The sequence below is a fragment of the Leucopleurus acutus genome, assembly GCF_964270905.1.
Source record: "Leucopleurus acutus genome assembly, chromosome: X".
Lineage (NCBI taxonomy): Eukaryota > Metazoa > Chordata > Mammalia > Artiodactyla > Delphinidae > Leucopleurus > Leucopleurus acutus.
Window position 1 is genome coordinate 63034911 of NC_139148.1, and position 72089 is coordinate 63106999.

At 36.3% G+C, this 72089-nt stretch overlaps 1 protein-coding gene across 2 annotated transcripts; it reads left to right on the forward strand.

Moving 5' to 3' along the window:
* Nucleotides 1-2959: 2959 nt before the first annotated feature.
* Nucleotides 2960-38319, forward strand: CHIC1 (cysteine rich hydrophobic domain 1; the record flags this gene model as incomplete). 2 transcript variants are annotated; one of them, XM_082864032.1, is made up of 6 exons in its annotated part: nt 2960-3246; nt 13999-14053; nt 19818-19973; nt 36539-36595; nt 36850-36909; nt 38235-38319. In XM_082864032.1, 6 exons carry the CDS (start codon nt 2960-2962, stop codon nt 38283-38285), a joined length of 666 nt encoding a protein of 221 aa, XP_082720158.1. The 2 variants fall into 2 exon arrangements, with proteins under 2 accessions (XP_082720158.1, XP_082720159.1); XM_082864033.1 differs by lacking the exon at nt 36850-36909 and having other exon boundaries at nt 38235-38285.
* Nucleotides 38320-72089: the final 33770 nt, after the last annotated feature.

Genomic DNA, 72089 nt, shown 5'->3' on the forward strand with positions numbered 1-72089 from the left:
AAATACCATATGCTAACACATGTATATGGAATCTAAGAAAAAAATGTCATGAAGAACCTAGGGGTAAGACGGGAATAAAGACGCAGACCTACTAGAGAATGGACTTGAGGATATGGGGAGGGGGAAGGGTAAGCTGTGACAAAGTGAGAGAGTGGCATGGACATATATACACTACCAAACGTAAAATAGATAGCTAGTGGGAAGCAGCCGCATAGCACAGGGAGATCAGCTCGGTGCTTTGTGACCACCTAGAGGGGTGGCATAGGGAGGGTGGGAGGGAGGGAGACGCAAGAAGGAAGAGATTTGGGAACATATGTATATGTATAACTGATTCACTTTGTTATGAAGCAGAAACTAACACACCATTGTAAAGCTATTATACTCCAATAAAAAAGTTGCAATTCTTTTCGGCTGTTTTATGTTGAAATTTCCCGCCTCAAATGGTTAAACCTGTGACCTTTTGCCTCATATGGGAGAATTACCTCCATTCCCTGCTTAGCACATCAGACGGAAAGTTACATGGTGTGCTTTCTGTTTCATTCACTCCTAGCTTTACTATCCTTGATGGTTGCTAAAGTATCATTTAAAAATCATGTTGTCTCTTGCGTTGCTGACAAATTATGTTTTTCTCAGCTTTTCCAATTCCAAATTCTCCTATAGTTTAGCAAAACAAATTACCTTTGGAATCATATATACCTTTTTAGTCCACTGTATATGCAGGAGAACAGATAAGCAGATTTGACTATACTCGTGAGTTTCTCCAAGCATAGCACTTCTCTTAACTCTTTCATCCTTTTGATATCTAAGTGTCAGGGGTCTCTTTCCATTTTGATTATGGAATTTCACCCTCCCTCTCCTTCCCTCCCATCTCCTACAACCATCATTTCTTCACTTTTACCATAGTTCCAATATCTCATTTACACTTAACACAAGTCCACTCCTTATACTCTCCCTTCAAATATCCCTACCTAGGCTAATCCTGAGTAGTGAACTACCACTTAAGCAGTAATAGCACAATACTTCCCTCTAGAGATTGACTTAGTGGAACTTTACAGATAATATAAGATATTTGAAACATTTTTAGTATTGCCTATGGCTTTTTTGCTTTTTGAAAGAGAAGAACTGATGCAGAATATTGATTTGATCTTAAGTCTAAGGTATTTTGCTCTGATAAATGACATGACATTATTTATTAATGCCCAAGAAAAGACATACCAGAAGGCTATTATAAAATACTTTAAGGTTCTATCTTTAATTATAATTTCTGGCTAGTAGATAAAGTTCTCTCTGCTATAAAATACTAGATTTTGTTGCTCACTGATAGTGCTGCAACTTACTTTTAAAGTTCCTAAATAATCAAGCTTTTGAGTACAACAAATTTTTTTCCATTTTAATAATGCAACCTCCTTGATAATGATGATGGTTTGATCAGTGCCTTTCACAGATCTAATTTCTTCCTCCCTCATACATCCTAAATGCTTTGTTTTTACTGCTATACTGTTAATAAAATGCTCACCCTAAATTCAAGTGTGGCTATATCTGTTTCCTGTCTCATCAACTAACTGTGATGCAGCTAGTGTAGCAGAAAGAGCAGTGAAGCTAACATTAGAATACCTGGATTACAGTATTTGTTTTATTACTTAGCAGCTGTGTGAATTTATTGTCTTAATGATCCCTGAATTATGGCATGGATTTTTGTGCCGCTGCCAAGTATGAAATAGTTTGAGACATGGATTGGAAACTCAAAATATGTGATCTCTGTAACATTTTAGTGGGTGTGGGGAAGATAGAATATTTGAAATGGAAAATCTTGGACAAAAGGTCACCAGAGACCTTAATAAATTACTTAAACTTCCCGAGACTGCTTTGCTATCTATAAAATAGATAATGATGATGCTTACCTCACAGGATTGTTTAAGGGTTAACTGAGATATTGTATGTGAAAGAGTCTAGCCCAGTGTCTGGAAAATGGATGATGTTAATTAATGTTTCCTAGGGTTGGAGTCCTCCCTCCACTTCCCTCCTCCCCCGCCCCCGAAAACTCCAAAATTCAAACATCTTTCAAGATGCCCAAAAGGCACCACTCTACGAAGCCCTTCCAAACAACTTCAGGCAGTATAGCCCTTTGGTTAAGAGTGCTGGGCTTCTGGAATTAGAAAAGACCACCCAAGTTTAAAACCAGGTCTGCCATTTAGTAACTTCATGACCTTGGGCAAGTTATTTACCCTTTCTGCATCTAGGTTTCCCACCGGTAAAATGAGATCATCATGGTACATATCTCATAGGGTTGTGAAGTATTAAATGAGACATGCACATAGAGCACTTAGCACAGTCCCTGACACTTAGTAAGTCCTCCATAAGTATTGCATAGTAGAAGTAGTAGAAAGTTTCCTCTTCAGTAAAATGTTAATAAAAATGCCTCCCAGGGTGTGGCAAAGTTCTGCTGTAAAAGTCTTTTAAACTGTAATGCTGAACAAACGTAAGGGATTGGTGTATACCTTAAGATATATGGGGCAAAGTTCTAACCTCACTTTTATAGAATATCCCTTCCCTGCACTGGAGGGAAGGGGGTAATAATACCCATTATTAATTAATAGGAAATAAAACCAGAAGATACGTCCGCGGGAAACAAGCAGCAGAAGCCCAAACAGCAGTATTAAGAGCAGCACCCGCATACCGTACCTCGACAATTCCCAGTAGTTCACCTCTAACGCCCCCCTTCCCTTGGAGCCGCGCAAGCGTACACTGATTTTGCTCCTCTCTCCCTCATGCCCCCGCCTCCAACACCCTCCGCCCCCCCACCCCACCCCCCGGTCTACCCCACCACGCAGGCGCATCTCCTTAAATCCTGTCCCTACCCCCCTCATCTTTCTCTGCATTTCGTTCCCCCTCCTCTTCCAGCACCTCAGCAGGTTCAAACTCTTCTGCGTGAGGGTGGCGGTGATCGAAAGGTCACGTGATGAGCATCCTGCTGCCCAACATGGCGGAGTTCGACACGATCTCGGAACTGGAGGAGGAGGAAGAAGAAGCGGCAACGTCGTCGTCGTCGCCGTCGTCGTCGTCGTCGGTATCGGGGCCCGACGATGACGAGGAAGATGAGGAGGAGGAGGAAGAAGAGGAGGAGGAGGAAGAAGAAGAGGAGCAGGTGGAGGATACGCCGCCCCCGCCTCGGGTAGTGAGCGAAGAGCATCTGCGGAGATATGCCCCCGACCCTGTATTGGTGCGGGGCGCCGGCCACATCACTGTGTAAGCGAGAGGGAGCCATGGGGTTTGAAAAGGCTGAGATTTGGCGACAGAGGAATAAGGCAATCGAGGGGCCTGTGGAGTGGGGGAGGGCTGACTGAGGCATATAGTTAGGAAAGGACACCTGGTCTAAATGGGGAAACTGAGGGAGACAAGTGTAAAGGAAGTGAGGAGAAAGCAAATGTGATGCACCAACACCGGGTAAAAAGTGAGTATAGGACAAGGAAGTTAGGGGGTTGGGAGCCAGAGGGATTGGAGTAGGGGTGAGTCTCCTTGCTTCTGTGTATGCTGGCGATGAACAGTCTTTAAACTGCAGGATGTACCAGCGGACTCTTTGCCGCCAAGATTGATGTCTGGTGGAACACGGTGACAGCTGTAACAAGTGACGAGACCTAGGCTTGGACTCTTCAAAACAGAAACATAATATATTTTGTGAATAACATTATAGAATATCCACCCATCCATGTATTCATCCATCCTTTCTTCCTATCTAATCCCTTTGTAAATGAATTCAATAATCCTTTCCGTGTCTTGATCACTCCTCATTCTGACGTTTCTTAAATATCACACAATTAGAGGTTCAGGTTGAGAAGTAGCTATGAAACGTAGAAAGAGCAATGGATTGAGAGTGAGGGCTCTTGTATGTTAGTCCCAGCCCTGCTTCTTACTGGCCCTGTGACCTTGGTCAGGTTACTTCCCATTTCTGGGCCTTGATTTCTCCATTGGTAAAATGAGGGGTTTGGAGTAGATGGTTTTTAAAGCCTTTCAGCTCTGAAATAATTTAACATACCTGCAGGAGATTTTGTATTCCCAAGTATTAAATATGCAAACATTAAATATATATGGAAATTAGTCCCCTAGGAGCTGAGAATGATTTTTTGAAAACTCATACGGAGTTTTTTTTTAAATTGACATCTTGGATCATATGTGAGAAAATAAAAAGGGGGAGGGACCTCATAGAGTAGTAGTTGTCAAAGCACAAGAAAAATTTAATGGTTCTCTGGTCTTTGAAGAGTGCTTTCTCGTTTTTATGTGCTTGGACAGTAAATACTTGGAAGTTTGAATATTGTGTCATGTTCATCCTCTTAATTATGCTATCATTTACTGAGTTTTCAAAATAGGACTATTTTTTCCTATCAAGTCATGCTGCCTGTAATTTTGATAATGGCTCACCTACCCCTCTTTCAGTTGAGTTCATATTATCTGAAATCATATATTATGCACCACCTCCCCCCGTCATGTTAGCTTTTAATTTTAACATGCTGAGTATTTTAATTGTAATATACTTTTGTGATCTTTGCATGAAAAGTATTAAGGAAGATTTCAAAATTGTGGAAGAGTGTGGGGAGATTTTTAGACCTGCCTTTTGGTTAGGCAATTTTAACACAATTTTTCTTGGTCCAAGAATTTTGCAGATAGCCTACAATGTTCAGATGCCAGCTTACTGCGCTGTTTTATTTCCATTCCTTTCATCACTAGGGAAACAATTTATTACTCAAATTAATTATGATTCTGGTACCAAAGGTTACTTTCATGCAGATTATTTCATATGATCAAACAGAAAAAGGCTTTTTATTCCAGTCTATAATTTTATATTCCAGCATTCCTCCCCTTCATTTTTTTCCTAAAATTCAGAAAACAAGGAACAGGGAAGAAAACAGAGTTTAGGTTCCCTGAAACTTATTTGTGGTTCCATTCTACTCCTCACACAACCATGGTGAAGTACTTAACAACCTATTTTCAATTAAAAGCAAAGCACTGACACTTGCCATGCCCAGGCCCTTATGATAGGTGTAATGACCTTCTCAGCTTAAAAATTCTGGAATAAGGAGTATGAAATAATGGTGCTCATAGTAACTGCTGGTATTAATTGAAGCCAAAACCTGAAAAGCAGCAAACCAGTACTTGAATTGCTAACCAGCGTACATAGTTTGGAAAATTACTTAGTTGTATTGTACACATTCTCTGACCTAGAAAGCGTGGTTTGATGTTAAATGAGAAACTGGTCTTTTCTATGATAGGAAAACCTTCCTTACAACAGGTAAAGTAAGATCCTTAGGAAATAGTTAATCTAATTCTGAGACGTCTAAAATATCAGCCTCTTTAATTTTTTTCTGGCATGGGAGTGTTAGTTGCCCTATCTGAATGAAATATTTCTTATTCTCTCCCATTCTTATTTTTTTCATTCTTCGTGCAGTCATCTGTTCTTTAGAGGATGTTGTTTCTTTTCAAAGTTTAAAATTTGAGAACCATCACCTCAAATTCAGTATATCTTAAACCCAATTTATTTTCCCTCCCCAGATTGTCTGTGCATTCCAGTTTCCCCATTTCTGACCCTGATACTGCCATTCCAATCTTCCAGGGTAATATTTCAAGTCCTTGAGTCATTTTTAACTCTTCCTTCTCCTTGAATTGCCCTTTGCCAGTCTGTCCCAGAATTATGTCATCATGCCTTTTAAAAGGTCTATTAGATCATTCATTTTCTCCATTTCTACTGGCACCTCTCTAGTTTGGGTTGCCATCATCTCCTGCTTGAATTGCGGCCACAGTCTGCCACCTCTCCCCACCCCAATCCATCTGCATGCTTGTGCCAAACTAATTTTCGTAAAACACGGTTTAATCATGTCACTTTCCTGCTGAAACACCTGCACTGTATCTTAATTAGGTTTGAATTCCTGTGCTCTCTTCCTCCACCCTCAGAGATCATGAGTCCCTCTGCTTGTTCAAAACTCACCCCTCCATTTATGCTTTCCATATCCTTCTCTTCCAGCCTCCTCCCAGGCAGCACCTCTCTATATATTACCTCACTCAGCCTCTCTGTTGGCTCAGCCTGTAAACATATTCAGTCTCTCTAATTCTTTAAAAATAAAAACCTTCCTAGACCTACATTCCCCGTTAGCTATTGTCTAATCTCTCTTCCTTCTTTCTCCAAATTTCTTAAGAGTAGCTACATTCACCATATCTATTTCCTCTTCACCCTTCTGTAATCTGGATTCTGCCACCATGACCACAGACAAACTGGTATCATTAAGATCACCATGACCCTCCTGTTGCTAAATTAGTGGGCATCTTCAATTTCCTATCTTTCTGGTCCTCTCTGCTGCATATAATGACTCCCTCTTTCTCAGAGGCTTTTACTCCAGGGGTCATAAACACACTGGCCTTCAGAGGCGAGATAGGTTACAGAAAATAGTGCAGCATGAGTAATGATGGGGCCTTAGTTGAACTGGAAGGTATATGTTTTGCCTAAAGGTATTCAAATTCTGATTTAAAAAAAAACATTTTGCCAGCCAAACAAATCTAGGAATTCCTTGGCCATTTCACTCTTCCTGGTTCTCCTTATATTTTTCTGGTTATTCCTTAACTGCCTCATTCATGGGTTTCTTTTCCTTTCTTGCTCCTTAAATACTAGTGATCTCCAGGGTTTTGTTCTCAGCCCACTATTCTTATTCCCTGCTCTATCTAGATGGTCTCATCTTGACTCTCATGGTTTCAATTATCTGATGTCTCCCAAATATGTATCAGTATCTCTATACCAGACTCTGTTCTGACTCTTATCTGGACTTCCTCACCTAATGGCTCACTGACATCTTAAATTCAACGTACTCAAAACAAAACTCATCCTCCCCCTCTCGCATCCCCTCACACCCCCATCCCAACCCCTCAAAAAATTCCTCCTATTTCTGAGTTCTCCAACTCAGTTAAATGGACCTCCTCCTATCCCATTATTCATCAGTGGTTCCTCTTTCCCACTCAGTTTTCTCACAGCTAAACAATCAGTGGGTATTAGTAATGTATGACCTAAAAATTTCTTCTTTTCCTCCCTACCACCACTTCCCTGATTCAAGCCCCTTTCACCACCCTACTAGTTATCTTGCCTTCATCCTTGTCACCTCCAAATCTGTTCCTCAGCCTGCTGCTCAATGGAGACACCACTTTCCTGTTTAAGACTTCTGTGGTTTCCCCTTCATCCATAGGATCGAGTCTAAGCTCTATAACATGGAATATAGAACTGGACCCTGCCTATCTATCAGCCTAATCTTTTGACATTTCCCTTTACTGCTTGTATTTTCTTATTCACAGCATGCTGTTTATCTCTTTGCCTCTGCTCAAGCTGGGGCCTTCATCTAGAATCCCAGTACCTACCACCCTTACCTCATAAGTCACCACCTCCTGCAAGTCTTCTCTGCCCTGAATAAATTGGAAGCAGAAATGGCAGGACAATCACTGGTTCCCTCTGAATTCTCAGTGCTTAACACAGTGCCTGCCCTGAAGTAGACACTCAGTAAAAGTGAGTTGAATAAATACTCGTTCACTTTAGTAAAAATATGCCCACCATAGTGTGTGCTGTATTATAGGCCCTCAACAAATGCTAGTTAGTTGAATCATCCTCTGGAGAGTATTTGTGTTTCTGAGCATAGATACAATACTACCAGATTTGGGGTGGGGGTTATGGCATGTCCTTACCTCTGAAAGGTTTGTTGAGCAAGACTTTATGTGTCAGAATACCCCTGTGTACTTATATCATCTTTACACATTGGTTTTCTCGTTACTTATCAAGATATCATTTAATGTCTTATCAATCAATTATAATTTTTTGAGAAGTCGAATGACCTAACCAGAATAATTGTAATTCCAAATCTGAGATGATGATGATCATAAATGGATATTTGGGTATCTTTTTTCAAATTAAAAATTTTTTAAAGTGTCATTAAGGCAGATATATTTGATGTGTTACTCATTGCTGTATATATACCCAGCACAAAGAACAGTAACTGCCATCTTCTGTGTGTCAGTATGCCAGTATGATGGGCACTACCATTTAAATATTGTATAACACACCTAAAATATTTTATTAAAAGATACAAGAATGCCTTTAATATATATATAAATGGCTAAATTAACTCCCACAGATTTGAGGTTTTAGAAACAGAAATAATGAAATGTCTCTTGTAAGTATTGTTTCAGAAATACTATACATTTGAGTGATGTAGCTTAGTGTCTATCATTTTTCATCTTGATATTTTTAGGATGAATATTTGGATCTTACATCTCATGAGATTTTTTTTCTTATTTATAGGTATTACCACACTCTTTATATTACTTAAAATATATAGATATTTACCCTTGATAATACAGCTGTATAGAAGTTAGTAGAGATAAGAGGTTACCAATTCTCAGAAATATATAAAATTCTCATTAAAATTAATCTAAAAGAGCTGAAGTGATTATATACAGAATTGAAAAAAGATGCCCAAATTTGCCAAACAGTGCATTTCTGCAGAAAGTTAGAGAGCACTACAAATATTGATACTTCTCTAATCAGTGAATGGAATGCCTTTTCTGTAAACAGCTGTCTTTGAGGAATTACAGTGAAGCATTGTTAATTTGTGTTTGTATAAGGTAAGTATTTTATAAGATTTTAGGCTTTGAGAATACTGAAGCTATGGTAACTTGTCATTTTACAGGGCAGCAAGACATGATTATTTCCATATGGAAGATAAAAGAAATTTAATTTTTTAAAATCTCTTTTAATTGAAGGGCATAGACTTTCCTTTTTCTTGTTATAGTAAATAGAGATCAGTGCAGGTTCTTCAGAATCAGTGTTACTATAAGTGCATAGTTTTCTAGTGAAATGGTTTTTGTTGGCAGAATTTTACTACACTTTGATGTGTTTTCTTAAATAACCTGAACACATAAACTTAAATTTGAGCAAGGTTTTCAAAGGCTGATGTATAGTCATTTTCAAAAGAATTAAAAACAGTAAGGGGTATAGGGAGGGAGAAAAGAGGGAAGAGCAACTAGAGGACCCATCCTTCTTTACCTCAGTTTCCTTTACTCCAAAGAATTGTCCAAGAAATTAAAATTTGGGGCATTGGAGACACTTAACAAATAAAATACAATCATTAAGAACCACCAGCTGTGTCAGCTTCAAACACATAATAGGCTCTATATTTAATGAAGCCGATAAAATGACAGTGTGAGCAGTTCCCAAGTGCCTTTGTCTAATGCTGAAGAACCCCCACATCTTGACTCATGTCTGTCACTGATCAGTAATGGGTAGATGAGCTTGTCTAACCTCTGTGGACTCACAGTTCTTAACTTAATGGTTTACTTATGAAACAAAGCTGAGGTGTTCATTTAGCAGGAGCCATTTCAACATTTTCCTAGTAGCTACTAAGTAAAATGTTGTGCCTAAGATTATTTAAGTACTCATTTTAGGTGCTGAATATCTAATGGAGAAGTTAAAGAAAGAAATCCCTGGTAGGCAAGAACAGAATTGCTACTACCTTTTAGCCCAAATTATGAGAATATATTGGGCCTAGTTTGCCTATCTTTATACCTTTTGAAGTAGATAAATGTAGGCCATAATGGAGTGTTTTAAGAAGTAAAATGACACTTTCCTTAGCATTTCTTTTTTTTTTTTAATTTTTGTCCACACTGCATAGCTTGTGGGATCTTCATTCCCCGACCAGGGATTGAACTTGGGCCCTTGGCAGTGAGAGCAGAGAGTGCTAACCACTAGACTGCCAGGGTATTCCCTCCTTACCATTTCTAATATACTTTTTATATTTTAGAAAATACAATCCATTTTTATATTAGAGAAGAAAATTTGTAATGTGAATTTAGCAAGCAGTTTTTGAGAACCTGAGCACTGGGCTAAGCACTATGAAGAATACAGAAAAAAGAAAGTACAGGTCTTGGTTTACAAAGCTAACAGGAAAATCTCCTTTAAGGAATTGGTGTGGATCAGCGAAGAATAAAAGAAAATATTTTATTAAATTTTGAATTGTGTAGTACAGATTAAAGTTGGCTATGAGTGTTCAGAGAAAGGGAAATCCATGAAGGCTTGCAGCAGGGGTTGACTTGAGTTTTGAGGACTGCATTGGATTGAAACTAGGGAGAGGAAGCAAGAGAAACCACATGAACAAAGACGAGCCAACACAGCAGTGGCAATGGAAAGGAAGGAAATGATATGAGAATGATTTCAAAGGAACAAATAACAGGACTTGGGACCACCTGGATATAAGCAAGGTGCAAAAAATAGGAGAGGGAAGGTCCAAAAAATACCAGGGTCTAGGTTAAAGAGAGTCAATGTGCCATTGATAGAGATGAGGAATTTGGAAGGGGGGAGCCAGTTTCCAATAAAAGGTAACTTTTAATTTTAGACGTGTTCACTTGAGGTGTATTATTTTGTAGCATGATATCCAAATGGAAATAGTTATTTTTGTTGTTTTTTTTAATTTATTTTATTGAAGTATAGTTATTTACAATGTTGTGTTAATTTCTGCTGTACAGCAAAGTGATTCATTTATATATATGTATATATTCTTTTCCATATTCTTTTCCATTATGGTTTATCACAGGATATTGAATATAATTCCCTGTGCTATACAGTAAGACCTTGTTGTTAATCCATTCTATATATGCTAGTTTACATCTGCTAACCCCAAACTCCCACTCCATCCCTCCCTCACCCACCCTCCCCCTTGGCAGCCACAAGTCTGTTCTCTATGTCTGTGAGTCTGTTTCTGTTTCATAGATAAATTCATTTGTGTCATATTTTAGATTCCACATATAAGTGATATCATATGGCATTTCTCTTTCTCTTTCTGACTTACTTCACTTTGTATAATAATCTCTAGGGCCATCCATGTTGCTACAAATGGCATTATTTCCAAATGGAAATTTTTAGTATGCAATTAGAGATGAGGGACTAGAGCATGTTGGGAAATATAGAACTAGAGATATAGATTTGGCATAGAAGTGATTGTCAAGGCTATTAAAAATAGATGAACTGTTGTAATTCCTTTAGAAAGAGGAGCAGATGACTAACAGCTAAACTTTGGGAAAAGACAAGAGTGTTAGGAGAGAGTGAATGAATCGGAGAACGTTAGGAAGGAGTGGTGAACAGCATCATAGGCTGCAAAGTCGGGGGGAAAGTTCTGAGAAGAGGACATTGAATTTGGCACTAAATAAGATGAACTTGTCTTTCTAAATAAATTTACCAAATAAGGGATTATTTTCAGTATAGTAACAGCATCAAAAGAGAAATTTCAGAAGGTTAGGAACTTCCCTGGTGGTCCAGTGGTTAAGACTCCACGCTCCCAACACAGGGGCACGGGTTCCATCCCTGGTGGGGGAACTAAGATCCCACATACCACACGGCACAGCCAAAAAAAAAAAAAAGCCAGCATGTTCATTCAAAAGGTTAAGAAAGGAAGGGGTAATATTAAGGAAATGGAAACAGTGGCAACGAAAGTTCATTTGTCTGGTGATAAATGCAAAGAGAATAGCAAAGCTAAAAATTTTTTAAATAATAGAAATATTCCATGCATTTTGAGGAATACATCTGTCTATATTCTCTATGTATTTGATATGTAGTAAAAGAATGGCAACTGGGAAAAGCTATAATGGCAGCAGTCTCTAATGGAGGTAGGAACATATTATTAACGTTGTATCTAAAAGGCAAAAGGGGAATTCCTTGGTGGTCCAGTGGTTAGGACTCAGTGCTTCCACTGAAGGGGACACAGGTTTGATCCCTGGTCAGGGAACTAAAACCCCACATGCTGCACTGCACGGCCAAAAATAAATAAATAAATAAATTGGATTTTTTTTTTTTTTTTTTTTTTTTGCGGTACGCGAGCTTCTCACTGTTGTGGCCTCTCCCGTTGCGGAGCACAGGCTCTGGACGCACAGGCTCAGCGGCCATGGCTCACGGGCCCAGCCGCTCTGCGGCATGTGGGATCTTCCCGGACCGGGGCACGAACCCGTGTCTCCTGCATCGGCAGGCGGACTCCCAACCACTGTGCCACCAGGGAAGCCCTAATTTTAAAAAATAGAAGACAAGCTGTACGAACGGAAATAGAGCTCTGCTTTCAAATGTATCATGTCTACTTTCTATAAATGAAACCTGTATATATTTCTTTGTTACACAATAAGAATTAACTGTGGAATAATGAATTCAATTACATCTTCTTGACTAGTGATAAGGTCACTATTTACCTAAATATGATTTGAATGAAATATGTTTCTTGCTCTATTAAATATTTGTCATGTTACTGATTGCTTAGTTAGTACATAATTACAAATATATATTTAATACTAGAGTATCAGTTTCTCAAACAGCACATGAAAGTTGCCATAAAAATTCATGTACAAGAGTACCATTTTATTTTTAAGTTTGGTTATACTCCTCTATGTATAGATTTAAGGGGAATGTTATGAGAATGTTATTATAAAAATGTTATGCTCTCGTTGTGTGTTGTACTGACACCTAGAGAAGTAATGAAGTTTTTTAATGAAGTGAAGTTCTTTTTATAATTGCTAATTAATTTTCTCAACTCTTTTAAAGTATAGAATTTGTTGTTTTAAAATACATTTTAAACATGCAAGGTAAAATATATTTATGTACAGATATGTACCTTGCTGCTAGCTGCTAAATATAGTCTTTTGCACAAAAAGCACAAGGATTGGCTTGTGTCCTTGAAGAGGAGCTGTTAACATAAATGATACAAGGAGACTGTGATTCTCACAGAGAGTTTTAATAGGACGTTGGATTCTTAAGATGTCTTTAAAGTGACCCTAAGACCAAAGTGCAATAAATCAGTAGAATCAAACAGGACATACAGTAGCTTATTATTCAACAAACTTTTATTAAGCACCTACTAGATTCCATTGTGCTAGTGGAAGCATAGTGGAAGATAGCAAAGTAAATAAGCCATAGTTTCTGTTCTCAAGGAGCTTAATATAGGACAGAAAGAATTTAGGGATTAGCATTTGAATTTTGGTTGCCTCCTCTTACTATGTGACTTTGGGCAAGTCATTTGATTACTTTTTGAAAAAATTTTTTCTGAGTGTCAGCTTCCTTCTCTGTAAAACAGAGATAACAATACCCCTCTTGAAGGGTTGTGAATTTTAGAGGTAATGTATTTACCTAACACAGTGTCTAACCCATGGTAAGTAGATAGTTACTGGTAACTGTTACTATTATTGTCTACCTCAAAAGGAGTTCTTATTAAATGTTAGTGTTTTTTGCTTACACTAACATAAAATTGTAGTCACTCTGATATATCATCTAACATGCAGGAAGTGACCTTTGTTATTCCTACCAAAATCAATCACCAAGTAGGTGAAGGAAGGCTTATAAAAAATCATTTTGACTTAGTACAGATTTCAGTGAGTGTACTTGAAAAAAGTCAGAGCTTTTGAGGCTGGGATCTGTTTTCTCAAAATTGGTTGAACATATACATAAAAGCCATTCATAAGGATCAACCTTTGAGTATCTGAATAGTAACTGATCATAAGTTGTCAAGCTCTATAGTTCCAAAGGTTACATTAGTTTTTATTAGGAATTTTCATATATCCACAGAAGTAGAAAGAATAGTATAATCCACTCCCATATATAACCCATCAGCCAGTTCCAACAGTTATCAATTAAAATGGGTTTTAACAGAGATGTTTCAATCAAAAGTTGTGATATTTCCAGCTGTATGTCAGTGTTTCTCTATTATTTTTTAATCTCATATCATGGTTCTAGTTAGAATCCTACTTTAACATTGGCTCCTTAAGTTTCTTTTACTGTTAATTTGGATTAATAGTCAAAGGTGTATTTTCTATAAATATCAAATTATTTTTAGGACGTGCTTTTAGGTCACAACATCAAAAGAAAAATGCATGGCTTTGTAACTTTTTTTAAGGGCAAGAGTTAAATATGCTGGTTAGAATATATTTTGTTCTGTCTTTGTTTTTAAGGTTTGGCTTGAGCAACAAGTTTGATACTGAATTTCCCTCAGTTCTAACAGGGAAGGTAAGTGAGAGTTTGCATTGAACTTTTCAATTCTAAAAGCATTGTTTTATGACTTATTTAGTGTTATGACAAGTGCTTTGACTCACTGTAATGAAGTCTGATAATAAGAGGTCAGGGTAATTGGAGGCTATGTCGTTAGTGACTGAAAGCTGTCTCCATGACTACTAGCATATGACCAGTTATTTTGTTCATGTCCATTAATGCCAGCCATTACTTACTTATCTGTTCAGTTTTTCCAGTTTTGCCTTTTTTCTCAGCACTGGTAGCTGTAATTGTTTTCATTTAGGTCAGTAATTTCCAATGATTTTAGAGTTAACGAAGTTATCAGTGTTCAAATTTGTATCACTCTATGAATTTTAGTGTCCTGTGATGTGATTTGTTATACATCAAAAAATCAAATTTTTGGTTGGACATTTTTCTGTCATTTAGATAGCTTGAGCTTCTACAATTGGATTCACTGCAATAAATTGTTATTACCTTTTTGTTTCCTGGTTCCTCTACACCCAGTAGTATCTTCTAGCATCGAGGCTCAATATTCAAAGACTTCCTAGGATTCAAAACTGTTTGGAAAATCCTCTTACAACAGTAATGTTAACTTCTAAACCCAAAGGAAAAAGCTCTGACTAAGGCAAAAAGAATATATAAAACTCCTAGCGTATTGTCAGGTACTTATTAGCTTCACAATGTAAGTTTGTGGTTGTTATTGATAATTCTTCATCAGTATATCCCAGTTTCACCCTGATTGTTTTTCCACTTTTCTCTACTCACCAGCTTTCAATTTTAATTGCTTTTGCTACTTTAACCTTCTTCCTCTGAGTAATTGTTTGTTCTTGGTCCCATCGATAATTTGTTCTCTTTGATTGTTGACCTTTTCTGTCTCTCCTGATATATAATGTCAAATCATTCCATATAGTACTAAACAAGTGGTGATAGTCCCTAGGTAAGTGAACATTAGAAAATATGTGGCCATTTATCTTTTTAGGATACAAAGAGCCCTTTGGTTTGAGATTTTGGCCTCACTCCCTAGTATGTTCTACCTTCCTATCCTGATCATTTAGAATTATTCACCAATTTAAGCAGCAGTTCAGATTTAGATTTGTGTATATGAATTAATCATAAATGTTTTTTCCAAGGGAAAAAATAGCTATGGGAAAAAATCTCTTGAATAGTAATTTGTCTGTGGAAAGATGGCAAATTCAATATTAAAGAGAATGTGAATTAAAGCATCTCCAGTGGAAAACTTGTTCTTTATGTTTCCCTTGATGCTGCTGCATGTGTTGTCTGGGCAGTTACATCCAGCTTTATTATTGGTTTAGTTAAAAAAAGTTTGAATTATAAATACAAGTAACTCTAGAAAATGAATAATCAAAAAATATGTCAGAGAATAGAGTTCCCAGGTGTAAGAATTATCCATCTTTGAAATTGGCCACTTTTATGTGCTCGAGGAATCTTCAGAATATTTCTTCACACCTCTTCATTTCTTTCCAAGCCTTCTAAAACTAGAAATTCCACCAGCATAAAAGATAGTCATTTTTTAAACTAGGGAAATACGAATATTAAGCTGCCTTTGGTATGCATTCACACAACCTAAATGATCTGGATATGAACTGTTCTTAAAGATATCCATTCTTTTCAGGTGACCGTTTTCGTAACACATAATGATTTGGATATTTATTCTAGTGTGCATTATTTAAATGCACAAAATTTCTCATAAATTGAATGAGGCATAAATGATACAGTGATGTTTTTCCTAGTTTAGTGTTTGGTGATGAAAAAAACTAAAAGGAATTCTGAAAGTCTGATTTTTTTTCAAAGTCACATGATAACTTTATTTTCTCTTTATTTATTTTCTCTTTAATGAGATTATTTTTCTCCGGTAGGCACTATTTCATTTGTATAGGTTATTTTGGATTATCAAAATGCATCTCTGATAACTGTGGGGTCTTGAGAGGCAAAAAAGAATTTGCATGTTTCAGAAAAAATCTGAAAGAAAAAAAAGGTTTGAATTCCAGACTTAGCAGCAGTGTAAGTATATTTCAAAATGAATAAATGCAGTAGGTAAAATAGAAAAATAAATCTGCATTTTACAAAACCAGTATTCCAGCATGAGTGGAATTCTATATAGCATTTATGCCTAAACTAAGCAAAATTGTGGAGTGAATTCTGAAAACCTCAAAAGCCATTTTGTTAAGCTCTGTGACTCAGTATTAATTTTGTGCTTCTTATGTATTAATGCTTTTAATATAAATAAAAAGATAATCTTTTATATTAAGTTAAGGAAAGATTGTTTCCTCCTTTCACTGAAGATAAGTCCTCCTGTCGTGATAGGACATATCAAACAGGTGTATACATACAGATTCTGGTGACCAGAAAATGAAAGAACCACAAAACTTCAGAAAAGAAATAAAAGCTTCCGGCCCTCAGCTTGAAACAATTAAATGGTGTTACAGGGAGATTAGTGTGCAGTGTTGGGAACCATAAACCATAAAATCCACCTTTACTATTGCGATCCAGTATGACAAGTGATTGATTGGGTTGTGTTCCCCATGATTGAAGGAGGCAAATCAGTCCTGCTGGGTTTTGCTTAGATTTTCTTCTGTTTGCAAAGTCTCTTGCATCCTGTTATAAAATATTATGACCCTTTCCCCCACCTTTATGATGTGGCTTTCTTTTTTCTTTCTAAGAAAGTCAAAAGGAATTAAATGTTTCTTTACAACCTGCCATTCAGCTACAAAGTAAAGGGCTTCCATCTAACCTTCATTACTAGAAATACTCAATTATATGGAAGTAAATGAGTAAAATGTTATTAACTCTGATTCCACACAGTTAACTAAACATTTCTTTCACATTGTTTAAAATCGGGAGTTAACCAATTCTCATTTCCTATGCCTTTATCTCTGTTTTATGACTTTTACTGTTATTCAAATACAGATTTTTTTTTCAAAGACAATTCTGGCTTCCTTTTAAAGTCAAAATGAAGATTTCAGTTTATTCTTTGAAATTCTAGTAAAAGTTTTCTTTTCAATATGTTTCTGTTATTACTTCAAAAAATTTGAATTCTCACTTTTAGTAACTTGAATGTTTTAGTTTTTAATTTGTCCATAGTAAGAGAGTACAAACTGTGAATATTATATGTTAAAAGTGGAAAGTATTGGTGGAGAAGAAGGAAAATTGCCACATTTTAGAAATGCTTTTGTTAATTCATTTCCAGAAGCATGTAATGAAAGATAAATCTTATAACAAATTTTATATACCTTGGCATATAATTTACTTCATTCACAGTGTTTTAAACAAAAATCAAATTTTACATTTTGGATTGATTCATTTCTGACTTTAGCCTCATTCTTTACTTTTTCTCGTCTGTGCTTACACGCTTTTAAATAAAAGTTTTAAATAAAAATTTTACTTTTTAAACATAAATTTAAATTCTACTTACAAGCACTTAAATTTGTAAATGGACAGATTTAATAATTTTATGAGTTTATATCAAAATTTGCCATATTTAAAAAATGTATTAGTGTTTCTGGATACACAGTTTAAAGAAAATTGATAATAATGTTATATTACAGATTACAGCTAAATATATAAATATATTTTCCTTATTTTAACTTCCATTTGCTTGCTCAGTGGCTCACTAGGAAAAAAGAAGTTGAATATCACTCTTTGAGAGGTAAATTTTAAGATAGCAACTTAGTACCTTGATTTTACAAAGAACATCTTTTCTCTTAAGAATTGAAAAGCATTAAATTTGCATTCAAAATGTAGCAGTTTATCCTTTTGTTTATAATAGACTGTGTAGCAAAGCTGTGGAGTATTAAGTTACCTGATACAAACCTTCAGGTGATACTCGATGCAAAAAAGAGCTTTGCTTTTCTTTCTCCAAATCTAGTCAAATACAATCCGCTGACTTCCTTTCTCAAAGCATTCTAGTTAGGAGGTCCTTTCTAAGGTATAATTTCCATTCCCTGTGAGGTATGTAATAGAAAAATTATTTATTTCATTTTATAGATGGGAGACTAAAACTCACAAAAATTAAATGAACTTACCTAGGATTTTTTATAACTAATAAGAGACTAGAATCTAGATCTTGACTTGTTGTCTTAATGTGCTTAGCCTGTTGGTGTTTTCTATTTTCAATTATAAGCCATGGTTCTCTGAATTTACTTTCATATTTACTCCAGATATTTAGTCATTTATTTGGAATTCTTTTCACTCAGTGATTGTCTTTAGGTCATATTGGAGAATGAAATCAGTTTAATTTCCTCCTGTAAATACAGTTTTGAGCCTTACAATTTCACAACTTGTTAACATATTAGGAAGAAAATCTAATTTATAGGTTAAGCGATTAACATTATTGGGTGGCATGAACAATTCTAATAAAGCTAGTATAATTATTTAATGTTTAAATCATGATGGTACTGAATTCTGTGGTCATGTATCTTTCTAACGTCTGCTAATAGGTATGTATTGTAGTATTGATTCTAAGACATGTTTATTAAAAGACAAAAATGTAATAAATTGATTCCTGTAATACAGTTTTTACTTGGAAGAGTTATAAAGCTCTGTATTTTTGATACCAAACATGCTAGTGGGGTTTTTATTTTACAGCAGCTTATTTTTCCTAGTAATTTCATAATTTTTGCTTGCACAACCAGATGGCAGAATTTTTTTCCCATAGATTTTACAGTGTGACAGCTTTCTAAATGAAAGGGAATCATTTTTGTGATCCAGAAATGTGATTTCACTGAAAGCAAACTATTTTTAGTATACCTTTGAATTGTATAACCTTCAAGCAGAGTTTTTTGTATAAATCTAATTATGCCTGTCATGCTCTTGCCTTTGAACTGACTTTGTCATTGTTTACAGAGAGGCACAAGCAGCCACTTCCAGGAATGGAGGTAGTAATTAAAAATATTAAATTTGTATATTTAAGGATCTCTGAACTTCTAAAATTTATAGCAGCTATGAGTCCATTTTATACTAATATTAAGACTGTGTTTTGAATGTGATCACTCCTCACTGTCTTTTGTTAGTGTAGCTTTTCCCTACAAACAATGGCAAGTGTTAAAATTGTTATCTTGCAAATTTGCCAGGGAGAAAAGGTTTGAGAGTTGCCTTTTTAAAGATAATCCAGAAATATTGCTGAGGTCTAAATTTAATTCTATTTACTCTGGTAGTATTTAGGTTTTATTGTATTATGCTTCTAGTCTTACTCAACCTTTAGTCTGAGTGACTGGAGACTATAAATAATATTGCTTTAATAATGAGAATATTTGTAAGAAAACTGCTTAACAGGTATCCTTTACCACCAATGTTACTGTTGTCATTTTATTGTTGATAATTTCAAAAGACTGTTTTCGAACATGAGAATAAGTTCTGTAAACATGAAATTATATTGTTTTGCTTTCTAATGTCATCCAGGAGTATGTAATACATATTTTTTTGGTATTTTATTTTTTTAACATCTTTATTGGAGTATAATTGCTTTACAGTGGTTTGTTAGTTTCTGCTTTATAACAAAGTGAATCAGTTATACATATACATATGTTCCCATATCTCTTCCCTCTTGCGTCTCCCTCCCTCCCACCCTCCCTATCCCACCCCTCCAGGCGGTCACAAAGCACCGAGGGAAAGATAGGGAGGAAATATATTTAGACGTGTAATTCCTTAAAGTACTTGTAATAAGACAAACATTTTCTTTAGATTTAGAGACAAATAGTAGAAAGCTGCCCACAGATTGTTAAAGATTGCACCCTTGTTGTAGGTGGCCCCAGAAGAATTTAAGACCAGCATTGGCCGTGTGAATGCATGTTTGAAAAAGGCTCTCCCAGTCAATGTGAAATGGCTGCTGTGTGGTTGTCTCTGCTGCTGTTGCACACTGGGTTGCAGCCTGTGGCCCGTTATTTGTCTCAACAAAAGAGTGAGTAACCATTTTATTGTGTAATAATAATGAGCTAACGTTTATTGAACACTTGCTGTGTGCCAAGTACTTTACAGAATTTATTAAATTCTCATAACAATGCTGTCCTCATTCTAGATATAAAGAAACTCGGGGTCAGAGAGATTAAGTCATTTGTCCAACCTTTATCAACGCTTTATCACTTAATATGGGTTCAATCATTATTTTAAATAAGTGCAAAGTAAGTGGAGTACTTAAGTAAATATAAATGTGACTGGGCTACTTATTCTTTTTACAAAACCTGAAGCTATGATTTAAAGTATTTCCAAGCCACAGGTATATGGGAGAGTTTCTTCTGATCTGAAGAAAGGCAGAAGTGAGAGTAATCTACAAAGTTGGTAGGGGAAATCCTTGTTAATTTTGAACATGTCAAAATAACATTCTGACATGACATTACCAGTTATGTCATGGATTTAAGACTACTACATTTATCTCGTCTTCTTTAAAATTTTATTTTGATCTTTAGAATGATTTTCCCCCAGTGGGAAGATATTTTTAAACTTTTTAATTGAAGCCAATGAGGAAAATTAATTCATTTTACCTACAGTTATTTTCCCTGTACCACATTGATGATTTCATTTAAACTTCTAAATAATAATTAGCCTACTGAACCATATTCAACATCACAACACCTTGTGGGGGTATAATTAGTGATGCAGTTGTTTCATAAACCAAAAAGATTCCCAACAAGTACTCATTACATTTTCCCCTCCATCTTTCTCTTGCCCTCCTTAATGTCTACTTCAAAAAAACAAATAATAAAATACTGTCACCCCTATAACTTTTTGAATGGAAAATTAGACATTTTATTAATTCTCTTGGTCACTACCAGTAGATCAGTGCTTTATTTTAAATAGAGCTTAGTTTATTGTTTGTCAAAGCTTGAACAATGTTCTCAAATGGCTTTCTGTAAGTTAAAAAAATGACAGCATAAATTTCTTTCTTTAATTGTCATATCTTTTAAAAGTTACAAATCAATAACTCCTACCCATCCTCATTATTTTTAAAGCCTCAATGTGAATTAATTATTGGATTTTTTCATCACACAAATATAGCCAATTTCAATTACTTAAGAAGAGTTTTTGGTTTTAATATTATCCAGGATCTTTTTTTCTGATGACCTGTTTACGTATTTGCCTCTTTATTAATACCTCCGCCACAAGGCCTGAAATAGAAACAATTTATTCAGTCATGTATTTTACTATGATCACTACTGATATGAAATTAATACTGATGCTGTGATTTCTTCCCATCTCCCACTACTTTGGTTAGGAATTCATATTGAAATTGAGGCATCAGTGTATTCTTAGATCACTAATCTGTCAGTTTTAAAAAGTTTATTTAGTACAGATATGCAAACAGTTGTCCTGTGGGCTAAATCCAGCCCACTCTGTTTTTTAAACATTTAAATCAGTTGCCAGCATTTAAAAATTAGAATATTTAAAGTAAAATTTGAAACAGCCAGCGTCTCTTGTAAAATCTAAAGCTCTGACAGTATTGGACCCACATGCCTATCTTTCAGCAATTAGCCCTTGCTGAGTGGTGGCTCCTTCCTTTAAATAGGACACGTGGTCTCTGGTTCACCATAGAACTACGCAGCATTTACATTATCTGCCTTGCTCTGTACACTTTATAGTTATGGCCGTTGATTTTGTACATACTATGTTAACACACTAGACAATGAAGCACCAAGCACATGCTGGTAACCTTGTACAAGCACTGTCCTTTCTGGAGCCTCAATTTCCTCACCTATAAAATCCAGATAATATTAGTTACTTTTATGGTGGTTGTGATGATGAAGAGATTTAAGGCCCATCACTGCTTTTTTTTGTCCACATGGAGAAATAAAAAATAAAATACAACAATTTAAAAATGGCTCTAGCCATTTCTAACCGGGTATCTAGCTTCATAGAAGTCACATCTGTGTTTATCCACAAAATAAAATGGAAATAATATGATTAATCTGCCCTGTGTCACAAGGTTGCTGTATAAATGAATGATTGTAAAATGTTTCCAAGAAAAGAACTTCTTTGTAAACAGTCTGCCTTGTGAACTTTTTTTTTTTTTTTTTTTTGGCCAGTATACGTCATAGACATTTTTTTCCAGCAAATTAGTTGAAAGAAAAGAAATACAGACCAGAATGCCCTGAGCTGCTCTTAGTCTCTCTTGGCTCTGGTAGGATTCTAAGCTTACATGACATATGAAATGAAGGTCTTTGTTTACCCATTCTTACATTTACCACTGTGTTATTATAGTCAATTTTCAGGCCTAATCCTGCCACCATCCTTAAATTTGATATTACTTTTAACATTTACCTTTTTTGCTATAATATTTGCTAAACTGAGAGGGATGTTCAGAGGGAAGGGACTGTTATCTCAGTCTTACAACATGAACATAATGTTGTTTTCCTTATGATTTCTAATTTCATTCCATTGTTATTGGAGAAGATACTTTGTATGGTTTTAATCTTTTTTTATTTATTGAGGCTTGTTTAGTGGCATAACATATGGCCTATCCTGGAGAATACTCCATGTATACTTAAGAATAAATTTGTATTATATTGTTGTGGGGTGGAGGGTTCTGTATATGTCTGTTAGATCTAGTTGGTTGACAGTGTTGTTCAAGTCCTGCCTTTCTTTACTGCTCTGCAAAGTTGTTCTATCCATTATTGAAAGTGGAGTATTGAAGTCCTATTATTGTAGAAATATCTATTTCTCCCTTCAGATTTGTCAGTTTCTGCTTCATGTATTTTGCAGGTCTGTTGCTAGTTGTGTATATATTTATCATTGTCATTTCTTCTTGAAAGATTTATATTTTCATCAATATATATTGTTAGGGAATTAATGTTTGTGTTCCCTCAAAAGTCATATGTTGCAGCCCTCCCCTCTAATATGATTGTATTTGGGGGTGGTTGGTATTTTGGCCTTTGGGAGGTACTTAGGTTTAGATGAAGTCATGAGGGTGGGGTCCTCATGGTGGAATTAGTGCCCTTATAAGAAAAAAATAGAGAGCTTGCTCTCTATCTCTCTACCGTGTGAGCAACAAGGAAGTTGTCTATAAGGAACTTATAGACAACTATAAGTTGTTCTTCTATGAGGAAAAGGGCTTCCACCAGAACCCAACAAACCATGCTGACACACTGATCTAAGACTTCGATACTCCGGAACTGTTGTTGAAGCCACCTAGAATATGGTCTTTTGTCATAGTAGCCTGAGCATATTAAGACATATAGTGTCCATCTTTTTCTCTTGTAACATTTTTTCTTACTTAAAATCTATTTTGTCTGATATCATCTATCCCAGCTCTTTTTCTGGTTACTATTTACATGGAAAATCTTTTTCTGTCCTCTCACTTTCAACCTACTTGTGTCTTTGAATCTAAACTGAGTCTCATGTAGACTCATGGATCGTATTTTTTTGTTTGTTTGTTTTTTTGTTTTTGTGTTACCATGTTATGTTAAGATATTTTTTCTTTTTTTATTGGGATGTAGTTGTTTTACAACGTTGTGTTAGTTTCTACTGTATAGCAAAGTGAAGTAGATAGAGTTCTCTGTGCTATACAGCAGGTTCTCATTAGTTATCTATTTTATACATATTAGTGTAAATATGTCAATCCCAATCTCCCAATTCATCCCATCCCCCCTTCCCCATCTTGGTGTCCATACGTTTGTTCTCTACATCTGTGTCTGTATTTCTGCCTTGCAAACTGGTTCATCTGTACTATTTTTCTAGATTCCACATATATGTGTTAGCATACGGTATTCATTTTTCTCTTTCTGACTTACTTCACTCTGTATGACACTCTCTAAGTCCATCCACATCTCTACAAATGACCCAATTTCATTCCTTTTTATGGCTGAGTAATATTCCATTGTATACATGTACCACATCTTCTTTACCCATTCCTCTGTTGATGGACATTTAGGTTGCTTCCATGACCTGGCTATTGTAAATAGTGCTGCAGTGAGCATTGCAGTGCATGTGTCTTTTTGAATTATGGTTTTCTCTGGGTATATGCCCAGTAGTGGGATTGCTGGGTCATATGGTAATTCTATGTTTAGTTTTTTAAGGATCTCCCTACTGTTCTCCATAGTGGCTGTATCAATTTACATTCCAGTCAAGAGTGTAAGAGGGTTCCCTTTTCTCCACACCCTCTCCAGCATTTGTTGTTTGTAGATTTTCTGATGATGCCCATTCTGACTGGTGTGAGGTGATATCTCATTGTAGTTTTGATTTGCATGTCTCTAATAATTAGTGATGTTGAGCATCTTTTCATATTCCTCTTGGCCATCTGTATGTCTTCTTTGGAGAAATGTCTATTTAGGTCTTCTGCCCATTTTTTGATTGGGTTGTTTGTTTTTTGATATTGAACTGCATGAGCTGTTTGTATATTTTGGAGATTAATCCTTTGTCCATAGATTGGTTTGCAACTATTTTCTCCCATTCTGAGGGTTGTCTTTTCATCTTGTTCATGGTTTCCTTTGCTGTGCAAAAGCTTTTAAGTTTCATTAGGTCCCATTTGTTTATTTCTGTTTTTATTTCCATTACTGTAGGAGGTGAGTCAGAAAAGGTCTTGCTGTGATTTATGTCAGAGTGTTCTTCCTATGTTTTCCTCTAAAGAGTTTTATAGTGTCCGGGTCTTAACATTTAGGTCTTTAAATGGATCGTGTTTTTAAATCCATTCTGCAACTCTCTCCCTTTTAATTGAGAGTTTAATCTATTTGCCTTTAAAATGATTGATGATAATATATTAGTTTGCCAGGGCTGCCTTAATTAAGTACTACAGACTAGGTGGTTTAGCCAACAGAAATGTATTTTCTCACAGTCCTAGAGGCTGTAAGTCTGAGGTCAAGGTGTTGGGAAAGTTGATGTATTTTTTCTGAGGTTTCTCCCATTGGCTTGTAGATGGCCATTTTTCTCCCTGGGTCTTCACCTGGCCTTCCCTCTATATATGTCTGTGCCCTAATCTCTTCTTACTAGGACACCAGTCATACTGGATTAGGGCATACTCTGATCATCTCATTTTAGCTTAATTACCACTTTAAAAACCATATCTCCAAATAAGGTCACATTCTCAGGTACTGGTGGTTGTGACACTTGAATATATGAATTTTGGGAGAACATAATTCAGTCTGTAACAGATAAGGGAGGACTTTTGCCATTTTGTCTTTTGTCATTTCTGATAATGGAACTGGAAAACAACTCCATTACTTCCCTATTTTATATTTAATTGATTTTTGTAGTGCACCATGTGCCTTTTCATTTCTTTTGTATATATTCTTAGCTATTTTCTTAGTTGTTACCCTTGGGATTATAATTAATATCTTAAACTTGTAACACACTAGTTTGAATTAATAATACCACTTTAACTTCAGTAATATACAGATTCTGCTCCTGTGCATCTACATGCCTCCCCATATATGTTTTATCACAAATTACATCTTATATATTGTGTGTCCATTAACATAGATTTATAATTATCATTTTATACATTTGTCTTTTAGATTATATAGGAAGAAAATAGAAGTTCCAAAACAAAAAGAGAACAATTTTGGCTTTTATATTTATTTATGCAGTTACTTTTACTAGTGTTCTTTACTTTATCATGTTGCTTGAGTTATTGTCCAGTGTTCTTTCATTTCAGCCTGAAGGACTCTTTTCAGCATTTCTTACAGGCAATTCTAACAGAGTGAACTCCCTCAGTGCTTACCTGGGAATGTCTTAATTTCTCCTTTTTTTGAAAGGATAGTTTCGCCAAGTATAGAAATCTTGGATGACAGGGTTTTTTTTTCTTTTTAGCACTTTAAATATGTCATCCCACTGCTTCTGAACCTTATGGTTGCTGATATGAAATTGGCTGTTAATCCTATTGAGTATCTCTTTGTACATAACAAGTTGCTTCTCTGTTGCGGCTTTCAAGAGTTTTCTTCTTGTTTTTGGCTTTCAAAGGTTTGAATATAGTTTCTCTCAGTATGGGTCTCTTTCAGTTTATCCTACTTGGAGTTCATTGAGCTTCTCAGTGTATCATTTCCTGTGTGTGGACTCAAAATAATACCTGACGTACCTTGGTTTCAGCCTGAAGAACTTCCCATAATATTTCTTATATGGTAGGTCTGCAGGGACTGGATCCTCTCAGTTTTTATCTAAGAGTATCTTCATTTCATCTTTACTTTTTATTTATAATATTTTAATTAATAGCCTATTTTTTGAACAATTTTAGGTTTACAGAAAAAAATTGAGAAAAAAAGAGTTCCCATATATCTCCCTCAGTCAACCCCCAGTTTTCCCTATTATTAACATCTTGCTCTATCGAAGTATAATTGTTAAAACTGATGAGCCAATATTGACACATTATTATTAACTGAAGTCCTCAGTTTACATTAGAGTTCACTCTTTATGTTATACATTCTATGGGTTTTGGCAAATGTATAATGACATGTATCCATCATGTATACCAATCTATCATCATATATACCAATATACTTTGTATCCTGCAACCTTTCTATAATTGCTTATTAATTCAAGGAGTTCTTTTGATTTTTCAGGATTTTCTACATAGACAATCATGTCATCTATGAAGTAAGATAATTTTGTTTCTTCTTTCTCGGTATATACACCTTTTATTTTCTTTTTCTTGTCTTATTGCATTATCTAGGACTTTCAGAATGATGTTGAAAAGTAATGGTGAGAGGGAATATCCTTGCCTTGTTCCTGATCTTAGTGGGAAACTGAGTTTCTCACCATCAAGTATGATGTTAACTGTAGGTTTTTTGTAAGATGTTCTTTATCAACTTGAAGAAGTTCCCCCATCCTAGTTTGCCGAGAGTTTTTATCATGAATGAGTGTTGGATTTTGTCAGATGTTTTTTCTGCATCTATTGATATGATTATGTGATTTTTCTTTTTTAGCCTGTTGATGTGATGGCTTACATATTAATTGATTTTTGAATGATGAACCAGATTTGCATACCTGAGATAAACCCTACTTATTGTAGTATATACACTGTTGTATTTCTTTGCTAATGTTTTATACAGGTTTTTGCATCTATGTTCACAAAAAATATTGATCTGCAGTTTTCTTTTCATATAATACCTATGTCTGGTTCTGGGATTAGGGTAATACTGGCCTCATAGAATGAATTAGGAAATACTCCCTCTGCTTCTGTTTTCTGGAATAGATTGTAGAGAACTGGTATAATATCTTCCTTAAATGTTTGAACCCATCTGGTCATGGTACTTTCTACTTGGGGAGGTTATTAATTATTGACTCAATTTCTTTAATAGATATAGGCCTATCCAGATTGTCTATTTCTCCTTGTGTGGGTTTTAGTAGACTGTGTCTTTCACATAATCAGTCCTTTTCATCTAGCTTATCAAATTCATGGGCATAGAGTTGTTAATAATATTCCTGTATTATCCTTTTAATGTCCATAGCATCAGTAGTGATAACCCCTATTTCATTTCTGAAACTTTGTAACATTTTTGTCTCCTCTCTTTTTTTCTTAGTTAACCTGACTAGAGGTGTATTAATTTTACTGAACTTTTCAAAGAACCAGTTATTTATTTTGTTGATTTTCTCTATTGAAGTCCCATTATCAGTTTCATTGATTTCTACTCTAATTTTTATTATTTCTTTTCTTCTTACTTTAGATTTAATTTGCTCTTTTTTTACCTAAAGTGCAAGCATATATGATTGATTTAAGGTATTTCTTCTTTCCTACTCTATGCATTCAATGCTACTGCTTTAACTGTATCCCACAAATTTTGATAAGTTTTGCTTTCATTTACATTTAGTTCAAAATATTTTTAAATTTCTCTTGAGATTTCTTCCTGAGTCATGTGTTATAGAAGTGTGCTGTTTAATCTCCAAGTGTTTTGGGGATTTTCCAGCTATCTTTCTGTTGTTGATTTCTGGTTTAATTCCATTGTGGTCTGAGAGCATACATTGTATGATTTCTGTTCTTTGAAATTTGTTAAGATGTGTTTTATGACCCAGAATGTGGTCTGTCTTGGTATATGTTCCACATCAACTTGAGGATAATCTGTCATTTGCTGTTGTAAGATGAAGTCGTCTGTAGATGTCAGTTATATCCAGTAGATCAATGGTGCTGTTGAGTTCATCTGTGTCTTTACCAACTTTCTGCCTACTTGATCTATTTCTGATAGAGGGCTGTTGAGGTCGCCAACTATATAGTCAACTCCTCTATTTCTCCTTGAAGTTCTGTCAGTTTTTGCCTCACATAGTTTGATGCTCTTTTGTTAGGCATATATACATTAAGAATCGTTATGTCTTGGAAAATTGACCCTTTATCATTATGTAATACCTCTCTTTATGTCTGATAATTTTCCTTACTCTGAAGTCTGCTTTGTCTAAAATTACTAAAGTGGGGCTTCCCTGGTGGTGCAGTGGTTGAGAGTCCACCTGCCGATGCAGGGGACATGGGTTTGTGCCCCGGTCTGGGAAGATCCCACATGCCGCAGAGTGGCTGGGCCCGTGAGCCATGGCTGCTGAGCCTGCACTTCTGGAGCCTGTGCTCTGCAATGGGAGAGGCCACAACAGTGAGAGGCCCGCGTACTGCAAAAAATAAAAATAAAAAATAAAAAAATAAAATTACTAAAGTGATTTCCTTTGATTATTGTTACTATGTTACTATGGTATATCTTTCTCCATTCTTTTACTTTTAGTCTTTATATTTAAAGTAGGTTTCTTGTAGACAGCACGTAGTTGTCTTATTTTTTGATCCATTCTGACAATCTGTTTTTTAATTGATGTATTTATACCTTTGATGTTTAAAGTAATTATTGATATAATTTTATTAATATTTACCATGTTTGTTACTGTTTTCTATTCATTACTCTTGTTCTTTATTCCTATTTTTATCTTACAGTCTTTTTCTGTCTTCTCTGGTTCTAATTAAGTATTTTTATATGACACCATTTTTTATCTTCCCTTAGTATATCAATAATCCTACTTTTTAATATTTTTAGTAGTTGCCCACTAAAGAGAGTTTGCAATATATATACATACACAACTAATCCAGGTCCACTTTCAAATAACACAATACCACTTCCCAGGTAGAATAATTACATTATTACAGAATATTTATAATTCCTACCCCCATCCCTTCCTTATAACATTGTTGCCATTCATATTACTTATCCATAAACCGTAATCATGGAATACATTATTTTTATTAACAAACTGTTACCCATTAGATCAGTTGAGAATAGAAGAAATAAAAGATTTTATTTTGCCTTCATTTATTCCTTCTCTAACACTCTTCCTTTATATAGATCCAGGTTTCTTATCTGTAGCATTTTACTTCTTTCTAAAGAACTTATTTTAACATTTCTTGCAAGGTGGGTCTATGGGTGACAAATTCCCTCAATTTTTCATCTAAGAAAGTCTTTATTTCTCCTTCATCTTTGAAGGACAATTTTGCTGGGTACGGATGGACTTCCGGGTTGGTAGTACTTTTCTTTTAACATTTTAAATATTTCATTCCATTCTTTTCTTGGCTTGCATAGTTTCTAAGGAGATGTCTGATACAACTCTTATCCTTGCTCCTTTATATGTAAGGTACTTTTCCCCTCTGGCTTCTTTCAAGATTTTTCCTTGATCTTCTGCAGTTTGAATATGAGATAACTAAGTGTAGATTTGTGGGTATTTATCCAGTTTTGTATTCTCTGAGCTTTTTTAATCTATGAGTTTGATGCCTTTCATTAATTTGGGGGGATTCTGTTGTCATTATTGCTTTAAATATTTCCTCGGCTCCTTTCTCTCTTTACCTTCTGATATTTCTATTATGGGTCTATTGCCCCTTTTGTAATTGTCCCATAGTTCTTAGATATTCTGTTCTTTTTTCTTTTTTTTCTTTTAGTTTTGGAAGTTTCTACTGATATTTCTTCAATCTTCATTGATGGTTTCCTCAGCCATGTCCAGTCATTGATGAGCCCATCAAAGGCATTCTTCATTTCTGTTATGATATTTTGGCTTTCTACCATTTCCTTTTGATATTTTTCTTACAGTTTCCATTTCTCTGCTAACATTATCCATCTATTCTTTCATGTTGTCCACTTTTTTCATAAGAGCAAGTAGTATATTTATCATAGTTTATTTATATTCCCAGTCTGATCATTTCTACATCTCTGCCATTTCTGAGTCTGGTTCTGATTCTTGCTCTGCCTTTTCAAACTTTTTTTGTCTTTTAGTATGACTTCTAATTTTTGTTTGAAAACTACACATGATGCACTAGTGAAAGGAACTGAGGTAAATAGGCCTTTAAAGTGAGGTTTTATTTTCATTTGGCTGTGTTTACTGTTTGCTGTAGCTGTTGGAAATTGAAGGCTAAACGTTCCTTGGCGTCCTTGATTTTGTCTGGCCTATTTTCCTTGGATTTCCCTATAGACTTCTTAGATATCATCTGAGATGCACAGTTCTTTCAGTTGTATTCCTCATATTATAATACAGAAGCCTTATTGATGTAGTGGCAAGGTGCTGGGGGACTAGAAGTGTTCTATAGTATTGTGATTAGGCTTAAGGTTTTATTTAGCCTGTGTTCCTGGGCTGTGCTCTACACAAGTGCTTCTCAATTTTGTTTTGTTTTGTTTTCCCCTTTACATGGGACAGGAAAGCTAGAGGGTTCTAGAATTGTGTATTTCCCTTCTCCAAGATTGGTTGGGCTCTGGTAATACCCCAGTAGGTTAGGCTCTGGTACAATAGTTTCTCTTGAGAGCAGGCTTTGTTAAGAAGAACAGAATGTTCTGGGCATATTTAAACATGACTCTTCTTCCCTTTCTCCTGCCAGAAGAAGAGGGGATTTTTCTGAAATCACTGTGAGACACTGATAGGGCTTCTGGTAATAAAAGTCATAAAAGTGTGGGAGTCTCTGCCAAGACTGGGCCCCTTTGGAATTTTGAACTCTCAAACTTGTCCCACTGAGCTTCCAACAGTTCATCAGTTTAAGTTCAGGTATTGCTATCCTAGTCCTAGTTCCCACAAAGTTTTCCTCTCCTGCATTTCTACTCTGGTAAATTGTACACAAGGTTTCCAGTTTCTCTAGATCCTCACCAACATTCATTATTTTCCATTTTATTGATAATAACCACCCTAATGAGTATGAAGTGATATCTCATTGTGGTTTTGATTTGTATTTCTCTAATGACTAGTGGTGTTGAGCATTTTTACATTTGCTTATTGGCCCTTTGTATATTAGGTTAGGGTATTTGTATATTACTTTGCCCATTTTGTAACTAGCTTGTTTGTTTATTTATTGTTGAGTTGTGGGTGTTTTATATATATTCTCGTTATTAATTCCTTATCAGATATGTGATTTGCAAATATTTTCTGCCATCCTCTAGATTTTCTTCACACTCTATTGACAGTGTCATTTGATGCATAAAAGATGTTAATTTTGATGAAGTTCAGTTAAACTATTCTCCCCTTTTTGCCTGGACTTTCATTGTCATATGTAAGAAATAACTGCAAAATCCAGTGTCATGAAGACTGTCTCCTATGTTTTCTTCTAAGACTTTTATGGTCGTCACTCCTATGTTTAGTTCTTTGATCTATTTTGAGTTAATTTTTGCATATGGCGTAAATTTAGGATCCAACTTAATTCTTTTGCATATGGATATCCAGTTTTCCTTGCAATATTTATTGAAAAGTCCTTTTTCCCCATTGAATGGTTGGTACTCTGGTCAAAAATCTGTCGTGGAGGACTTCCCTGGTGGTGCAGTGGTTGGGAGTCTGCCTGCCAATGCAGGCGACCTGGGTTCGAGCCCTGGTCTGGGAGGATCCCACATGCCACGGAGCAACTAAGCCTGTGTGCCACAACTACTGAGCCTGTGCTCTAGAGCCCCTGAGCCACAACTACTGAGACCACGTGCTGCAACTACTGAAGCCTGTGTGCCTAGGGCCTGTGCTCTGCAACAAGAGAAGCCACAGCAATGAGAAGCCCACACACCGCAACAAAGAGTAGCCCCTGCTCTCCATAACTAGAGAAAGCCTGCGTGCGGCAACGAAGACCCAACCCAGCCAAAAATAAATAAAGTAAATTTTTTTTTAAAAAAGAATATTTTATTTAAAAAAATCTGTTGTGGATATTCGAGGGTTTATTTCTGGGCTCTCTGTTCTATTCCATTGGTCTATATGTCTTTATGCAAGTACCATATTCTTTTTGGTTATTGTTGCTTTTTAGTAAGTTTTGAAATCAGGAAATGTGAGTCCTTCATATTTGTTTCTCATTTTCAAGATTTTTTTGGCTAATAGGAGTCTCTTGGGATTCCATATGAATTTTAAGATGGATTTTTCTATTTCTATAGAAAAAGTCACTGGGATTCTGATAAGGATTGCATTGAATCTGTGATCATTTTGGATGATATTGTCATCTTAACAATATTAAGTCTTCCAGTCCATGAACACAGGATTCTTTGCATTTATTTAGGTCTTTAATTTCTTGTAGCATCATTTTGTAACTTTATGTGTACAAGTCTTTTGCCTCCTTGCTTAAATTTATTAAGTATTTTATTCTTTTTGAAACTATTGGAAATGTAATTGTTTTCTTAATTTCTCTTTTGAATTGTTTGCTGTTCTTGTATAGAAGTGCAACTGAATTTTGCATGTTGATTTCATATCCTGAAATGTTCCTGAATTTGTTCATCAACTCTAACAGGATTTTTTGTGGATTCTTTAAGGTTTTCTGCACATAAGATAATGTCACCTGCAAAGAGAGATAATTCTTCCTTTTTATTTGGATGCCTTTTATTTCTTTGCTTGCTTAATTGCTCTGTCTAGAATTTCCAGTAATATGTTGAATAGAAGTGGCAAGCATGGGCATGTCTTAGAGGAAAAAGCTTACAGTCTTTCACTATTTAGTATGATGTTAGTTGTGGATATTTTTTTAACCTAAAACCAGGGAGAGTGGGGTCTGCTAATATTCCCCATCTGTCAAATCAACCGAGAATATATCTGCCCTAGGAAGCTGGAAAGGTAAGAACTGCCACTCAGTTGTCAAACCAACTATAACAGCTCTCCCACGATATGGATGTGTGCCAAAAAGGGGGACTGCACTCTTCACCAACTGTGCTGCCTATTTTGCAGAAGTTGTAGGTAGGGAAATGGGTGCTGCCCTGCTGCCACCACCCACTTGATATAGGCGTTCTATAACACAGAGCTGTGGAAAATGGGATCTGCCTATTTTCACCATCTGCCAAAACTACCCAGAAGAGCCGTTCCACTCTAAGTATCTGGGAGATATGGGAACTGCCTGACACTCAGCTCCCAAGCTTGCTTAAACAGTTCTTCCACAAGGCAGAGCTGTGGATATGAGTATAGTGCCTAGCTCTAATACCAAGGCTTCCCACTGTTCTTACTTATTTTCAATAGATTTTGTTGAATGAATACTTCTCAGTCTGTTGTAAACCCTTTGATCAATCTCTGGAACATTTGAATGATTGTACTTACTAATACTGACAAATTTAATAGTTGTCTCTCCAGGGAAGAGACTTTCATAAGGTCCTCACATTGGCATTTTGGATGGGTTCTTACTATCTTGATGGTATCTTTGACACACAAAACTTTTAATTTGATTAAGTCAAACTTATCTCTTAAAATTTTCTTGCTTGTGCCTCTTACATCATATCTAAGAGGGCTTTGCCTAACTCAAGATTACAGAGGTGTACTCCTGTGCTTTCTTCTAGTTGTTTTAAAGTTTAATTTCTTATGATTCAGTCTTTGATCCATTTTGAGTTAGTTTTTGTGTATGGTGTGAGATAGGAGTCCAAATTTATCATTTTTCTTTTGGATATCCAATTTTCCCATCACCATATGTTGTAAATGCTATTACATGAGTCTTATAATTCATGAATACATATGGGATATTTTCCATTTATTTACCTCTTCTTTAATTTATTTTAGCAATGACCAGGGATTAAGCCTGGACCCCCGGCAGTGGAAGCACAGAGTCCTAACCACTGGACCACCAAGAATTCCCTTTAGCAGTGTTTTTTAGTTTTCAATCTACACAGCTTATACTTCTCTTGTTAAAGTTATTCTTAAATATTTTATTCTTAAATCTGTGTGAATAGGAATAAATTAGGAGAATGGGATTAACATATAAAAAGAAAAAATCTATTGTGAATGGAATTGATCTTTTACTTTCATTTTCAGATTGTTCCTTGCTTGTACATAGAAATAAAATTTATTTCTATATGTTGAACCTTGTATTACTTTTCTATCTAGCGTAACAAATTTCCACAAACTTAATGGCTTAAAACAACACCCTTTTATTTCACAGTCAGAAGTCTCGGTACAGTGTGGCTGGCTCAATTGTGTTCTCTTATTAGGATCTCACAAGGCCAAAATCAAGGTGCTGGCAGGGCTGCATTCCTTTCTGGAGATTCTGGGAAATAATTTACTCCCAAGCTCATTCAGGTTTTGGCAGAAATCATTTCTTCCTTAGACTTTCTATGTGACCTTTCCATCTTAAAGCCAACAATGGTGGTTTGAGTACTTCTTGTGTTTCAAACCCCTCTGACTATTCTTCCATCAGCCAGAAAAAAATTCTCTGCTTTTAAGGGCTTATGAGATTACACTGGGTCTGCCAAGATAATCTAAAATAATCTCCCTATTTTAAAGCCAAATGACTAGTAACTTTAATTATATCAGCAATGTCCCTTTTGCAATGTAATGTAACATTCACAGGTGTAATTCCAGGAGGTGAAGATCATGGAGGCCAGAATTCTACCTACCACAATCTTGTTTCTTGCAAATTTGCTGAACTTATTTATTAGTTCTAGTAGTGCTTTAGTGGATTCCTTAGAATTTTCTCTATATAAGATCATGTTGTCTGCAAATGGAGATGGTTTCACTTTTCCTTTTCCAATTTGGATGCCTTTTATTTATTATTTTGTCTAATTGCCCTGGCTATAACATCTAGGACAATGTTGAATAAAAGTAGTGGGAGGAGATATCCTTATCTTGTTCCTAATATTAGGAAGAAAATATTTAGTCTCTCTCCATTTAGTGTGATGTTAGCTGAAGGTTTTTCATAGATGCCCTTTATTAGGTTGTGGAAGTTCCCTTTTATTCCTAGGTTTTTTTTAGGATTTTTATCATGAATGAGTACTGTATTTTGTCCATTGCCTTTTCTAAATTTATGAAGATGATCATGTGGGTTTTGTTCTTTATTCTATTAATATAATGTATTACATCATTTTGTTTTTGTGTTCCTAGGATAAATTCCACTTGGTCATGATATAATGATTGCTAGTGTTTTGTTGAGAATTTTGCATTTATATTCATAGTATTATTTCTTCTTTAACTGTTTGGTAGAATTCATCATTGAAGCCATCGGGCCTGGGGTTTTCTTTGTGGAAAGATTTATAACTACTCATTCAATTTCCTTATTTGTTACCCATCTGATTTTGTTTAGAGAGATTGTATCAAGTACAGTGGCCCAGTAGTATACTTTAACTGGCATTGTTGCTGATCTGGCCCACTGGAGATGAGCTGAATACAATTGTCATTGTTAACTTACGTGGTTGAACAGTTAGAATAGTTTCTTATGTTGGTGCTTTGGAAATCATGTCAGATATAGTCTGTTTGTAAATCATTTAATTTTAACGAGTAGTTTTAAAATTTAACAATGCCTACTAGCCTTTTTTATCAGAAACCTTATAAACCCTTTCTTAAAAATCAAAAATGCCTAACAATCCTTAATTTTAATGTTTTTGAAGGTTTTGCAAACTTTTCTTACTCCTTGCAAAATATATGCACTCCAGATGGAGAAACTTGTCCTCTGTCCTCCTGTTTACTACAGTGCTGCTTCTGTTGTTTATAGTTTTTCCTCTAAATACAAGTTTTCCTACTGGCTGTTTTTATATTTCTTTTCAGTGGAAATTCTGATATATGTTGGCTTGTTTTATTCAACCTGTAGACATTGACTGACTGCTATTTGCCAGGTGTTGTGCTTAGAGCTCTGATAGGAAAATTTTCTATGAGTAATCAGATTAGCTTGGCATATTACATGTATATTAAAAAAGTAACCCTGTGAAAAGGTATATGAAAATCTAGATTTAGGTTCATAAATGGACTACTAGGAGTACTGGTAATGTTTTTTTTGTTTTGTTTTTTGGGTTTTTTTTGTGGTACGCGGGCCTCTCACCGTCGCGGCCTCTCCCGTTGCAGAGCCCAGGCTCCAGATGCACAGGCTCAGCGGCCATGGCTCACAGGCCTAGCCACTCTGTAGCATGTGGGATCCTCCCAGACCGGGCTACAAACCCGTGTCCCCTGATCGGCAGGTGGACTCTCAACCACTGCGCCACCAGGGAAGCCCCTGGTAATGTTTTTATAATAGTCCAGTGAATGGACTCACAACACAGAGTAATTTGTACATATTTCATTTTGAAAAGAAAAACAAGAGGAGAGAATAATGGGATCTTACAAGTAAGCAGAAGAATATAGATACACATAGTTTACAAAGCTCTTCAATTCATCTTGTAACAAAGTCTTGATTCTTTCTCTTAGACCAGAAGATCAATTCAGAAGTTGTTAGAGTGGGAAAATAACAGATTATATCACAAGGTAAGAAAGTTTAAGCAAGAAGTGTCCCATTCATACTTCCATTAATAAATTGAAAAAATGGGAATTTTTCAGGCCACAAAAGCATGGATTAGAGAACTAATACTCAATTTTTAATATATACCCTTTACAAAGTATTTTTAAATGCAATGTTTTGTATCTTATTCCTGGATTATTGTTCGGCGATTTATTCAAATGTGTAGGTAATAATTAGTGTAAATTGCTATCAAAATTCTTAACAAACTTTACTTTCTTAGCTTGCTTTGCACTGGAAGTTGACTAAAAGGAAATGTGAAACTAGCAATATGATGGAGTATGTAAGTATGCAGTTACCTTTAATTATATTTTTTGGATTCCATCCTGAATGTTACGTTGTACTATATTTATCATTTGTCAAATCTTCTTTCTACCTTTTTTCTCCTCAGCTTGGACTTTTGTCATTTGGAACATAGAGGTTTCCTTTCACCTTTTTTAGATTTGTAGCCAACATAAAATATCTTGAAAGCTGACAATTATTTAGATCTTAGAAAAATCTTAGCTAGTATGCTCAGATGAAAACACTGCATAACCTTAATCTTCTTTTTAACATACATGCAAACCATCGCATATGGTGATGGGCACAGCTGCTGCTGAACAAAATATTTCTAAATGTAATCTTGTCAAAACTTACATAAAATAGGAATTGACTTCTGAATTCTGGATTCCTTTCCCTGGCTTTTTTTCTTAGCTGATATTTAACTTTCAGTGAAGAAACTATAGATCCTAATTTTTTTTTTTTTTTGCTAAAAGCTATGCAATCTTAGTCATAAAGCATAAATCCACGTATAACCAAAGTGACAAATTCAGCATCATTAACATTCAAAAGAATATGAAATTTATCCAAGCTTTAAATACATGTAGTATTTACATGTACAAGCTTTTATATACATATAGTATATATTTAATAATAAACATTCCATTTCTATTTCATAAATAAGGATTATTATGTATCTTTCTCTACTTTGAATAGTTTTGGGGAAAATGTGCAAATGACCACAAATCTAAAATTCTCTATAGGTAAAATCTTATATAAACTATTGTAAGTTTATATAAATTTATAAACATCTTAAGTTTTTATTATTATATTTCCAAACCTGTTTTAAATTAAAATGTTTTAATCCACTTGAACACTTTATTATTTTTTACAAAAAACTTCTAAAAGATAGTAATACTCAACCGATATTAGCTGCTTTAATTGAAAAAATAGAGGGATGTAATATATATAAAGGTATTTCTTCTAATCCATGTAACAAAATTTTAATCCCTTCGACTTTGCTAAAAAAGAAAGGGGGGGATTGAGGGAAGATGGGAAAGACATTAAAATTTAATAGGGTTTGCTTTTCTGCACCTAAACAGTTACTGTAAATCAGGTGATAAAAGCTGTTAGCTACAGTAAGTAATTATGTTTTCCAGTTTAATTGCCAGTCTAATGATAATTTGTGGTAAGTTCCTTTTGTAACTGTTTTCTATATTTCACTTGCTTTATAGTACAGGATCAAAATATAGGCCTGTGAAAAATGATTATATACTCTCTGGTTATATATAATTTATAGGAAATAAAAATTATTTTGTCAATATATTCTTGTTTATTTTTATTTTACAGGTAATACTAATAGAATTCTTACCAAAATTTCCCATATTCCGACCTGACTGAGGGATTTTATTCAGTCACTTCTGTATTACCTGTCATTTCCTACCCTTAGTGCCTTGTAGATGATTTTGGAATGAAGATGGTCTCCTTTGCTGTGTTCAACTTATTCTTTATAATGGTAGAATATTCTCCTCACACTTTCATTTGTGTTGGTTTAAGAAGAAATTTTGCACATCTTTTTTGTTAAATGAGGCTTGTGTTTTGCACTGTCAATTTTTAAATAAATACACACACACACATACATATATGTATATATATATATATTGCCACTAAAAATAAACATCAGTGCTGGTGTTTAAAAAACAAAAACATGTTCTGAGCATGCTGCCTTATAATTTTCATACTCACTGTTTCTAAATATGCATCATTTTTCTAGGCTACTTAATGCTCTGTAATCCCTTACTGGACATACATAAATAAGCTTTTGGTAGCTTCTAGAAATGGTTTTACTCTTACCTGCTTTTAAAGGACATGTAATTAATAGCACTGGTTTTGTCCTGCACTTTGCTAAATTATCACTTATGTTAGTGGATAAAATATTTAAACTCCTTAAGACTTGTAAATATTGTTTGTCTCTTTGCGTAATGTAAAATGTGATATGCCATGGTTTACAGAATGTAATGTAACTCTTAATGTATTGCCAACGATTCTGCGTAGATTTTAATATGAATGAAGTTTGCAAGCATCCTTTTGAATGTAGAGACTGTTAACATGCTGTTTTATGGCAAAGCCATAATAAGTATGTTAAAAATTTCAGGTGTGGGCAGGGTTGCCCTTTGTAATGAGTGGATTAAAATTGAAATCATTGTCTGAGATCTGCATTGCACCTGAAACCAAGAACCTTATTTTTTCCATTTAATTCAGTAAATCCCATTTTGTCCTCTACTCCCACCCCCAAAAGAATTCATTTGACATCTGACACATTTCATAGCCTCAGTCTCCTCATTTATTTCCCTTTATGTATCCTTTCCTTCATTTGGAAATACACACAATTATGACCTTTAAGGAATGTTTCAAGATTTCAGACGTCTTAGGAGGTGTCTAGACCCGCCCCCCATGAAAGCCACTGCTAACCCCTTTCTGGAGTTATGATAATCTACTTTGAGAAAGAGAGAGAGCTAATTGAAAAGCTGTACCTAAAGTGGCTGATTCATAATTGATTAAATACTCTTAATCCTCTTTTTGAGGATCCTTTGTAAACATTTGGATATTATTAATGAGGAAAGATAAGTATTTAGACAAAAGTATTTTAGTTTATAAATTAGCCACACGTTGCCTTTTCATTGGTATGTGCATATTTCTCTATTTCTCTTCACATTATTATGAGAGCACCACCCTCCAATTCTTCTAGATTTGAATTTTTAACATAATGAAAGCTTTACATTGCATTAATTCAACTTCAAATTTGTGCCTGTATATAGGCATTATTTGTAATTCTTAGTGCTAAAAATAAAGTATCTGGGACTGGATATTTTATTTATCATCTTAGTCTTAATTGCTTTTAGTTAACTTTTTAAGGCAAACATTCATCCCAGTAAAGAGAACAATCATTTCTTCATACAAGGTCAAGCCTTTTAAAGCCACTTTTAAAATTTGTGCCTAATTTGAAATCCACAGTCCTAGACCAGTAAAAGAAGAGGGGGGGGGGAAAAGATACTATTTGATATGTGACTGTAATTTTTTGTGCAAACACTTTTCCACCTCCCTCTGTAGGACCCCATTATTACCCCCATACCCAGAATCTCTAACTTTTAATATATTGCGTGTGCCTGCAAAAATCATTTGTCTGCTGCAAAACTGAAGGTGTATTTTTATAGACAAAGTGGAAACCTCTGAAAATGCATACCAAATGTCTTGTTTTCTAGATAAGGTCAGGGAAAAATTGTATCTATGGTTTATGTTCCAGCTAGTATCATCAGGTTTATGCTTCAAACTGTGACAGTTTAATACCAAAATTGATTTCTAGCATAGTACAGAATTTCTAATTATCACTGATAGAATAATTACTTTTAAGTGTCAACCCTTATAATCTCATTTTTTCCTGTAAACTTAGAATTTGGCCATATGATGGTCATAGTAACTTTTTCTGCCATGTATAAATCACACTTGTTTTGCTCAAAGAATAGCGGGAAGTAGTGAATTGTTTCCATAAAACAAATAATGAGACAGAAATAGAGTGCATCTGGAGGTGACAGAGTATATAATTCAAGTTACAGTAGTATTTATCATAAAAAGCATTTACCAGCATGTGTAAACTTAATTTTAGAACCTCCTGTAGGGTACTTCCCTGGTGGTCCAGTGGTTAAGAGTTCGCCTTTCAATATAGGGGGTGTGGGTTCGATCCCTGGTTGCAGAGCTAAGATCCCACATGCCTCGCAGCCAAAAAACTAAAACATAAAACAGAAGCAATATTGTAACAAATTCAATAAAGATTTTAAAAAATAGTCCACATCAAAAAAAAATCTTTAAAAAAAATAAAACCTACTCTAATAGCTCTTAAATTTATTATCTTACTGTTCATTATGCTGGTCAACTCATTTTCTTGAACTACTCAGAAAATACGCAATTTTCTTTTTTTCTTTCTTCTATGACTGCTTTTTCAAACTCTTTTCCTTTGGAGGGGACTGATTAGCAGTTGAGTATTTTGGAGTCCTTTAAGGGATTTGTTTTCGTTTCAGTGGTATTGGCAGCAGTGAATGCTAAAATGACAGAGTACACTGTGGACATTAACTTCTCCCCCATTGACCTTTTTTTCTTACATCCTCAGGATACAACATGTCAAGTTAATAAAGTATTTTTGTGACAGTTGTTTTTAGATTGAAGAAGCTAATTTTGAATTTCTTTGTTGCATAATATTTCTTTATGAAACCTGCGTAGATGTTTCCAGAGAAAATAACATGTACCTTACAAAGCTTTGAGGTTACAAGTTAAAACTGTTCCTTCTCTGACTTTCCATTATGCATCTCCACCTCCATAAATTGTGTATAAAATGAAATAAGCTTTAACATTTTTCAGCTACTTTTTGTTCCCTTCTACCTGCTATGTTAATTTAGGAAAGAGACCATTGTAGTTAAATGTTAGAAGTAGATGGAGAAGTGCCTTGTCTTCTTTGAATAAAGATAACATTTTATGCTGAAGGAAGCAGAATGAATGAATTGGTAAATCATTATATTTAAAGCCATCCTTTTCAGCTAAGTGTTAAGAATATTTTGGTAGTACATTATATTTCTTCTATTTATTATTTAAAGCTTGTTTCCTTGGTTTCCCCCAATCATGAGATATATTAGTGAGAAAATATTACAGAACAGGACTGTCAGTCACTTACATAACTAGTATAATTCTAATGCTAGTAAACATGCAATTTAACATGGTTCAGGAAAAACAATGTCTTTGAAGCTCTACCAAAACCTACTTAAGTATTTAACACACTTGCAATTCATATTATTATGACCTGTAAACACTAATGTCTGATCAGCTAATCAAACTGTGTTACTGTTTAGCACTCTACCATCTTAATGAAATTTTTTCTTGTTTTTTCATAATTTGAGTGAAATTCCATGACATTTGTAAGCCTTCAAACAAATAGGGATTTTTTTTAATGTAAGAGAGCTTTAAAAAACTCATTAGAATTTTATTTTGTTTACATATAAATTGCCACTTAAAAAATCAAACCCCACTACTTAAACATAAAGCCTCTAACTAGTATTTTATTAGAATTGACTATATTGACCTGAGGGGATATAGAAATTGTATACACCCATTTAATTGGAGCAATTTCACATAGTGGAAATACTTTCTGCTAATTTGATAAGATGCTCAAATTCATTGAAATTAGGTCCTCTTATGCCTATAAAATTCTGCTTTAATCCATTTTGCAACAATTGTCAAATTGTTTGGGTTACTTTAAATGGTGAACTATTGAAAAATTTTCCACAAAAAAATGAATAGATTTTATTAATAATACCTGTTGATGTAATATGTGGACTGAATATAAGGAGATACATATATATGTATGTATATGTATACATCTCCATATCTTGCCCCCAGTTTCTCTTTCCTGATTCTGAGCCAGCCTTTTCATGTTTATGATGGCAGCCTGAGAATATGTTCCATTTTCTGTGGACTTTGTCAGATTCATACTATATGAGGAAATGATCTAATGGGCTCCAGGCAAGTCACTTACATTACATGTCAGTCTCTTCATCTGTAAAATCATGGGATTGAACCTAGAGCTGGACAGAAAATTAGAGGTCACCTGACATTCTGTGATTCTAGGAATCCTTAGGGAATGTTTACAGGATCTCAGAATGATTTTTCACAAATCTACTACCCTTGGTGGAAACTCTCAGTGCCCTGCACACAGTAAATGTTTGATTTGCCAACTGGCTCCTAGCTGATGTGTGTTCATATCACACAGACTCAACCTGATGCCTGCTAGACCTCAGCCCCTCCATAGTGATATGAATGATTGCAGTTTCCCTAGGAACTGAGGAATGAGATCTATGGGCTTTACCTACATGGAATCTGACTATATGCAGTTGGTACCTGGGCAAGAATTATGGCTGTGACAACAATGGAGATATGATAGGACCCACTTTGACATTAATGTGAAAAAGAGTTTCATATCCTATCCAATATCTGCTTCAGTGTCTTATTTAGTTCCATATCCTCAAAAACATCTGTTGGAACAAATTGGTAATATTAGATGGAAAGGAAAGTGGTATAGAAGTCAAACCCAAGTCACTTCTGGTTTAATTCGTAGCTCTGCTGCTTAATTCCTCTGTACCTCATGTCCTCATTGTGGAAGTGGGGACAATAATCTGGACCTACCTCACAGGGGAATTGAGGATTTTTTCATATATTAATGTGCTTTTGAAATTGACTGAAGGATATATTGTACATCATAATTTGGTAATTTCTAAATAGAGTCCTTTAAGTCTATGTTGTTATGTTTTCTTTCTCAGTCACACCTTACAGAATGAGTATTGCAGTTAATCTATTCTTTTTGTAATTTTTGTTATTAATCCCTTATATGTTAACATGGGTAACTGTGTTATATTAATACTTGATTTAGGGAGGAAAAGCATGTGGATATAAACCAATGGTTCTCAAATTGGGGCAGATGAAAATAGCAGTGGGGTCGTTCTTGAACCTTTTTCAGTATTTCAAAAAGTTATACTAGAAACCATACATTTACCCAAAATATTCCTACTGCACAAGCCAACTAAGACATTGAATTACACACATTTGCTTATATTTCTTTGATTCTAACACTGGTTATCATACACTGATCAGAAACTGTGAATGGTGGTTATGCTTTTGATTAATTTTTTAAATGAGAAAGCCTATTGTTACATGCAATTTAATAAATAAAATACTTGAAAATATGGGGAAGGAATAATAAAGGAATCCTTATGGTAAAAATGTTGGGAGCCACTTTTATAAAGGAACCAAGATTATTTGACCTCTACAGGTTGCTTACCTAGTCCCTAAATAATGAAATGCTAGAGTGTGTGTGTGTGTTTTGGCTAGTTTGGGCTATATAACTTCAGGTTAGAATTTGTCTTCATTTTTTTTCTGTTTCAGGATGATATAACTGAGCTAATTTATCTGGGTGTGTATGTGTAAATCATACATACACACACATATAGGATCGCAGATGTGGAAAGTGTTATAATGTCATGTTCTAGCATTGGAGTAAATATCAATATCTGAGTCTCAAAGTAGTTCTGTTTATAAAGTCAACATGATGAGTCAAGGCAATAATTTCTCAAATGTTCCTTTTATTCCTGCTTATTTTGTTTGCTTTGGTCTTTGCTTAAGTTTTTAATTTTTATAGCAAATAGTGTAAAATTGATTTAATACCTGGACTTTGAAACAAGTTACAAATGTTTGAAATTATATAACCTACAAGCTAGTTTGCCATCCTTGAACTAGCCACGTACAAATATGAGTCTCAGCTACAAAAACAGGAAATCCTGGTAGCTAGAAGGTGGGCATTGATAGAAATATTTGTTTGAAAAGCCTAGGATTTCTACTTTTTGGCAGAGGATTCCTGTTGGGACAGTTTTACCAGAAAAGGATAAAAATGAATATGTCCATTTAAGCCGAGAACTTTCATTTATCTTGTATTGTTATATAGCCTGTGGAATGAATCATTTTTCTCCCTTGAGTTCGGGAGTGACTCCCCTGGAAGAACTCAACCTATATACAGCTGTGCCAAAATGAAGGATACCTGCCTCTCTGAAACTTTCACTGCTGCTTCTGTCGTTGTTCACTTGTCAGATATTAAATTTTATTATCTCAGGATGCAAAATTACAATAAAGTGCAAATCTGTATTAATGAATTGTGTGTTCTTTGGTGCATCTTCCTTTCTTCCTTCCATTTCCTGCTTTCATCATTATAAAGTAATTAAGGATTCCTTTTAAAATGTTTGTTTTGCATATTGCCCCTTCCCACATTTGCTAGTGTTATGTCTAACCCTGTAAGTAATTCATGCTATCTGTTGGCTTTGGGGGCCTTTGTTGTGCCCGGCGTTTGGCATTTGGCTAAGTAGGAATTTGTTTCTAAACAACTTTGCATTCACCCTGCATGCCTACTTGTGAACTATAAAAATAAAAGTACAGGGCTTCCCTGGTGGCACAGTGGTTGAGAGTCCGCCTGCCGATGCAGGGCACACGGGTTCGTGACCCGGTCCGGGAAGATCCCACATACCACGGAGCGGCTAGGCCCGTGGGCCATGGCCGCTGAGCCTGCGCGTCCGTAGCCTGTGCTCCGCAACGGGAGAGGCCACAACACTGACAGGCCCAAGTACCGCCAAAAAAAAAATAATAAAAGTACAAGTGGAGTTCCACCTTACCAAGCATAATGTTTTAGTGCAAGAAATGTTGAAATGTGAAGCTACTTGGGGCAAAAGTTTTGACTCTTGTTAGCAGACTATATAAGACACTCAAGTGTTAACATTCTACTTGAGTTATTATTACTCAAGGTGATTAACATGCAATAATATTAGATTTTTTAAAAACTTATCCCAAACTTTTGCAAATTTAGCAAAACAGCAAATGTAACATAATAAGAAAAACTGTATGAAGTTTCCCAGTATCTTTGGTAATTGTACTGAATATTTCAAAAAGACTATAAATTTTAAAATGTTAAAGCAGAGATGACACACTTAAACCTACAGAGAGGTTTCATGTTTTGTTTTAAAATTCTTTTTGGGGGCTTCCCTGGTGGCGCAGTGGTTGAGAGTCCGCCTGCTGATGCAGGGGACACGGGTTCGTGCCCCGGTCCGGGAAGATCCCACATGCCGCGGAACGGCTGGGCCCGTGAGCCATGGCCACTGAGCCTGCACGTCCGGAGCCCGTGCTCCGCAACAGGAGAGGCCACAACAGTGAGAGGCCCGTGTACCGCAAAAAAAAAAATTCTTTTTTGAAACTTTACTATGTGGATGGATAAAAATCTATACTTTTCGTTGATAACTTCTTGGATGTGGAGTAGGATATGCTATGTAGGAAATACTTTTACATTGCATTTAATAGTATTGAGGGCAGAAGCCACATGCCTTTAAATCTGTCATTAAATAACATTTACCACTTTATGGGATGCTTCACTTACCTAAATGTAGGAAATTCTCTGGGAGATAGAGAATTCTTCAGTTGTAATTACCATAAATCTGAGTTGTAATCACTGTTCTATCACCTGAGTGACCTCTAGCAAAAATCAGGACACTCAGTGAGCCTGATTTTATCCATCATCTCCAAGGTAAGAGGTTGGGTTAGATCAAGGTTGCAAACTAAGCTATAACCAGTCCTCAGACACACGTGTCTTTTTGACCTGCAGAATTTTTTTTCACACATTTTGAATTAGTTGCCAGCATTTAAGAGACTTCACATAGAAATCAAGATTTCTGGGCTTCCCTGGTGGTGCAGTGGTTGAGAGTCCGCCTGCCGATGCAGGGGACACGGGTTCGTGCCCCGGTCCAGGAAGATCCCACATGCCGCAGAGCGGCTAGGCCCGTGAGCCATGGCCGCTGAGCCTGCGCGTCTGGAGCCTGTGCTCCGCAACGGGAGAGGCCACAACAGTAAGAGGCCTGTGTACCACAAAAAAAAAAAAAAGAAAAAAAAGAAAGAAATCCAGATTTCTGGCTTCCCTTGAGAAATTCCACATGTGAACAATCAGCAAGAGCTGAATAGCAACCTGCCCCTTTTTGATGGAGCATTCATTTTCTTACTTTTTTTGTAGCGGGGGGTGCCGGGGGAAATGATTGATAAACTTGACCACGTAGAGTTGAAGCAAAATTGATCTTTACACATGCCACCAACAAAGACAATGCCAACAAATGGGTGTGGAGAACATTTGTGCAAATACATGTGTAATAAGAATATTGACATCAGCATTACTCATTATAATAACAGAACATTTGGAAAATATAGCCATTAAGAGGTACCAGGTAAGTAAATTTCTGTACATTCACACAATGTAATGCTATCAATTTGTGTTTTGGTTTATTTTTTTATTTTTTTTAAATTAAAGTATAGTTGATTTACAATGTGGTATTAGTTTCTGGTGTAAGCAAAGTGAGTCCGTTTTATATAAATATATATATATATTCTTTTTATTTTATTATATATATATTCTTTTTCTGATTCTTTTCCATTATAGGTTATTACAAGATATTGAATATAGTTCCCTGTGCTATACAGTAGGACCTTGGTGTTTTTCTATTTTATATATATTGTGTGTGTATCTGTTAATCCCAAGCTCCTAATTTATCCCTTTCCCACTTTCCCCTTCGGTAACCATAAGTTTGTTTTCTATGTCTGTGAGTCTTTCTGTTTTATAAGTAAGTTCATTTATATCGTTTTTTTTTAGATTCCACATATAAGTGATATATTTGACTTCACTTAGTGTGATAATCTCTAGGTCCATCCATGTTGCTGCAAATGGCATTATTTCATTCTTTTGATGGCTAATATTCCTATATATATATATATATATATATATATATATATATATATATATACCACATCTTTATCCATTCATCTGTTGATGGACACTTAAATTTCTTCCATGTCTTGTCTATTGTAAATAGTGCTGCAATGAACACTGGAGTGCATGTTTCTTTTCGAATTAGAGTTTTCTCTGGATATATCCCCAGAAGTGGGATTGATGGATCATATGGTAAGTCTATTTTTAGTTTTTTAGGGAACCTCCATACTGTTTTCCATAGTGGCTGCACCAATTTACATTCCTGCCAACAGTGTAGGAGGATTCCCTTTTCTCCACACCCTCTCCAGCATCTGTTCTTTTTTTTTTTTTTTTTTTTTTTTTGGCGGTATGTGGGCCTCTCACTGTTGTGGCCTCTCCCATTGCGGAGCACAGGCTCAGCAGCCATGGCTAACGGGCCCAGCCGCTCTGTGGCAAGTGGGATCTTCCCGGACCAGGGCACAAACCCGTGTCCCCTGCATCAGCAGGCAGACTCTCAACAACTGCACCACCAGGGAAGCCCAGCATCTATTCTTTTTGATGATGGCCATTCTGACTTCTGTGAGGTTGGAGCATTTATTTTCTGTTTTTCCAATATCATTACTATTCCCTCTTGTCTCCCTGAAACTCAGGTTATTTTGTTTGTCTTATGGTATAGTTAGAAAGGAAGCAATATATTTCCTGAACCCATATCTCTTTCAAAATTATGGGAAAAATACAGACTATGATAGCTACGTGTATTATTTTTTAATATTTGGTGGGATGGGGGATGGAGAGAGTGCCTTTTTTGTGGAAAGGAAGTGTTTTCTTACAAATGACCTATGCGGTTGAAAACTGTTGCCTGCCATAACAGTAAACAGAGGATGTTGCAGTCATCAAACCAGCAACCACTGCAGCCACCCCCAACTGTGCACCCTGAGGGGATTCAAGATGGAGAAAAGCAGGATACTGCTTATCAAAAGAATGATTTCAATGAGCCCAGACTCTTGCGTCTACCCATATAGAAAAAAAGCTAAATTCATTAACTTGAGATGTCCAGCTTTCTTTAATTAACTGTAATCTTTTGATGTTCTGACTACCTGGTTTTTATTGCAAAACTCCTATATATCCTGGCTCCTCCCTTACCTCTTCAGATCAGTCCCTCAGAGCTCTCTAAGAGGCTGTCTTCTGGGTTTAAGACCTCAGTTTTGTCCACCAAATAAAACATAATTCTCAACTTTTAGGTTGTGCATTTTTTTTCCATTGACACCTACTGCATTCATTGATGTTACCTGGTGATAATGGACACTTGATTTAATGATTCCATAAACTAGACAATCTGTAAAGCCTCATTTAATTCTGACATTCTGAGTGTCCATGAGGTGATTTTGTAACATTGGTATATTTCAAATTATTTGCCTTTTAAGGTCTGTATATGATGATGAGTTGCTGGTGTTAATAAAACTGGTCACACTTCCAAGTACAATAGTGGCATCAAAGACCCCATCTAGTGAAACAGCCACAAGCAGGGAGGACCAACATGTTATTTTAGAACTGACCTTTACTTCATAACTTTCAACAAAATTTGGTCATCCATCCAAAGCAGCACCTGCCTTGTTATCTCACAAGAGTAATATTGCCCAAGGTGATAACACCATGTTAAGAACTCTAGGTAGGAATCTATAAAACCTGTCCTATGTATTGTTATTTAGATAGGACTCCTGATTGTTTTTTTCTCACACTATGTTGAACCAAAATGATATTAATTTTTTTTGAAAAAGACATTTCAAACATAATTTAGACTCAATATGTTTAGATAATGCAACCAGAACTGTCAGTTTATGATTTAATAAGGATCTGTATTAGGGTCTGATGGATGGAAAGTATGGCCATTAAGATAACTTTTTCTTTATTATAAAAATACTTGCTTCCACTAGAAAATATATGAAATAGAAGTATGAAGAATAAAATTAAAATCTCCCATAATTTTACCATATGCTTCCATTTTAATATCTTTAAATTGCATAACATTTTTATATGTGTGTATAGTGCAATTTTTACAGTTTTAATTATATTGTATGCTGCTTTTACACTTTCATATTTTCCCATGTCAGTACATAATCTTTGAAACTAACAGCAGAACAATGTTTGAATATGCCATAATTTAGTCATTTTGCTTTGGTATTTAGTCTGTTTTCAGTGTTTTGCTATTATAAATAATGATTTCATCAGCATCTTTATACATAAATCCTTACCAGAATCTGATCATTTCCTTTGGATATATTTTTACAAATTGATAATTGGGTGAAAGGGTTGAAGTCTTTATAGCTCTTGGTATATATTTCAAAATTGCTTTAGGAGAGGCATGAGAGATATGACACACAGAAACTGAGTATTTCTGTCTTCCTCTGGATAGATGGGGAGAATTAAGAGCAGGAATTAATATAGACACACTACTTATTAATACACACACACACTTAGAGGTGCTAATTGAGATGGGGTACTGGCGAAAATTGGAAGGATCAAACTGGCATCCCCAGCAGCTACAAATAGAACAGAGGATCCTTTCTCCTCCAATCGAGGGCACGTGGAACACCATCCTCAGCCCTGCAGAGCTGTCCGTAAAAGTAGGTGCTAGTGGCCTTATCCCTTGAAGGAAGTCACCAGCTCTCAAATTCTTTGATTTACAGACCTCTGATAGCTCAATGAAAAGCATCAGCAAATACAATTTGTGACAGTCTAGAATTATCTCCACTCCCTTCTTTCAGCAGTCAGATGGGAAAGCAAGCTGCCTAATTCCCTCTCAAACATCGACCACAGGCTTCGACCGCCATGTTTGCCTACTGCTTCCCTTGACAGCTTTTTAAATTTGACTTTATGAAAGAGACTTTAGTCACAAATTATTCACCATATTCTGTGTTCCTATAGCGTTCTCACTCCCTTGAAATTGCTGTCTCTTAACACTTTACCAATTGTAGGAAGGCTGTCATGATTCAGAGAAAGAAGCATTGGATTTATATTATATTTATTGTAGACCTGACCTTATGCTTCCTGCCTGCCATTTCCATCTAGACAATCTTGGGAAAGTAGTTTAACTCTTTTAGCCTTGGTGTGACAGGAATAATTACACCTAAGATAATTGTTAGGACTAACAATTATGCGAAAGAGCTGGGAAGATACCAAATCACAATATTTTTGTTTCTAGTGAAGAGTAATTTCACAATCTATGCCTTCTGATCGGTATGTTAATCCAATTCTTTCATCAGGATTGTCTACACTGCTTATATTAAACATGTTGACCATTCAAAACTCCACCAAGGTAGTGGGTCTTAGTTCTTTTTACTTAGGGGTTCTCCTCAGGTTCTTTTGCCATTCTTTGTACACCTGTCATGTGCATGGCCCCTGCCATGTCTACACAGCATGTGATCTCTACCTTCTGGGAGCTAACTTCTAAGGTGGCACACTTCGTTATTTCATTCTTTCATTTATTCAGTCGGTATTTAGTAAGCATTTAATATGTGCCAGGTTCAGCATTAAGCATTCTTCCTACACTGTTTTGTTTAAGCCTATGTTCTTAATCACCATGCTATTCTGACATCATGTACTGCTTATGAGTATACACATGTACACATTTCTATATTTTATATATATGCACAATAAAGTAGATTAAATAGCAAAAACATTATTCCTGAGATCAACTTTGCATTCTCCTTTTGTTGTGATTTTTTTTAATGTTTTAAGCAGTTTGGATTAGAACTGAGTCACTTGGTAGGGGGCAGAGGGCAGGAGTGAAGCCAATCAACAAGCAGAACTCTGAGATAGCTGGGAATCCAGTCTTTATTTCTCTTGTCTGGGAAATGCTTATGGTTTGGCGAGGGGTTTCACAGATGAAAAGTGGGCAGGAATGCAGATGTTCAGAGTGGCATAGATGATGATCAGAATGATAGGCAGAGGGAGATCAAAGGAAACCTTGAAATGCTTTCAATGATTAGTGAATTTTCAATGAACTAAGATAAGATGTACACAATGGGGGCCAGACAGCAAGAGTGATGAATTACAAACAAGGGCTGTTAATCTTGGGTGTTGGAGAAATTTTCAGTGACCCATTTTCTTCTGGCTGAAGGGGAAAATTCAAATATATGAACCTTTCAACTAGATTCTCTTAACATCCATATTTGAAGGGAAACCTACCTACAGTCTGAGCCCCAATTTCCATGATATTTTTAATATCAGTAAAAGAGCTTAATGAGTAATAAATTATAACATTGTATTATAAAATCTTTAATTTTATTTATCTTCCTGTTTGCTTTTATCTCTGTCTCAACTTTGGCTTTTATTCATCTCTGTCTCAACATTTTTTTTGCTCAAAGTACTGGAAACAGTCAACAAATAAATCTGTGCTAGCAAAGGAGAATGGGAATTCTCCTGGTACCTCCCTTAGTTATCTATTTTATACATACTATCAATAGTGTATATATGTCAATCCCAATCCCCCAATTCCTCCCACCCCCTTTCCCCCTTGGTATCCATACATTTGTTCTCTACATCTTTGTCTCTATTTCTGCTTTGCAAATAGGGTCATCTGTACCATTTTTCTAAATTCCACATATATGCATTAATATACAATATTTGGTTTTCTCTTTCTGACTTACTTCACTCTGCATGACAGTCTCTAGGTCCATCCACATCTCTACAAATGACCCAATTCTGTTCCTTTTTATGGCTGAGTAATATTCCATTGTATATATATACCACATCTTCTTTATCCATCCTTCTGTTGATGGACATTTAGGTTGCTTCTGTGTCCTGACTACTGTAAATAGTGCTGCAATAAACACTGGGGTGCATGTGTCTTTTTGAATTATGGTTTTCTCTGGGTATATGGCCTGGAGTGGGATTGCTGGGTCATATGATAGTTCTATTTTTAGTTTTTTAAGGAAGCTCCATACTGGCTACACCAATTTATATTCCCACAATAGTGTACCAAGTTTCCCTTTTCTCCACACCTCTATGAGGTGTCCCAAAATCTGCTAAATAGTCTATCATTTCTCATTCCTCATATGCCTCCAGCCATAAAGAGAAAGGCTGATAAGGTTGGCGAATGACATGTCTCTATCAACTGCAAAGATCCTTTTGCTTTACCCCTAATATTATAAGTTCTGACCCTGAATGTGAAAAACCTTGACATCACTACACATAGTATGATTTGAGAACGATTGCAGGGTGCCTCATCCCTAAACATCCCTCTAGCTTACCTGCCACAATGTCTAAAGTTTATACTATTAATCATTCTTCTAGGTTAGGACAGTCTTGCCAGAAGGTCAATTATATAGCAAGGAATAGAGGGTGAGCTATTAACACACCTGCTGTCACCTGGGAAAGCAGCAGACAGAGCTCTGAAGAACTGAGCTCAGGGTAAAGATATATTAATAAATTATGGGGGGGAAGCCCAGAATATAGGATAATCTCCCAATGAGAGCCCCTGGGTACAGCAATGCCAAAGACTAGATTTTCCTTTTTCAAAATGGCAGTCAGATTCTTGCCATGCATATATTTGATAAATTTAAGAAATATATTTATAAGCAATATATAATTAAAAGAGCACTGGGTTGGGAGACAGAAGACCTGAGTTCTATTAGTAGTCCAGAGTGGTCTGGGAGAGAACCCCTTTTTCCCTTCTATTTCCTGTAAGTCAAATGTGAAAATTAAATTAGACGATATCATAGATCCTAATGGGCGCTAAATGTTTGATTCCCATAGTGGGTCAGTTCAATTGCCTTGATGTCTAGTGTAGATATGGCATAAACTAATGCTTTCATTACTCCTTATTTACACTGTGGCTGGTAATGTTAAAACAACCAAGAACTCCTTGGCCTAGTAAGAACCCAAGCAGTTGGAACTGTCATACTTTGAAGAGAGACATGAAGAAAAAACCTAGGACCAGAGAAAGTCCATCAAAGTAATTTAAAGGGAAAGAAGTGGGAGTGATGACAGGGAGATGGCTGAATAAGATGTGGTATATATATATATGCAATGGATTATTACTTGTCATAAAAAAGAATGAAACCTTGCTATTTGCAATGACATGGATGGACCTAGAGGGTATTATGCTAAGTGAAATAAGTCAGACAGAGGAAGACAAATACTGTATGATCTCACTTGTGGACTTTAAACAAAACAAAAGAAAACATAACAAAACAGAAACAGAGCCATAGATACAGAGAACAAACAGGTAGTAGACAGAGGGGAGGAGCGTGGGGAGAAGAAAGAAATAGGTAAGGGAAATTAAGAGGTACAAATTTCCAGTTGCAAAATAAATGATTCACAGCTATGAAATGTACAGTGTGGGGAATATAGTCAATAACTATGTAATATCTTTGTATGGTGACATATCATAACTAGACTTATCATAGTGATCACTTTGAAATGTATAGAAATACCAAATCACTATGTTGTGTAACAGGAACTAACACAGTGTTGTAGGTCAATTGTACTTCAAAAACAAACTAACTCATAGAAAAAGAGATCAGCTTTGTGGTTACCAAAGGAGGGGGTGGAGGGAGGGGGAATTGGATAAAGGCATTCAAAAGGTACAAACTTCCAGTTATAAGATAAATAAGTACTACAGATGTAATACACAACATGATAAATACAATTAACACTGCTGTGTGTTATATATGAAAGTTGTTAAGAGAGTAAATCCTAAGAGTTCTCATCACAAGAAAAAATTTTTAAATTTATTTAACTTTGCAACTATATCAGATGATGGATATTTACTAAAGTTATTGTGTTAATCATTTCATGACATATATAAGTCAAATCATTATGCTGTACTCCTCCTTATACAATGCTTTATGTCAATTATATCTCAATAAAACTGGAAGGAAAAAACATGTCCTTCACTTGTATACCTCCCTCAGCAACAGCAATTTGGCATCCATCTATGGACAAAAGTACCTTTGTGGGAGCTGTGGGATCCAGTACCCGATGCCTAAGGGCCCAGGAGGAATATTGCCCACCCATATGTCCGATAATAGACATACAGTACTTGGTCCCAGCTGTGGACCCTGAAATGCACCATGAACCAACTCCAGCCCCTCTAGGCCATTGTCTGAGAGCCCCTGGAGAACAAACACACTTAGATAATCACCCACAAATGAGAGAGCCTTTGTGGAAGTCCAGTGGAGAAGTCCCAGCACACTTTTGGAGAAAAAAATCAGAGATTATATGCATTGGAGAGGGTGAGGAACACATTGACTTTACCAGTGTTCAATGCCAAGAGAGTCCTTGGCTCATGATTTCTCCTGCAGGGAAAAGTGAGAGTGTGTGAGTGCGTGACTTCTCCAGTTGTGCAGAACACTGCCAAAGAGACCCATTTCTCTCTCATTCCATCTAGAGTCCTGAGTTGTGAGCTGGACAACTAAGGGGCAGTGAGCAGCTGGGAGAACAGCAGCCAGTGTTTGGAAAGTATCAAAGGAACAGAATCCTAATAATGACATCATGGACTACACTGGGAGGCCCTCAAATGAGCCCCTGAGACTTCTTCTGTGTAGATCTCCCCAGGTAGCTGAAGGTTATCCCAGTGTTTTATATACCTCACCCACATCACCCTCCGCCTCATGACTGACCCCCTCTGAGTGCTCCCAGTGGCAGCAAGAGTGAATTTTCGCAGCTGGCTAGTGAGCATGTACAGAAATCCTGTCCAAATCTGCAGGCCAGGGAGAGACCACAATCTGGGCATTTAGTACCACCCTTGGGAAAGCAAAAGGGAGGCTGCCAGAACTTGGACTGGTACATTGCAGGATTGAGAGAAAGCATACAAGCTTAAGAATTCTTCCACAAGAGGGAGCAAGAGGCACAAAGCAGCTGTATTCATAGAAGGTCTGAGAAAGCCTTAGAATCTCTAATAAGACGACAGAAGCTTTTTCTCTCCTGAAGTCAGTTAGTAAAGACTGGAGGAGGTGGCTTCTACTTTAAATGCAAAGATAGCAATGCAAGACTTCAAGGAACACATAAAATCAAGGAAACATGACACCACTAAAGGATCACAATAGTTTTCCAGTAATCAACTCCAAAGACATAGAGTTAAGTCAATTTACCTCATAAAGAATTCAAAATAGCTGTTTTAAGGAAACTCAATGAGCTACAAGAAAGCACAGACAATTCAACAAAATCAGGAAAATAACACACAAACAAAATAAGAAATATAACAAAGAGATAGAAATCATTTAAAAAAGAAAGAACCAAACAGAAATTCTGGAGCTGACAAATATGGTGAATAAAATGAAAAATGCAATAGAGAGCATCAACATCAGAACGGATCAAGAAGAAAAAAAATCTGTGAAGTAGCAGACAGACTGTTCAAACAACCCAGCCAGAGAAGAAAAAAAAAGAAATGAAAAAAAAAAGTAAAGAAAGCCTATGTAAACCATGCACTATAATGAAAATAAGCAATGAGCAAATTATTGGAGTCCAAGAAGGAAAAGAGAAGGAAAAGGAACAGACAGCTTATTTAAAGAAATAATGGCTGAAAACATCCCAAATTTGGGGAGAAATTTGGACACCCAAGTTTGAGAAGCTAATAGGTCCCCAAACAAACACAACTCAAGAAGATCTTCTCCAAGACACTTTGCGATAAAACTGTCAAAAATCAAACACAAGGGGCTTCCCTGGTGGCAAAGTGGTTGAGAGTCTGCCTGCCGATGCAGGGGACACGGGTTCATGCCCTGGTCTGGGAAGATCCCACACGCTGCGGAGCGGCTGGGTCCGTGAGCCATGGCCACTGAGCCTGCGCATCCGGAGCCTGTGCTCTGCAACGGGAGAGGCCACAATGGTGAGAAGCCCACATACCGCAAAAAAAAAAAAAAAAAATCAAACACAAGAAGAATCTTAAAATCATCAAAGGAAAAGAAGCTTATCACTTACACAGGAACCCCCATAAAGCTATCATCAGATTTCTCAAACCAGGAGAAAATAGGATGCTATATTCAAAGTGCTAAAAGAAAAAAAATGTCTAAAAAAATTCTTTAACTGGCAAAGTTGTCCTTCAGAAATGAAGAAGAGATAAAGATATTTCCAGATAAACAAAAGCTAAGGGAGTTCATGACCACTAGAACTTTTTTATAAGAAATGCTGAAAGGGGTTCTTCTAGCTCAAATTAAAGTATGCTAATTAGTAACATGAAAACATATAAAAAATATAAAATGCACTGGTAAATGTAAGTATATAGTCAAATTCAGAATATCTTAATACTGTAATATAGAAGTGTGTTAACCACTTAAATATTACTAATAAGATTAAGGGATGAAGTATTAAAAATAGCTATACCTATAATTATTTGTCAATAAATACACAATAGAAAAAGAGATAAATTGTGACATGAAAAACACAAAAGGAGGCAAAATTTTATTCTTTTTTATGGCTGAGTGGTATTCCATTCCATATATACCAATCTTCTTTATCCATTCATCTGTTGGTGTATGCTTAGGTTTCTTTCATCTCTTGCCAATTGTAAATAATGCAGCTGTGAACATTGAAGTGTATGTATCTTTTCGAATTAGTGTTTTTGTTTTTTTCAGATATGTACCCAGGAGTGGAATTGCTGGGTCATATGGTAGTTCTATTTTTAGTTTTTTGAGAAACCTCCATACTGTTTTCCATAATGGCTGCACCAATTTACATTCCCACAAACAGTGTACAACAGTTCCATTTTCTCCACATCCTCACCAACATTTGTTATTTGTGTTTTGATGATAGCCATTCTGATAGGTGTGAGGTGATATCTCACTGTGGTTTTGATCTGCATTTCCCTGATGATTATAGATGTTGAGCATCCTTTCATGTGTCTGTTGGCCTTCTGCATGTCCTCTTTGGAAAAATGTCTATTTGGGTCTTCTGCTCATTTTTTAATAGGGTTTCATGTTTTTTATGATGTTGAGTTGTATGAGCTCTTTATATATGTTGGATAGTAATCCTTTATCATTCATATCATTTACAAATATTTTCTCCCATTCAGTAGGTCATCCTCATTTTGTTTGTGGTTTCCTTTACTGTGCAGAATCTTTAAACTTTAATTAGGTCCCATTTGTATATTTTTGCTTTTATTTCCTTTACTTTGGGAGACAGATCCAAAAATAAAAAATACTGTTGCGATTTATGTCAAAGAGCATTCTGCCTATGTTTTTCTCTAGGAGTTTTATAGTATCAGTCTTACATTTAGGTCTTTAATCCATTTTGACTCTATTTTTGTGTAGAGTGTTAGAGAATGTTCTAATTTCATTCTTTTACATCTAGCTGTCCATTTTTCCCAGCACCACTTATTGAAGAGACTGTCTTTTCTCCATTGTATATTCTTGCTTTCTTTGCTGTAGATTAATTGACCATAAGTGCATGGGTTTATTTCTGGGCTTTCTATTCTGTTCCAATGATCTATGTGTCTGTTTTTGTGCCTGTACCATACTGTTTTGATGGCTGTAGCTTTGTAGTATAGTCTGAAAACAGGGAGCATGATTCCTTCTACTCTGTTCTTTTTTCTCAAGATAGTTTTGGCTATTTGGGGTCTTTTCTGTTTCCATACAAATTTAAATTTTTTTCATTCTAGGTGCGTGAAAAATACCATTGGTACTTTGATAGGGATTGCATTGAATCTATAGATTGCCTTGGGTAGTATGGTCATTTTAACAATATTAGTTCTTCCAGTTTAAGAACACATTATATCTTTCCATTTGTTTGTGTCATATTCAATTTATTTCAGCAGCCTCTTATAGTTTTCTGAGTTCAGGTATTTTACCTCCTTAGGTAGATTTATCCCTAAGTGTTTTATTCTTTTTGATGCAATGGTAAATGAGACTGTTTCTTTACTTTATCTTTCTGATAGTTCATTGTTAGTGTATAGAAATGCAACAGATTTTTGTATATTTTGTATCCTGCAACTTTACTGAATTTATTAATGAGCTCTACTAGTTTTCTGGTGGCATCTTTAGGATTTTCTATGCATAGTGTCATGTCACCTGCAAACAGTGAAAGTTTTGCTTCTTCCTTTCCAATTTGGATACCTTTACTTCATTTTCTTCTCTGATTGCTATGGATAGGACTTCCAATATCATATTGAATAAAAGTGGCAAGAGTGGGCATCCTTGTCTTGTTCTTGATCATAGAAGAAAAGCTTTAAGCTTTTCACCATTGAGTATGATGTTAGCTGTGGGTTTGTCATATTTGGCCTTTATTATGTTGAGTTATGTGTCTTCTGTACCCACTTTGTTTGGAGTTTTTATCATAAATGGATGTTGAATTTTGTCAAAAGTTTTTTCTTCATCTGTTGAAATGATCACATAGTTTTTATTCTTCAATATGTTAATGTGTTTTATCACATTGATTTACAGATATTGAAAAATCCTTGTGTCCCTGAGATAAATCCCACTTGGTCATGGTGTATGATCCTTGTAATGTATTGTTGGATTCAATTTGCTAATATTTTGTTGAGGATTTTTGCATCTATGTTCATCAGCGATATTGGCCTGTAATTTTCTTTTTTTGCAGCAACATGGATGGACTTGGAGGGCATTATGCTAAGTGAAATGTCACACAGAGAAAGAAAAATATGGTGTAATATTTATATGTGGAATCTACAAACTACAACAAACTAGTGAATATAACAAAAACGAAGCAGACTCACAGATATAGAGAACAAACTAGTCATTACCAGTGGAGGGGGAAGGGCAATATAGGGGTGGAGAATGGACAGGTATAAACTGTTAGGTGTAAGATAGGCTACAAAGATGTATTGTAGGGCTTCCCTGGTGGTGCAGTTGTTAAGAATCCGCCTGTCAATGCAGGGGACACAGGTTCAAGTCGTGGTCTGGGAAGATCCCACATGCCATGAAGCAACTAAGCACTCAAGCCACAACTACTGAGGTCACATGCCACAACTACCAAAGCCTGCATGCCTAGAGCCTGTGCTCTGCAGCAAGAGAAGCCCACGCACCACAATGAAGAGTAGCCCGTGCGCAGCACCGAAGACCCAACGCAGCCAAAAATTAATTACTTAATTAATTAATTTTAAAAAAAGATGTACAACACGGGGAATATAACCAATATTTTGTAATAATTATAAATGGGGTGTAACCTTTAAAAATTGTATTAAAAAATTTTAAACATAAAAGGAGGGAGAGAAAGGGTAGAATTTTTATGCAGTTGAAGTTGTTGTCAGCTTAAAATATACTGTTATATATATATAAAGTAAACCTCATAGTAACGACAAGCAAAACACTTGTGTAGATACACAAAAGATGAAGGGACTCAAAGCACACAACTACACAAAATCATCAATTCACAAAGGAATGCAGCACAAGAGGAAGAAAGGAACAATAGAACTATAAAACAACCAGAAAACTATTAGTAAGATGACATTAGTAAGTCCTTATCTATCAATAATTATTCTACATGTAAATAGCTTATACCCTCCAATCCAAAGACATACAGTGGCTTAGTGGATAGAAACAATTTTAACCTACATGCTGCCTATAGGAGGTCCACTTTGCTTTAAGAACACTCATATGCTCAAGGTGAAGAGATGACAAAAAGATATTCCATACTGTATATGCCTGCAGTAAGTGCAACAATTCTTTAATTCACAGTTATGGCTGGATAGTCAACAATCTTTACTGCATAGGTCTGTAGTGTAGTTGTTCATACTCTAAGTCGTCCAAGTACCATACTAAAAACTTTTGCCATATACTCACAACTCCAATGCTACTTATAACTCATATAAGATTTTTAAGACAATTCACTGTCTTGTTTTAAATTTCATTTTGAATATTACTTTTAGAGTTTTACATTCAAAGCAAAATTAGGAGGAAAGAACAGAGATTTCCCCTATACACTCTACTCCAACACATGCATAGTCTCCCTCATTATCAACATCACCCACAAAATGATACATTAGTTATCACTGATGAACCTATACTGACACATCATAATCATCCAAAGTCCATACTTTAAGATTCACTGTTGGTGTACATTCTGTGGGGTTATACATATTTATAATGACATGTATCAATCATTATAGTATCATACAGAATATTTTCACTGCCCTGAAAAACCTCTGTGCTCAGCCTATTTATCCCTTCCTCTTGCAACTCCAGCAACTACTGATCTTTCTGCTGTCTCCATGGTTTTGCCTTTTCCAGAATGTCATAAACTTAGAATCATACAGTATGTGGGCTTTTTCAAATTAACTTCTTTCACTTAGTAATGTACATTTAAGTTTCCTCCATGTCATTTCATGGCTTGATAGCTCATTTCTTTTTAGCACTGAATAACAATCCATCGTCTGGATGTACCATGGTTTATTTATCAATTCAACTACTAAAGGACATCTTGGTTGCTTCCAACTTTTGGCTGTTATGAATAAAGCTGCTATAAACATCCACATGTGGATTTTTTAGTGGACATTAGTTTTCAACTTATTTGAGTAAATACCAAGGAATGAAATTGCTAGATTACATTGGTAAGACTGCTTAGTTTTGTAAGAAATTGGCAAACTATCTTCCAACTGGCTGTATGATTTTGCATTCCCACCAGCAATGAATGAGAGTTACTTTGGTTCCTTATGCCCACCAGCATTTTGTGTTGTCAGCATTCCATTCTAATAAGTGTATACTGGTATCTCGTTTTCTTAATTCATATTTCTCTGATGACATATGATGTGGAACATCTTTTCATATGCTTCCTTGCCATCTGTATATATTCTTGGGTGAGCTGTACAGGTCTTTTGCCAATTTTTACTGAGGGTTGTTCATTTTCTTATTATTGAGTTTCAGGAGTTCTTTGTATATTTGGATAATAGTCCTTTATCAGATACTTCTTTTATAAATATTTTCTCTAAATCTGTGGCTTGATAGCCAAGGAAGCGCTACGTGGAGACCAGACTGAGTGGATGCAGAGTCCTGGAGCTGGGGAACTAGAGGGCGAATCTTGAATGGGAAGCTAGACATTGCTCATAAGAAACCTGAGGAGGATACTAAAAAGACAGCTACAGTTTTCCTGATGCCTGCCACCAAGTTTCTTGAGGGCCCAGCTGTTGGGGGTTTGTGGTTGAGTTTTTAAGCAGGATCAAGTTACAAAGTGCCACACACCAATCCACAGGGGCTCTGATATGCCGTGTGGATGAAAGGCTCTTCGTGCTGCAACAAGGAGTCAGTGCTGTGCCTCTGAGGTGGGAGAACCAACTCCAGGACACTGGTCAACAAGAGAACTCCCAGCTCCACAAAATATCAAAAGGCAAAAATCTCCCAGAGATCTCCATCTCAAAACCAGCACCGAGCTGCACTCAACGACTAGCAAGCTACAGTGCTGTACACCCTATGCAAAACAACTAGCAAAACAGGAACACAAAACCACCCATTAGCAGAGAGGCTGCCTAAAATCATAATAAGTCCACAGACACCTCAAAACACACCACAAGACATAGACCTGCCCACCAGAGAGACAAGATCCAGCCTCATCCACAAAAACACAGGCACTAGTCCCCTCCACCAGGAAGCCTACACAACCCACTGAACCAACCTTAGCCACTGGGGACAGACATCAAAAACAACGGGAACTACGAACGTGCAGCCGGCATAAAGGAGACCCAAACACAGTAAGATAAGCAAAATGAGAAAAACACACAGCAGATGAAGGAGCAAGATAAAAATGCACCAGACCTAACAAACGAAGAGGAAATAAGCAGTCTACCTGAAAAAGAATTCAGAATAATGATAGTAAAGGTGATCCAAAATCTTGGAAATAGACTAGATAAAATGCAAGAAACATTTAACAAGGACCTAGAAAAACTAAAGATGAAACAAACAATGATGAACAACACAATATGTAAAATGAAAAACACTCTAGATGGGATCAATAGCAGAATAACTGAGGCAGAAGAATGGATAAGTGACCTGGGAGATAAAATAGTGGAAATAACTACTGCAGAGCAGAATAAAGAAAAAAGAATGAAAAGAACAGAGGACAGTCTCAGAGACCTCGGGGACAATATTAAATGCACCAACATTCGAATTATAGGGGTTCCAGAAGAAGAAGAGAAAAATAAAGAGACTGAGAAAATATTTGAAGAGATTATAGTTGAGAACTTCCCTAATATGGGAAAGGAAATAGTTAATCATGTCCAGGAAGCACAGAGAGTCCCATACAGGATAAATCCAAGGAGAAATATGCCAAGACACATATTAATCAAACTGTCAAAAATTAAATACAAAGAAAACATATTAAAAGCAGCAAGGGAAAAACAACAAAAAACACACAAGGGAATCTCTATAAGGTTAACAGCTGATCTCTCAGAAGAAACTCTGCAAACCAGAAGGGAGTGGCAGGACATACTGAAAGTGATGAAGGAGAAAAACCTGCAACCAAGATTACTCTACCCAGCGAAAATCTCATTCAGATTTGATGGAGAAATTAAAATCTTTACAGACAAGCAAAAGCTGAGAGAGTTCAGCACCACCAAACCAGCTTTACAACAAATGCTAAAGGAACTTCTCTAAGCAAGAACCACAAGAGAAGGAAAAACCTACAATAACGAACTCAAAGCAAAATGGGAATAGGAATATACATATCGATAATTAACTTAAATGTAAATGGACTAAATGCTCCCAGCAAAAGATACAGATTGGCTGAATGGATACAAAATCAAGACCCATATATATTATGTCTACAAGGGGATGGAAAAAGATATTCCATGCAAATGGAAACCAAAACAAAGCTGCAGTAGCAATTCTCATATCAGACAAAATAGACTTTAAAATAAAGACTATTAGAAGAGACAAAGAAGGACACTACATAATGATCAAGGGATCGATCCAAGAAGAAGATACAACAATTGTAAATATTTATGCACCCAACATAGGAGCACCTCAATACATAAGGCAAATACTAACAGCCATAAAAGGGGAAATTGACAGTAACACATTCAGAGTAGGGTACTTTAACACCCCACTTTCACCAATAGATAGATCATCCAAGATGAAAATAAATAAGGAAACACAAGCTTTAAATGATACATTAAATAAGATGGACTTAATTGATATTTATAGTACATTCCATCCAAAAACCACAGAATAAATATTTTTCTCAAGTGCTCATGGAACATTCTCCAGGATAGATCATATCTCGGGTCACAAATCAAGCCTTGGCAAATTTAAGAAAATTGAAATTGTATCAAGTATCGTTTCCAACCCCAACGCCATAAGACTAGATATCAATTACAGGAAAAATCTGTACAAAATACAAACACATGGAGGCTAAACAATACACTACTTAATAACGAAGTGATCACTGAAGAAATCAAAGAGGAAATAAAAAAATACCTAGGAACAAATGACAATGGAGACACAACGACCCACAACCTATGGGATGCAGCAAAAGCAGTTTTAAGAGGGAAGTTTATAGCAATACAAGCCCACCTTAAGAAACAGGAAGCATCTCGAGTAAACAACCTAACCTTTCACCTAATGCAATTAGAGAAACAAGAACAAGAAAACTCTAAAGATAGCAGAAGGAAAGAAATCATAAAAATCAGATCAGAAAAAAATGAAAAAGAAATGAAGGAAACAATAATAAAGATCAATAAAACTAAAAACTGGTTCTTTGAGAAGATAAACAAAATTGATAAACCACTAGCCAGACTCATCAAGAAAAAAAGGCAGAAGACTCAAATCAATAGAATTAGAAATGAAAAAAGAGAAGTAACAAGTGACACTGCAGAAATACAAAGGATCATGAGAGATTACTACGAGCAACTCTATGCCAATAAAATGAACAACCGGGAAGAAATGGACAAATTCTTAGAAATGCACAACCTGCCAAGACTGAATCAGGAAGAAATAGAAAATATGAGCAGACCAATCACAAGCACTGAAATTGAAACTGTGATTAAAAATCTTCCAAAAAGCAAAAACCCAGGACCAGATGGCTTCACAGGCGAATTCTATCAAACATTTGGAGAAGAGCTACCACCTATCCTTCTCAAACTCTTCCAAAATATAGCAGAGGGAGGAACACTCTCAAATTTATTCTACGAGGCCACCATCACCCTAATACCAAAACCAGACAAGGATGTCACAAAGAAAGAAAACTACAGGCCAATATCACTGATGAACATAGATGCAAAAATCCTCAACAAAATACTAGCAAACAGAATCCAACAGCACATTAAAAGGATCATACACCATGATCAAGTGGGGTTTATTCCAGGAATGCAAGGATTCTTCAATATACGCAAATCAATCAATGTGATAAACCATATTAACAAACTGAAGGAGAAAAACCATATGATCATCTCAATAGATGCAGAGAAAGCTTTTGACAAAATTCAACACCCATTTGTAATAAAAACCCTGCAGAAAGTAGGCATAGAGGGAACTTTCCTCAACATAATAAAGGCCATATATGACAAACCCACAGCCAACATCACCCTCAATGGTGAAGAACTGAAAGCATTTCCACTAAGATCAGCAAAAAGACAAGGTTGCCCACTCTCACCACTCTTATTGAATATAGTTTTAGAAGTTTTAGCCACAGCAATCAGAGTAGAAAAGTAAATAAAAGGAATCCAAATCGGAAAAGAAGAAGTAAAGTTGTCACTGTTTACAGATGACATGATACTATACATAGAGAATCCTAAAGATGCTACCAGAAAACTACTAGAGCTAATCAATGAATTTGGTAAAGTTGCAGGATACAAAATTAATGCACAGAAATCTCTTGCATTCCTATACACTAATGATGAAAAATCTGAAAGTGAAATCAAGAAAACACTCCCATTTACCATTGCAACAAAAAGAATAAAATATCTAGGAAGAAATCTACCTAAGGAGACAAAAGACCTGTATGCAGAAAATTATAAGACACTGATGAAAGAAATTAAAGATGATACAAATAGATGGAGAGATATAGCATGTTCTTGGATTGCAAGAATCAATATTGTGAAAATGACTCTACTACCCAAAGCAATCTAGAAATTCAATGCAATCCCTATCAAACTACCACTGGCATTTTTCACAGAACTAGAACAAAAAATTTCACAATTTGTATGGAAACAAAAAAGACCCCGAATAGCCAAAGCAATCTTGAGAAAGAAACATGGAGCTGGAAGAATCAGGCTCCCTGACTTCAGACTATACTACAAAGCTACAGTAATCAAGACAGTATGCTACTGGCACAAAAAGAGAAAGATAGATCAATGGAACAGGATACAAAGCCCAGAGATAAACCCACGCACATATGGTCACTTTATCTTTGATAAAGGAGGCAGGAATGTACAGTGGAGAAAGGACAGCCTCTTCAATATGTGGTGCTGGGAAAACTGGACAGGTACATGTAAAAGTATGAGATTAGATCACTCCCTAACACCATACACAAAAATAAGCTCAAAATGGATTAAAGATCTAAATGAAGGCCAGAACCTATCAAACTCTTAGAGGAAAACATAGGCAGAACACTCTATGGCATAAATCACAGCAAGATTCTTTTTGACCCACCTTCTAGAGTAATGGAAATAAAAACAAAAGGGACCTAATGAAACTTCAAAGCTTTTGCACAGCAAAGGAAACCATAAACAAGACCAAAAGACAACCCTCAGAATGGGATAAAATATTTGCAAATGAAGCAACTGACAAAGAATTAATTTCCAAAATTTACAAGCAGCTCATGTAGCTCAATAACAAAAAACCAAACAACCCAATCCAAAAATGGGCAGAAGACCTAAATAGACATTTTTCCAAAGAAGATATACAGACTGCCAACAAGCACATGAAAGAATGCTCAACATCATTAATCATTAGGGAAATGCAAATCAAAACTACAATGAGATATCATCTCACACTGGTCAGAATGGCCATCATCAAAAAATCTAGAAACAATAAATGCTGGAGAGGGTGTGGAGAAAAGGGAACCCTCCTGCACTGCTGGTGGCAATGTGAATTGGTACAGCCACTATGGAGAACAGTATGGAGGTTCTTTTAAAAACTACAAATAGAACTACCATATGACCAAGCAATCCCACTACTCGGCATATACCCTGAGAAAACCAAAATTCAAAAAGAGTCATGTACCAAAATGTTCATTGCAGCTCTATTTACAATAGCCCGGAGATGGAAACAACCTAAGTGCCCGTCATCAGATGAATGGATAAAGAAGATGTGGCACATATATACAATGGAATATTACTCAGCCATAAAAAGAAACGAAATTGAGCTATTTGTAATGAGGTGGATAGACCTAGAGTCTGTCATTCAGAGTGAAGTAAGTCAGAAAGAAAAAGACAAATACCATATGCTAACACATATATATGGAATTTAAGAAAAAAAATGTCATGAAGAACCTAGGGGTAAAGCAGGAATAAAGATGCAGACCTCCTAGAGAACGGACTTGAGGTTATGGGGAGGGGGAAGGGTGAGCTGTGACAGAGCGAGAGAGAGTCATGGGCATATACACACTAACAAACGTAGTAAGGTAGATAGCTAGTGGGAAGCAGCCGCATGGCACAAGGATATTGGCTCGGTGCTTTGTGACAGCCTGGAGGGGTGGGATAGGGAGGGTGGGAGGGAGGGAGACGCAACAGGGAAGACATATGGGAACATATGTTTATGTATGACTGATTCACTTTGTTATAAAGCAGAAACTAACACACCATTGTAAAGCAATTATACCCCAATAAAGATGTTAAAAAAAAAATCTAGAAACAATAAATGCTGGAGAGTGTGTGGAGAAAAGGGAACCCTCCTGCACTGCTGGTGGCAATGTGAATTGGTACAGCCACTATGGAGAACAGTATGGAGGTTCTTTTAAAAACTACAAATAGAACTACCATATGACCAAGCAATCCCACTACTCGGCATATACCCCGAGAAAACCATAATTCAAAAAGAGTCATGTACCAAAATGTTCATTGCAGCTCTATTTACAATAGCCCAGAGATGGAAACAACCTAAGTGCCCATCATCGGATGAATGGATAAAGAAGATTTGGTACATATATACAATGGAATATTACTCAGCCATAGAAAGAAATGAAATTGAGCTATTTGTAATGAGGTGGATGGACCTAGAGTCTGTCATACAGAGTGAAGTAAGTCAGAAAGGAAAAGACAAATACTGTATGCTAACACATATATATGGAATGTAAGAAAAAAAATGTCATGAAGAACCTAGGCGTAATACAGGAATAAAGACACAGACCTACTAGAGAATGGACTTGAGGATATGGGGAGGGGGAAGGGTAAGCTGTGACAAAGCGAGAGAGTGGCATGGACATATACACACTACCAAACGTAAAATAGATAGCTCGTGGGAAGCAGCCGCTTAGCACAGGGAGATCAGCTCGGTGCTTTTTGACCACCTAGAGGGGTGGGATAGGGAGTGTGGGAGGGAGGGAGACGCAAGAGGGAAGAGATATGGGAACATATGTATATGTATAACTGATTCACTTGGTTATAAAGCAGAAACTAGCACACCATTTTAAAGCAATTATACTCCAATAAAGATGTAAAAAAAAAAGTTCAAAACCAATACTGGGTTAGGGAGATTTACACATGTAGGAAGGACATTAAGAAAAACAAAAGATTTTGTTTAAGGCTGTGACCTTTATTGTAAACACCTTTGAATTCAGTGAGTGGAATGTAGATTTGTGAAGTGGAGTGTAGAGTGGAGTGTAGTGGGGTGTAGTGGAGTGTAGTAGATTTGTGAGTGGAGTGTAGATTTGTGAAGTGGAGTGTAGAGTGTAGTGTAGTGGAGTGGAGTGGAGTGGAGTGGAGTGTAGTAGATTTGTGAAGTGGAGTGTAGATTTTGTATCCTTCGTGTTTATTTCAAAAGCATGTGTTTTACTGATTGCTTGGTTTACAGTTGGGGTAAAATCACATAACATACAATGTACCATCTTAACCATTTTTTTTCAGTGTACCATTCCGTAATAAATATATCCACATTGTTGTTAAAAATAAAAAATAAAAACAACCCTGGAACTGACGATTAACTGTACTTAAAACAATCAAGGGGTGGAGTCAAGATGGTGGAGTAGGAGGACGTGGAGTTCATGTCTCCTCACAGGTACAACAGGGGAGCGTCCGAGCAGTTCTCATGGAGCACCTGCTGGGCGCTAGTTGTGGACCTCAGACACTTAAGTGGACAGGAGGGGTCCCTGTGCCACTGGGTGGGACATGGGAAGGAAGGAGGGCATGAAGAGGGGTAAAATGGCACAGGACTGGTGCCCCTGGAAAGGGGCTAGGGGAGAGGAGAGGCTCCTGTACTCGGGGGGGGGGGGCACTCGCAGCAGTGGGGGGATTGGCAGGGACAAAGGGGAACTTTCTGGGGATTGGAAGGGAATGCGGTTACTGGTCTGTAGGGGGCAGAATGGAGAGGGGCCAGTGGTCCATGCCGCAGCCCTGCACACCCCAGGCTAGGTCGTGTGTCTCCTGGTGGGGAGGAAGGCCTGAGGAAGCATGGCGGAAGGGCTCCACAGCCAGGAAGGGTGGCGGAGGAGGCTGGGGCCACCAGGGAAGTGGGGTGCCATTGTTCAGTGATGTGCAAAGGGCAGAGCCACTATTGTGGTCCCCTTCCCTGCCCACCAGCCTGGCCTCCTTGTGCAGTGGGAGGGGCACGCACCTGAGCAGGTTCACCTGCCCCTCAAGCCCCAGTGAGCCTGCTAGGGTTCTGGGCCTGGGCTCTGCCCCCACCAAAACCTCCGAGAGCCACGCAGGTCTTGGAGGCCCAGCTGCCACCCCTGACAAAGCCTCTTCCAGCCACATGGGTCCTGGGCCTCAGCCCCACCCCTACCGAGGCCTCCTCTAGCTGCACAGGTCCAAGTGGACATGAGAACTGCATCCCCCAAAGCCTCTGTAGGCTGCACAGATCCTAGTGTCCTGCATGCCACCACTGACAAAGTCTCCTCTGCCCACATGGGTCCAGGCAGGCCAAGCACTGCCCCCCTCCAAAGCCTCCTCCACCTGTTCCAGCTGCTGTGGACACTCCTGTGGAAGATTGTGCCCCAGCCAGCCTGCATGGGTATGTGTGCTTCAGGCCAGTTTCAGCAGCAGATGTTGGTGAAAGGAACACATGCAGAGGTGGGGATGACAAAGCAGGGCCAGAGACCTACCTACAGGTCTTGGAGGCCCTCCTGGGGAGGCGGAGGTTGTAAGTAGCTCACTTTGGGGTCAAGGACACTGATAGTGGATGCACCAAGGAATTGTTATTTTTTTTTATTTCTTCATTTTTGTTTATTTATGTTTTTTCAATTTTTTTTCTGTTGCTGTTGTTTTGTTCTGTTTTTGTTGTTTCAGTTTTATTTTTCTAATATATTTTTATTTTTCTAATTTTATTATTTTTTTATTTGTTATTGTTCTGCTCTTTTGTTGTAGTTGTCGGGTTTTTGGTTTTGTTTGTTTGTTTCTTTGCCACACCATGCAGCTTTTGGGGTCTTGGTTCCCAGGCCCAGGGTTGGGCCTGAGCCCCTGTGGTGGGAGCACTGAGTCCAAGTTGCTGGACTAACAGAGAACGTCAGGTCCCAGGGAATATTAATTGTTGTGAGCTCTCCTGGGGTTCCTCATCTCAGCACCAAGGCCCAGCTGTACCCAACTGCCTGCAAATCCAGTGTTAGATTCCTCAGGCCAAACAACCAGCAACATAGGAACACAGCCCCACCCATCAATAAAATGAGATGACAGAGAAATATGGTATAGACAAAGGAGCAAGGTAAAACCCCACAAGACCAAATAAATGAAGAGGAAATAGGCAATCTACCTGAAAAAGAATTCACAGAAATGATACTAAAGATGATTCAAACTCTCAGAAATAGAATGGAGGCATGGATTGTGAAAATACAAGAAACGTTTAACACGGAGGTAGAAGAAGTAAAGAACAAACAAACAGTGATGAACAACACAATAATGGAATGAAAACTACACTAGAAGGAATCAATAGCAGAATAACTGACGCAGAAGAAAGTATAAGTGAGCTGGAAGATAGAATGGTGGAAATAATTGCAGAGGAGCAGAATAAAGAAAAAGAATGGAAAGAAATGAGAACAGTTTCAGAGAACTCTGGGACAACATCAAACACAACAATACTTGAATTATAGGGGTCCCAGAAAGAGAAAGAGAAAGGGTCTGAGAAAATATGTGAGTAGATTATAGTCGAAAACTTCCCTAACATGGGAAAGGAAATAGTCACCCAAGTCCAGGAAGTGCAGAGACTCCCATACAGGATAAACCCAAGGATAAACACACCGAGACACATATTAATCAAACTAACAAAAATAAAATTCAAAGAAAAGAATATTAAAAGCAGCAAGGGAAAAGCAACAAATAACATACAAGGGAATACCCATAAGGTTATCATGTGGTTTTTCAGCAGAAACTCTGCAGGCCAGAAGAAAGTGGCAGAATATAGTTGAAGTGATGAAAAGGGAAAACCTACAACCAAGTTCACTCTACCCAGCAAAGATATGATTCAGATGGAATGGAGAAATCAAAAGATTTACAGACAAGCAAAAGCTAAGAGAATTCAGCACCACCAAACCAGCTTTACAACAAATGCTAAAGGAACTTTTCTAAGGGGGAAACACAAGAGAAGAAAAAGACCTACCAAAACAAACATGAAACAATTAAGAAAATGGTGATAGGAACATACATATCAATAATTACCTTAAATGTAAATGGATTAAATGCTCCAACCAAAAGACACAGACTGGCTGAATGGATACAAAAACAAGACCCTCATATATGCTGTCTACAAGAGACCCACTTCAGACCTAGGGACACATATAGAATGAAAGTGAGGGGATGGAAAAAGATATTCCATACAAATAGAAATCAAAAGAAAGCTGGAGTAGCAATACTCATATCAGACAAACTAGACTTTAAAATAAAGACTGTTACAAGAGACAAGGAAGGACACTACATAATGATCAAGGAAGCTATCGAAGAAGATATAACAATTATAACTATTTATGTACCCAACATAGGAGCACTTAAATACATAAGGCAAATGCTAACAGCAATAAAAGTGAAATCAACAGTAACACAATAATTGTGGGGAAATTAAACACATCACTTACACAAATGGACAGATCATCCAGACAGAAAATTAATAAGGAAACACAAGCCTTAAATGACACATTAGACCAGAAAGACTAAATTGATATTAATAGGACATTCCATCCAAAAACAGCAGAATACACTTTGTTCTCAAGTGCACATGGAACAGACTCCAGGATAGAGCACATCTTGGGTCACAAATCAAGCCTCAGTAAATTTAAGAAAATTGAAATTGTATCAAGCATCTTTTCCAACCACAGTGCTATAAAATTAGAAATCAATTACAAGAAAAACAAAACTGTGAAAACAAACACATGAAGGCTAAACAATATGCTACTAAATAACCAAGAGATAACTAAAGAAATAGAGGAAATCAAAAAATACCTAGAAACAAATGACAATGAAAACTCAATGACCCAAAACCTATGGATGCAGCAAAAACAGTTCTAAGAGGGAAGTTCGTAGCAATAAAATCCTATCTCAAGAAACAAGAAAAATCTCAAGTACACAACTTAACTTCACACCTAAAGCAACTAGAGAAAGAAAAACCAAAACAACCCAAAGTGAGTAGAAGGAAGGAAATCATAAATATCAGAGCAGAAATAAATGAAATAGAGCAGAAAAAAAAAACAATACAAAAGATCAATGAAACTACAAGCTGGTTCTTTCAGAAGATAAACAAAATTGATAAACCTTTAGCCAGACTAATCAAGAAAAAAATGGAGAGGACTCAAATCACTAAAACTAAAAATGAAAA